Source organism: Mastacembelus armatus, chromosome 5, assembly GCF_900324485.2.
Source record: "Mastacembelus armatus chromosome 5, fMasArm1.2, whole genome shotgun sequence".
NCBI classification, from domain to species: domain Eukaryota; kingdom Metazoa; phylum Chordata; class Actinopteri; order Synbranchiformes; family Mastacembelidae; genus Mastacembelus; species Mastacembelus armatus.
The window spans coordinates 21,596,161-21,658,540 of record NC_046637.1 but is presented as its reverse complement, the minus strand read 5'-3'; the positions used below and the strand labels follow the sequence as shown (position 1 = coordinate 21,658,540).

General features: G+C 40.1%; 3 protein-coding genes and 1 non-coding gene across 8 annotated transcripts; all 4 read left to right on the top strand.

Annotated features, from left to right (window-relative positions):
- The first annotated feature begins 2,668 nt into the window (after positions 1 to 2,668).
- On the top strand, positions 2,669 to 7,508 carry LOC113129746 (cell death activator CIDE-3). 2 transcript variants are annotated; one of them, XM_026305815.2, is made up of 6 exons: positions 2,669 to 2,818; positions 5,097 to 5,165; positions 5,271 to 5,424; positions 5,677 to 5,826; positions 6,064 to 6,251; positions 7,057 to 7,508. In XM_026305815.2, the coding sequence occupies exons 2-6, from the start codon at positions 5,113 to 5,115 to the stop codon at positions 7,244 to 7,246; spliced, it is 735 nt and encodes a 244-aa protein (XP_026161600.1). In that variant the 5' UTR covers positions 2,669 to 2,818; positions 5,097 to 5,112; the 3' UTR covers positions 7,247 to 7,508. The 2 variants fall into 2 exon arrangements, with proteins under 2 accessions (XP_026161600.1, XP_026161599.1); XM_026305814.1 differs by lacking the exon at positions 2,669 to 2,818 and adding an exon at positions 4,642 to 4,802.
- Positions 7,509 to 28,486: 20,978 nt separating this feature from the next.
- On the top strand, positions 28,487 to 30,034 carry LOC113130685 (G-protein coupled receptor 22-like). Its single transcript, XM_026307493.1, has one exon. It carries the CDS (start codon positions 28,487 to 28,489, stop codon positions 30,032 to 30,034), a length of 1,548 nt encoding a protein of 515 aa, XP_026163278.1.
- Positions 30,035 to 34,713: 4,679 nt separating this feature from the next.
- trnaf-gaa (transfer RNA phenylalanine (anticodon GAA)) lies at positions 34,714 to 34,786 on the top strand. The gene has a single exon. It is a non-coding gene; the product is annotated as a tRNA-Phe (tRNA).
- A 4,999-nt stretch (positions 34,787 to 39,785) lies between these two features.
- LOC113130816 (inositol hexakisphosphate kinase 2-like) lies at positions 39,786 to 58,466 on the top strand. Of its 4 annotated transcripts, none has more exons than XM_026307689.1 (7): positions 39,786 to 39,834; positions 43,640 to 43,792; positions 53,237 to 53,729; positions 55,246 to 55,480; positions 56,264 to 56,443; positions 56,738 to 56,921; positions 57,006 to 58,466. In XM_026307689.1, exons 3-7 carry the CDS (start codon positions 53,462 to 53,464, stop codon positions 57,672 to 57,674), a joined length of 1,536 nt encoding a protein of 511 aa, XP_026163474.1. In that variant the 5' UTR covers positions 39,786 to 39,834; positions 43,640 to 43,792; positions 53,237 to 53,461; the 3' UTR covers positions 57,675 to 58,466. The 4 variants fall into 4 exon arrangements, with proteins under 4 accessions (XP_026163474.1, XP_026163475.1, XP_026163476.1 ...); XM_026307690.1 differs by lacking the exon at positions 39,786 to 39,834 and adding an exon at positions 39,872 to 39,892; XM_026307691.2 differs by lacking the exons at positions 39,786 to 39,834; positions 43,640 to 43,792 and adding an exon at positions 50,660 to 50,677.
- The last annotated feature ends 3,914 nt before the right edge of the window (positions 58,467 to 62,380 follow it).

Sequence of the window (62,380 nt, the reverse complement as noted above, 5' to 3'; positions counted from 1 at the left end):
ATTTAAAACTTAAAAAATGTTGACTGATGCTTCTACAATATAACAGTTACTGTACAATTGCTATTTTCTTTCTTTCTTTTTGTGGCTACTTAAATGTTAGTTGTATAGTCATACAGATGGATGTCATTCTTCTATTCTGATATTATTATTGTTGTGTTGGAGTCCAATGTGCACAAATCCCATCTTAGAAAGTGGTTTTGAGCACTGACCCATTTCATTGGTGATGAAATTGGTTTTTTTAAACAAAATAAGTAATTATTTGTCATTTTGCCATTGGTTTCCCCTGCTTATATGAAAGAATAATAATGCTGCGCTCAATCACTGAGCAACACTAACAGTATAACACTAAAATGTGTTCTCCTGACAGTCCTGACCATGAGAAGTGTGCGTGTGTGTTTCTGCCTGGCTCTGCTGCTGCCTTGGTGTGCCCAGAGCCAGAGGAGTAGTCCTGCTCTTGCTAAACTTGATGAAGACACACAGAGGGATGTGGTGGCTGTCGACATCCTAAACAGTGGCATGCTGAACTCGCTGCTCCGATCAGAGCATCATACTGTGCTCAGGCGAGCACGGCGCCCAGCCTCATATGTCCCAAAGAGAGCTCATCAGGGGTCCCGGTTCGCCCTGTCCCTTGATGTTCCCACTAGCATCCTCAGTGTCCTCATAGACCTGGCCAAGAACCAAGACATGAGGACCAAGGCTGCAGCGAATGCAGAACTGATGGCACGAATAGGCAGGAGGAAATGAAAAGCACTTGGGAGCACCTCAGTAGGCTTTGTGGAAAAGATTTCACCTCACAGCAGAGTTGTGGCTCTGGCACCTGGTTAGAAACAATGTTAGTTCAGGTGAAAACAGTTAATGCAGTCAGTATATGTCCTTTAGAGCTTAGATGTGCTTTAGTTTTATACTTGTGTTTAATAATTTACTAAGTTCCATATAAACACTCCATGGACTGACTCTTGAAATAATAGTAGTTTGCCAGAGTAATGAAAACAAAAGGACTCCACAAACCATATAAGATGAAGCTGGTCTTTTGTCTCAAAGATTATTTACCTGTGGGTCAGAAACTCTGATCAGGTTCTGAAATCTGTTTCTTATGTTTGCATGTATAATCTTGAATTCAAAGGAAACCTTATTCAATTAAATCCAGTATGATGATCATATTATTTGTCAAGTGTAATTCTTTTCACTCTGCAGTGTGATCAGGCATGATTAGTATAATTACAAGCATCAGCAGCCCATAAAGCACAAATGAATGGGTTTGAGCCAAATGAGCCTGCGTCACCCACAGCAGGGTCTGATGTGTGATAACAGGACAAAGACATGGGCAGGATATTGACCTCTGAAACGAGAAGAGACCCTTTCTATAGACCTTTGTTCACTAATACTGGGTAAATCTGACAAACAAGTCACAGCTATTTTAAGTCTGATGCATTATCTGTTCCACATTACACTAATATCTGTGGCATGATTCATCAGTGCTCCTGCAGTGAGCATGAAATGTGAAGCAACAGAGTGAAATAAACTGCTCATTTGATTTACATTTCAGTGTGTTAAGTTTCACACTTTTTTTCGTGTATCACTTTAAGATACAGCAACTTGAATAACTGTTGTATTGTGTAAATATAGCAGAAAATGTTTAAATTATGATGTAGCAATACTAAATACAACACATACAAAACATGTTACTGCTACTGTGATTAGAAAGAAAGAAACCAGTTAACCACAGAAAATCTACGAATGATAAAGACATTAAGATTTGATCATTTTCCCAAGGAGAACAGGGCCGTTTACAGTGCCCTGAGAATATTTAACAATAATCTATTTAAAGAAGTCTAAATGTTTTTCTCAGACTTAAGTTACTGCAGCTGTTAGTACAAACACTGAATGACAAAGGAAACAAACATTTCTGCTTTTCTTAGAAGTCAAGCTGTATATTTTAAATAAAGGTTTCCCACACTACAGCCCTGGAATCTGGGCAAGTGTATATTGGACATGTGTGGCAACCTATGTAAAGACAATATCAACTCATCAGTATAAGGCAGTCAGCACAATGGAAATGTAACTGGAGGCTACTCTGTCTTATGTAATGTGTAGCCTCATCCGACACACCACAGTCTTTATTTAGCCTCTCAGATGGTTAAAGTTGTTTCACAGATTTGCTCGGACAAGTGTATTTCTGCTACAGTAGCTGATAAAAATACAGGAAATATACTTGGACTGGAACAAACTACCAGGAACGCAATTAAAAACTTCACAGTTACAACTTATATATAGAAGTACTGGCAGTATAATGTACTTGAATCACAAGTACTTGTTCTGTGCAAAAGTGACACTTCTCATTACTATTTCATGATATAACCAGTATTGTATAACCAGTATTAATATATGTGTAGTGTGTAATATATATATATATATATATAACCGTATACATATTACAGACCACAGACTTTGAATTCTTAAATTTGACAGTCACTACAAAGAATCACTAGCATGACAAAAAGTGACAGTAGGTGTTTCCTGCTGGAGTCTAACCTGTCGCAGTTCGTCGTTTGTCCACACGGTGTCCTCGTTGTTTTTCTTAGACCGTCCGTGGCCTCTAACCTACAGGTGCTGGGACGTGGACACCAGCTGCTGAACGGTCCCAGGTGTAGTTATCTGAACTTGTGTGGTTCACATGGCCGACAGCTGGCAGCCCAACACAGGGAGAGGAAGAAGACGCCACATGGTGCACGTTGTCCATTAATTAGTCTTCTCCACGTGCGGTTCATTAGCGCTGACAGTGAGGGCTCGTGCAGGCGCAGGGATACACGCGGGAAAAGTAAGTGTTAGCTAAATGTTTTACTGTTTCGCTTTTCCCCTTTGCGTTTCAGCTGAGCTTTATATGTTGCTGTCTAAAACAGGGAGCAGTGAATGTCGGTAACACGGTGGTAGGTTCTTCTACTTTTTAAGACAAGGATTACCCCTTATAGTGGTTTAAAATATGCATGTTATTTTCTCTTAATAAGTTATAACCCTTCATAAGTCATTATCGATATTTATTGTGACGTGCCAAGCCAAAGCGCTGTCTATGGGTTTTATTAGCTTGAGGTGGTTATATCTTGGTTGGTGTATGTTTCCCCTGGTTTAATATTCCCCTTTTGCTTCACAGAAAGCTGTTTGGCGTTTTATTAATGTGGCCTGTCTGAACATAAATGGGGGATTTGCCTGTCCATTAAGCACACAACATGCTCTATGTAATGTCACAACTGTGTTTTGTTCCTCAAGGTTGAGAAGATTTTTTTTTTTTTTACTCCCAGTCCCTCTTTTTCTGTTCCTGGTGCCAGTGTAGTTCAGGAGGTTGCTGAGTGTGAGTAATGTGCTGCTTGGCTGTGTGTAAACTTTAAAACTCACAGACAGCATGAAATATAGCCACTGGCAATGGCATGTGAGTTGTGTAAGGACTTTTTTTTTTTTGGTCTTTTATCTAAGCTAAAGTTTACTGAGCTGTTGAATAGGGCAGTATCTTGTATACTTGTATTGCTACAACAGGTGTGTGTAAATGAGGTCACATCTGGTCATTTTTAATTCAATGTTTTTGTATCAGTGAGACAAATGTTCAGTCATGTGTACTTTTTAAATACTTCTATGAACATTGCCAGCTGGATGTGGTTTAAAACATGCCTGTTCTTATACATTATTTTCTCACTGAAACAGAAAATTTAAAAAATATACCTGGGTAAGATTATGAACACATCGTTTTTCATATGAACCACTGAGTTTTAAATGGTTATTAGTCTACACAGGTGATCTCCATCTGCCTGTAGGTTTAGTTGGGCAATATGGTGTGATAAGACAGTCTTGCCACACCTTGTGGTCATAAGCAGACACACCAGTGTAAGAAAACTTGAACATTTAGCAATGACCTTCAGGAAATGTGCAAGGTTTGTACCTCAGTAATTGTCACTGTCACGTAGTCTCTTTAACCTCTGACCTAAAAATGGTTAGGGTGCACATTGTTACTAATGTTGTCTCAGCAGCTATAGTCTATAGTTGTTTGACTAAACAATGCCGTGTTGGTCTTCCTTCTTAATTAATTGCAATTATAAAATTTATGAATACCCAAATACTGGGATTTTTAAGTGATCAGCAACTTTATTCTAATTTTGACTTAAAGGGTGGACATTCAGCTAAAACAGGGCAGCTGTTACTTTTGCATTATTTTTAAAGAGCTGATTCAGCCAATTTGCAAAACATCACACTGTCCAGCTCCTATTCAGCTTTGGAGTTAGAATATTTTTGCCATCACCTCAAAGTGAAAGCTAACAGAAATTGATTTGTGCTGCCCAAACCATAAAATTACATTTGTCTCTATTACTGCCAGGAACCATACACAGATTGTGTATGATCCATAGACACATGTTTTTATAGACTTCTGTACAGAGTAGTCCCAGTGAAAACTGCTCACAGAGGTAGATATCTCACAATATTCATTTTTCCTATGAGATTGAAATGACCATTCAGGATGCTTGGCTAATGAAACAGTATTTCCATATATAACAAACCAGTATCGAGGCTTTACAGTGGGGCGTTCTCATGGAAAGTTACTCAATTAAGGTGATGATTTGCAACTGGCTCATAAGTTATCAGCACAAAGTTCAGTGACCAAGTGGTGCAAGACACAGCAGCCAGAGAACAGAGCAGACATTATCACAGAGGTTTACTGGGCAGACCAGTGTTAGAGCAGCAGTTCAGGAATAAAACGACCACGTTAAGGATTGTATTCAAACAGGGTCAGAACACAAGCTGGCCACTGACCTTTAACTGTAAGTTTATTTATGTTGTATTTTTTTAAATCAGGACATTAAAGTAAAAAAATGTGAATTGTTTACCCAGAAAGGGTTATTGTACAGAACAAGCCATGATACTTGTATTGTACATGTGAAGGTATTAAATTTACTTTAGTCAATCTCTTAGTGCTGATTGTAAAAATTGACTTTTAAAATGCAATTTTTGATCATAGCTACAAAATGCCTCTTGCCTGTTAGTAATGTTAATCTTTCCCATTTGTTTACCTTGCAGTTAAAGTGTAGTTGCTAATATAACACTTCCAATTGCAGGTTGAGTTTCTCTCAGATGGATTATGCTATGAAGCCCTTCAGCCTTCTGACTCCATCTTCCCTCTCCAAGTAAGAGTGCTGCTTCATGAGTTCGATGGGACAGTCAGCGCTGTCGCCTGTTTATAGAAAGGTTGAACATTTGAAGTTTGGCATAGCTTGTATTTATTTTGTCAGGTGTGTGTCAGCCAGTGTATCAGCCAGCGCTTCCATGACCCAGCAGCTCCTGTCAGGTCGAGCTCCTCGGCCAAAACCCTTCAGGGTCACAAATGCTGACCGCAGTGTGAAGAAAGGGATTATGGCATATGCACTAGAAGATCTGATGAACAAGGTGAGGAAAGAGGGGAAAATCACATGGATTGTTCTTTGATTCAATTATTGGAACAACCTCTGTATTCCTGTATGTTTTTGCTTGTACTGGTAAAAGTTCACGACTGAGGTGGCTGTGTCTGACTCTTTCATCGTCCTGTAATGAGCCATGTCTTTGTATAAAGAAACCTGTCAGAATTCATCCCTCCTAAATAATCTGGTATGTGTCTGACCCCAGATGATGCAAATACTATCTTTGTTACTACTCATTCAGGTCAGTGACTCACTGAGCGTACCATGTGTTAGTGCCCTGGTGCTGGATGAAGATGGCACAGGTGTGGACACAGAGGAGTTCTTCCAGACACTCCCTGAAAACACTGTTCTTATGGTCCTGGAAAAGGCGCAGAAGTGGACCCCACATCCAGTATGTGGTTGGCTCTTTTCAGATCAACCACTAGGTGACACTGCTGATCAGAATCGCACCATAATGATCTTTTATTCTGCATTTGTCATGCTAGTGATTCTTTGTTGTGTGAATTTATGCAGCAGACATGATTCAAAGACATTGGCAATAACCAGTTTTTTGAAAGAGAATGAGGGGCTGTAGATGACTATTAATCAGACCCACAAAATAAAATTTGAATGTTCTGTGACCTCACAGACCAGCCCTTACAGAGATCAGCTCAGTGGAAGGAAGCAGCACAGGATGGATTTGGCCAAGCTGTCCTTTGACCTCTACAAGAACAATCCTAAGGATTTCATTGGCTGCCTCAATGTGAAAGCAACCCTGTATGGTGTTTATTCTGTATCCTATGACTTGCGCTGTAATGGTGCCAAAAAGATGCTGAAGTGAGTAAGAGAGCTTGCCAAATATGAGACCTTCTGATACTCTTATGCTTTTGTTGAACTGTTATGTAATTTGTCTTTTTCCCTTTTGCCAAAACATTACTCTGGTGACTTTACCTTGGTGCTGTTTGCATCCTGGGTATTACTTGAATCCAGTTAGAGAATTGGCTCATTTTATTGGGTTTCTAATCCATATATTACATCGGAAATCATCAGTGAAGTGTGATCAGCCCCTAACAAATAAGTGGTGTTCAGGCTCATTATCTGTTTTATCAGTTGCTTTTATACCGTTTAACATCAGAGCATTGTGTGCAGTCTAACATGTAGAGTATAAGGTCATATTTTATTATGTATACCTGTGTGGGTGGCAGAGTTGAAATGGTCAGACAACAGAAGAACAACGGACAGATTTTACAGAGATTAATTTTGGGAGTTATGTCATCGCTGCTGATTTTCAGCTTTGGCACAGAGCATCAGTCAGAGATTACATTTTGCAGACCTGTGAAATATGAGGCTTTTGTGCAGTGAAAAAGGTCTGTTTCTTGGATGTCAGTTTTGAGGTGTAGCTGATTGTGAGAAATAGCCTTCTGAGATTGTGTGAATATTTCCTGTCAGTCATTTTCTCATTGTCTGGTGTGGTCTATCTCATTTTCTATGGCAATTACTCAATAAATGACAGGTCATTTTTTATGATATTCTTATACTTGTTTACCCAAAGTTATTCAAATGCTGTCTTTATCTGTTGCCAGCGGCACAGATGGGAATTTGCTATTTATGACTCCTCACTCTCTCTGTCCTGTGCTTGAAGGGAGGCTCTGCGATGGACCATCTTCTCAATGCAGGCCACTGGCCACATCCTGCTGGGCTCCTCCTGCTACATCGAGCAGCTGCTGGAGGAGGATGATGAGCAAGCTCAGAGGAGCCTGGCGCTTCCACAGGAAAGCAGGATCAGGCAGCTGCAGGGCATGCTGCTGCGAAAGACCTCTCAGTTACGATAGACTTGAGCTGATGCTGACAATTTACCTTTCTGAGATACAGATGCAACAGCTGATTTCTTACCTGGTCATGTCAGTTTCCTCTGCAGATTGGGAACATGAGACATTGCAACGCTCTCTTCTCACAGTCACTTTCTTGCTCTGTTACATTGTTTTTGTCTCATGTATTTAGTAGCCAGCATGACGAGTTACTTCTTCGAAAGCACTTTTACTCACTATGTAACTTTTTTCCTATGGAGATGAATGAATAAAAACTAACACTTTATTTTCTGAAAGTCTTTTTAGGTCTCTGTACTGTAGGCCCACAAATGGGCTAAAATATGAGCTGGTTGGCCTGTGTTTATGTGTGTGTGTGTGTGTGTGATTCTGGTTACAGTCAGTTTAACTGGGGATAGGCCTAGCTCTCTCTCCCATGCTTTCTTAATTGTCCCATGGCCTCCACCATCCTGTCAACTGCAGTCTGCCCCTGTTTCAGTAAAGCAGAGGAAGGCATGGGGAAGAGCTAACTACTGCAGGACACAGTGGACAGAAGCAAACCATTATTCTGAGAGGATGGTTCTAGCTGGCAGCAGAAGTGCCACTTTTTCTGTCTCGTCATAGGTGGCAGCTGAAGACAGATTTGAACCACATTGGCTGTCTGGTAAATTCTGAGGCAGAGGAATAGCTCCCATAGGTCAAATGTCAGTATGGCTAAGGACTATATCCATGTCTTGTGATCTATTGGTTTCTTTTCTTTTGACTTTCTACCTAACAAAAATGTTAGAAGCAGAAAAGAGCAAACATGGCTGCAGTGGGTCATTTGATTCAATTTGTGTTTACATAAATACAGCAAATAACCAGTGTGTATCAATTTGATTCATGTTTGCTTTTGTACCGAGGGACATGAATGTTGAAACAGGTAATGAAGTAAGGGGCACATGGTTTTCCGTAGTTTGTATTAGCAATATTAAATGCATGAACTGGAGTTGCCCACCCACATATAAACAAAACACGAAAGTGAACACTGGCCATGTTCTGTGTCTTCACAATGAAATGAGTCGTGTGCATGCTCTTTTGTACTTGAAAGTATATTTGTTGTGGTTTGCAGTATTCCTAAGTGATACCATTCAAGTGTATTGAATTGTAGCCGTAACATTTTCTGCAGTGTTTTTTATAGTGTATTGAAAAGATTTGTTTGGCAACTGGTTGATGCAGATGCTCTGACTATATGTAGTAGAAAAAAAACAGGTGTTTGAACATTCTATACTTATATATATATATATATATGTGTGTGTGTCCACCTGTTTGTGAAATCTGTAGGACTGCTGACAGACATTTATGTGTGAACATGTTAGATTTCTTCCATTAGAAGCAGCACAAAGGTCTGGTAATCTTGAGCCATGACTGTATTGAGAGCTGCAACATGGTGGTGTCAGAGACGCATCTCAGCCAGATGCATAATGTAACCTATATGGTCACGCCTAACCTCAAATGCCATCACTTCAGGCCACAAAAGGCTTTATACCACTGTATTCTCAGTAGTACTCTCAAAGACCAGTAAACAGTCGAGCAGATAGTATGAAGCTGCTGCCTTAACCTGGATGATCTTGGTAAACAATAGAACCTGGTACCTCCTTCCTCCTTTTAGTCAGTCAGCTGTAGTCATCCTGACACCAGGTTACTCCGGACCCAACAGGAGCTCGCTCTCTCTCTCTCCGAACTGTGCAGCCGTGCGTCCATCCCGCAGAGCTGTGTTGCCAGTGGCCCCTGGTGGAGCTGCTGCTGAGCATGTGCTCGCTGCTCCACAGGACAGAAGGGACGCTTCCCACACCCACAGGTTGTGCACATGGATCGCTGAGTGCACGGTTCGGACACAGGAGGTAAGACTGCAGTTTTTGCAGAAGGACCTTATAAGACCCGTAATAGTTTTGTGCAGTCCTGTTTCTGCGAAAGATGTTTTTATGAAAAGATGCACGGCGCTGTGCAAACACTTTGCACGCTGCTTCCATCAATCCGGTCCAGTAACTTTATTTACCGATCAAAAAAGGTTCTTTCATTTTGCATGATAGAAGCAAGCAAGTGAAATAATCAGATTTGAGAAATGACATAGGCTGTGTTTTAACTTTTAACAATGCCTTATTTGAACTTTCACGCTGCACATTGTTAGGTTTATAAGATGTAATGTCTATAACCAGCAAAAACTGAAAACTCAATGTTAATAATGCATGTTCTATTCAACTTCAGTACATGTTCATTTGATCCGAGGATGGGTATTCGCACCTCTTCCACGCAGCAAACAGATTAGTTTTGCACATTGAACTCCACGAAATCGATTTACCAGAGGACTCTGGGTTTCGTTGGAAACCTCGGGCTGTATGTGCGAGAGCGTGACACAGTTGAGGGCTCTGAGGTTGTGCATTTCTCCCACGCTCCCACGAGTCCTCACTGCAGACCGCTGGAAGCAGCTCACCATATAGTATATCTGAGTGTGCCTTTGTGTATAGTGTTTTTTTTTTTAGTGTTTGCAATGTTACACCTTTGTGTTTTGGTGTGTGTGCCAGCACCCTAGGGGACAAATACGCCCCAAAAGATCTTTAAAGTGCTGATTTGCTGACTTATAAATGTATGGAGAGATTACTTAAATATGGCTTAAATTAATTAGTTTGGCCCTTAATACTAATATATGTGCAAACTGAGGAGCAGTGCTGATATTTATGACTTAATGTGATGATTAATGAACAAATGATTCTGTTCCGTCTGTGTATTTATGGTTATTCTATTCAAAATATTATCAAATTTAATCAACCAGTTGATCAACAAATGTGCAATAATTGTGGTAGTCATCCAACGCCATGTGTCATAGTTGCTGTTTTATTATTTTATTCCTAGTTGAATATCTTTAGCTTTTAAAAATATGTAGTTTTTCATGCAAACCATCTGCGGTTAGACAGGTCAGTAAGACAAACCGTATCCATTAGTTTTGTCATATGGGACAGTTTTCTGCTCAGCAGCTCAGAACTGCAATCTGCCCTGACAGAACTGAATAACTCAGATTTATACTCTCATACAATCCACATGCTTTGTTGTGCAGTTTCTCTCTCAGCTGTCCATCACAAGCAACAACACAAAAAAGATTGATGTACAGGGGAACAAAGACTAAAAATGTGAAACCAAATGCAGCAAGACAGCAGATGAGATGAGACTTAACAGAGAAAGGAAGGGTTGGTTTCAATGGTGGAGAAAAGCAAAGAGAAAAAGGGAGAAGTCTTGATGAAAAGTCTCCACTATGCTTTGCTGTTGGACGGCTTTGATTGTGAACATGGAAACCACATCCTGCTGGACACATAAAATCAGAAAGCCTCTGTGTTTGTGTATCTGGTAATGCATCATCATCCACCCTTGCTTCAGTCAGCTTGCACACAAATGGTGGAATTTGATCTTCTGCAGTTAAGAAACCTAATTTTTCACCAAGTGGCTTTCAGCACTGTTGCAGCAAACACCTTTTGCCTTATTTCTCTGTCTCCTTTTTACCCCTCTTTTCTGTGCTACTCTCCTGAGCTTAGACGTTAAACGGATGGCTATTTCAGGTCATATTTAAGCTCAGCAATAAATAATTCAAGTTACAGGAGAACACAAAGGCATCCAGAGGCTGGATGCTTTGCTCAAACCTGAATCACCCATCTACGGATTGGAAAGTCTGCCTGAATAATAGATTTATTTCTCAATACCAAGCGTATTCTGGTCAGTCACTGAAATTGCAATGGGGCACTCACCGTATGCAAGTTATCGCTCAAATTTCTCTTCTGCTGTCATTTAGTATGTACATTAAAGATAAGCCTCTAGAGTAAAAAGCAGAGCTTTACTAGATTTTATTTTTCATCATGTTGTATTTTAGAGGTCTCTGAATTTCTCCATATTTCATGCGATCCTGCTTTCTGTTTCCAGCTGCTTCTCAGTGCCATTATGAAATAAGCCAAAATATTTATGACTTGAGCAGAAATGATAATTGGATTTCTGCATGGAAAGTATGGATGCAGCTTTACCAACAGCCACAGTGGGGGGTTGTAAAAGCCCCGACTTGAGAGCCAATAAAATGAATCAAATAGAATGAAACGGGTCCTCATGACCTCGCTCTTGGCCTCACTGCAATGACAGTGTCTGCAGGATACATCTTTGTATGCATGTATGTGTAAAGCTGTCATGTGTCAACCATAACGACTGGAAGCCATTCATTTGAAAGTTTGTTTTTCTGTCGGTCTATATGTTTGTATATATATCTATCTATATATATATGAATACAAAAAAAAAAACATACAGACTGAAAACTTTATATGATGACGCTAATCTTTAAAACAGTAAACAGTACACAGCAGTAGTAGTCGTCCGTACATTTTTCAGTCATGCCCAACCTTCTCATGTTTACTGCACTAAAGAGTTGGCGTGTCAAAGGCAGACAACCATCTGGAAGTCGGATTTAGTAGGAAATTCAAACAATATTTGTTTGACATTTAATCTACTGGCGGGGAAGTAATCCCTAATATTTACAACCCTGTAATATACTCCAGTGCTACAGTGGATGAGATGCTTGTCCTCTCTGTTCACCTACAAGACTCAGCAGGTGCCCTGTTGTTCAGCTGTTTGTGCGCGTTTGCGTGAAAACGTAGTAATGCCTGTGTCTGTGTGTGTCTTGCTCTCCCAGGCCACCTGCACTGAAGATAAGCAGTGGCCTATGTCTTTTGCGCCAACATGACATTTTGTCTCCATTATGGCTTAGTGACTGGAGAAAGCACTGAAATAACAGCTTGATGTCTCGACAGGGAGCCTGTTTACTCGTGTGCACATGCACAAACACACACACAGAAACATACACCCATGCTGGTGGGTGTTTATTATGGAGAGGGTACGTACATGTTTTGTGCTCTCATACATTTAGTCTTTTTGTTTAATCTTTATTCACTCCCTCACAGTGCAGACTCCTGGGCTCGAACGCTGTTTTGTCTATTGTGGTGCACTGCTTTGTCTTTGGTAATGTCTTATTAGAATCCGAGCTTTGCCAAGCTTTGTGGTGTGGTGCCATTGTCTTGACAAGTGATTGATGCTGGTCTTTTAGCACAAAAGGGGCAAATAGACATTGAACAATGATTCTTCTAACACTTTTCTATCTTCCAATTCGGTGATTGCAAAAATCACATGAAAGTGTTTTTAATAGTAGTACAATCTCATTACACATGCCTTCAAATAAAACACAATCATTAAATGCACACCCTGATTGTTCTTTTTTTTTTTTTTTTTTAATGTCCTGTCATCACAGTGATGTCTGATTTTCCCCAACCATATTGAATGACAGAAGCTTCATATGTCCCGCACAGCTTCCCTCAGCTGAGTCAAATGTCTGATTAGATTTTCAGGCACCTTGCTGCATAACTTTGCATCTTAATGAAGAAAAAGTGATTTCCTTCAAGCTGCTATAACTCCCCGATTCATTAAGACATGGAGTTCATGTCAGAACCCTTCTGTTAGGTAAAGACATATGTGGATATGTTTGATGATATGTTTCTTGCGGAGTGGCTCTAACGTTGTTGGTACCTATCAGTGACCTGAGTTTTCATTTACTGCCAATAATGTGATTTATGAACAAATATTTGAAAAACAAGGTCATTAAGTGGTGTCTGATTCTGTCTAGGTAAACACTGAGAGAAGAAGATTTGCATAGACTATTCAATGCTGAGAGTCTGATTTAATCATAATCTTTTTGTACTGAGGTTGATAAAAAACAAATTTTCCACAGTATTAGAAAAAAAAAACAACCAAACAAACATTGAAATCAAATCAAATTCTATGCCATCATTCATGGACTTTTCTTTAGCATTTCTGTCTTTTTATATACATAGCCTATAATTTTGACAATCTGTTACATTATCTTGTCTCATAGGAGTAGCACTCTGCACTGTTGCTGCACTGTTGTGCAGATGTATCTAATATATTATCAGATCAGTCTGTGGTGTTCAGGAGTTGTTTTGTGATGTAATTATTTAAAGATTCATTGCACTTTTCCTAAACCTGCCATCGTTTCCCACATTGACCACAAAGACTTTCTACATCCCCTGGGAAACATGCCTACATCACTGTATTCAGAACTGACTGTTTAGGTGGAGGAGACAATAGGGATCAGCAAAACCAGATTTGTCAGTCACATTCTCATTGTAGAAAAATACGACAAGACATGTGGCTCTAACAATCTGATCTACTGGGGTCCCTGTTGTTGTAGAAATGATTGACAGTTGAATTAAAACAATAGAGGAAGAAGACAGTAACAAAGTTAGCATTCATAAACAGGTCACAGAAGAAATAACCTATCACACACTAAATATTTACATATAAATACAGCTAAAATGAGATCAAACAAAAGGCAGAACCATAAACAAAGAATTAGGCATTAAGATCCAGATGTGATGTCAAGTACTTTGTCAAATAAAATGAATATGTTTACGTATTAGATGTGATTACGTGTGAACTTTTGCATTTGACACTAAACTTATTAGGCATCAACTGTAGATAGATTAAGTTCAATGTGCAATATACATATCAAGCAATGAAATGTGCTTAGAAACTAAAGGTTTATTACACATACTGTATCTGTTCTAATTGGAGAACCTGTTTTCTTGCCAAGAATTACATGAGGAGATTGACTGACAATAATCTTATACTATGAGGCTACAGCCTGCTGGATAAGATCCCAGTATTTTTAAAAAACTAACCACACACAATGTCCTGTTTAAGATTATCATCAGATAATTCAGTTTTCCATGGAAACGTGATCATTCTCACATTTGACCTCAGAGAGCTAAACTGAGAAGATGTTGCTGGGATAGTACCATTACTTCTGTATCGCCTGGAGGTGAGTTTTCCTGATCCTCATTAGGTCGCAGTCTTTGAAATTACTGCCTTCTGCAAAGATACAAAATGGTCACACACACACAGTCACCTGTCACCACAGTCACTCCCTAGTGCGTGTCCCCAGTCACACTCATTTTAATTAGGAAGCCATCTTAAGAAATGCGCTTGGTTCCACATTTGCCTGCCCCTGACTCATAGCTAATCATCAGGAGTCGTGGTTTCTCCTGGATTTAGAAATGAACACTGCTCCAAAAGACTAACATTATGAAAGTATTCAGTGCTTTACAAGGTCACACATGGGTCGCTACAGGTCAAAGCTGGGTAATACTGATTGATTTAGCTTCAAATTTTGCTTTAGTATTGATTCATTTGCTTCAGATGAATGGCTTTTGCACTTTAAACCTTTAATTCACAGAGATTAAAGTGTGGGGCATTCTTTAAACCGATCTAATGGAATTATTTCAAATAGAATAAAGCACTGCATAAAATCACACCATAACCATCCTAAATAACGTGCATATATAAAAGCACAAGAAAACCATTCATCTCAATAGTGCAGAGACATTTGTGTGTCATATTGAGCTCCACTCTCCATTAGCTGCTGTGCCTTTCTATGACCAGACTGTTTTTCTGTGCAATTTATGGATTGGCAATAGCTATCCACCTTCACTGTACTGAGCATTGCACCTGTGCAGTCATCAGGCAGCTTTTCACTCAGGCAATCATGACTGGAGTCGTTAGGGACTGAAGCAGCCTGTCCGTGTCTGGAGGCAACCAGGAAACCGGCAGCAGTTAGGGAAAGGCTGATGTAAGTCTTTAGAGTGGAAAAAAAGCTGCCACCTCTGCTCCCTGGGACATCTTGTTTACCCGTGCTGCCAGCTTGCCTTTCTTTTCTACTTCCTTCCCTCACTGTAATCTTATCTCAGCTCTCCAATAGGAGTTTCCAGATGTCCTACTCTCAGGTGATACAAGCCGTCTTTTTAAACAACAATCCACCGTTTATCAAAAATAATAATAAAAAAAAAAGTTATTTCCATCTCTCTCCAGCTTCCACCCAAACCCCCTTACCCCCCTTATCTTCACTTTTACTAGTTCCAGCATCTGGTGCCAATCACTCTGTCTGCTCATGATCGGACCAGCTGGAAACCTCCAGTCAAGCAAATTGGCTGCAGGGCTAAGCTGATGCACACCATCAATTCTTCATTCACTGTTTCTTTTTTTTTTCTGATCCCCTTTTTTATTCACTTCACTTTCCCCAGCATCCCTCCATCCATTGCTCCTGTTCATTCCCAAAAGATATGTCTGTTCTTACAGTTCTCCATTTATATCTGGCAGCTGCTTCCTCACTAGTTTAGATGGTGTTGTAGAAACTTTCCTCTTGTTTCCAAAAAGGCTCCAATTTGCTTACATTACTGAAAATACTTTAAAAAAAAGAGAGCCATTAGTCTTAGGAGACTTCCATTTCCTCCCACATTTGACTGTTTACAGCCCCAGAGAGAAAAGGAAAGCCAGTATGCATTATTGGAGGCAATATTCAATACATCCGTATCAGACTGCACTCTCTTGTTGACATTTTCACTCACAACTCATTAGAGCAATGGGACTGCACTGTTATGTGTATTTTTTTTTTTGTATCTCTTTTATCTGTGGCATGGGAATGTAACATATTGGTAGCTCAGATGGTTTAACTCTACTACACCACTCTACCATCCCACTGTCACTGGCGTCACCAAACATTTTGCCATCACACACACTTCAATACCACAGCACCTGTGCCCTCATTAATCGAGAGCCTAGTGGTGTGGTCGCTGTGGCAACAGAAACAGGAAGAAAATGAGTCCATCACTTATCAATAGTCTCGTAGCCAGAGTGGAGTTATGCAGAGGTGGATAGTTGATTTGTTGTGTTGTTTGTTTATCGTCAAATGTTTAGTGAGTTAGATAAGATCAGCATAGTCGTCCTACCATGTTTGTGCTGTGTAAAGTCAGAATATGGTAATCTTAGATAGCATAGCTCTGCCAAAGCTTCCCCCAAAATATGCCTATACCAGCACCAAGAAGCAAAATAAAAAATATGCCTATCGACAAAAATAGAATAATGAAAACAACAATTAGTTTACCCGATAGAGTTTCTACTGAGAGGTGGCTGGTGAAGCACCAGAATTGCTGCACATACTATATCCTGGGCAGACAGATAACCTGTTGCTGATCAAGAAGTAAATAAAGTTGTAAATAGCTTGTACAGTAAATTATACCATCATGTTTGAGATCTGGAAGCAATAGACTAGTTTTTTTTTTGTTTGTTTGTTTGTTTTTGATAGAGCCAGACTCTCTTCATGTCCTCATCCTGACCGCAGCAAGTTTTCCAAACTGCTGAGTGATTCTTTTATGTTTGAAATGCTTTAGTAAAAATGAATAGATTGTTTATGTGATGCTTGAATCTAGTAAAATTTTCTTGACTCTTTTTGGTCAGATCAGTCTCCCTGAAATCTGAATGATGATTGACGTTTACATTTTTCTTCTGCAGTGATTTGTTGAAGTCCCTTCACAATATATTCTACTGAACTAACATTTCAGAAGTGACACTGATTCTTAAGTGAATTAATTTAAGTGGCCATCAGTTTGGACTAGATCTTACAGCATTTAATAAATATGTTCCTTTGGCAGTAGAGGTATTTTTAATAAATCATGTACTGTGGTACAGATGGCAGAGCACAGGGCATAAGCAATTTTGTGTAAGTTGCTGAATATGTTGTTTTTGCTGATCCACTAAGAGGGCAGCTGATTGCCTTTGGGTCTGATTACTAGACTTCATTCAATTTGTCCACTTCCATGAGCTCCAGTCCACATTAGTGATGGCCTATTGTGGCAGCCTGCAGTTCGAACAGCTGGTGTGCAGGTCTCAGGCTGTGGCTGAGCTGAAAGAGTAATCGGAGATACTGATAGGACACAGATTGAAGACTGGATTGATGCATAATGCAGCACCTGTTTAATCTGCAGATGCTGGACTCAATATATGTATATGTTTTAGATAGATAGATAGATAGATAGACAGACAGACAGATAGATAGAAATGTGTTATGATTTTTCAATCTAAAGTTTTATATTAGACATTTAATGTGTTTTGATCCTTTCCTCCACAGTTCATTTCTCATCTGTCTGTATTGTGTTCTCATCTCCCTAGCGCTGTCACCAAGCTGTTATTCATCTCTGCATCATGGAGGCTCCGCCTGGTGCATCATGGGAGCTCATCAGCAGCATGACAGATACAAACTAGAAAAGGTAATTTCGGAAGAAATTACGTGGGAGAGCTGATACGCTGACGAAAAATACGAGGAGTAAGTTAAAGTCAAAAAAGCGGATGAAAGAAAAAAGTGCCAAGGAAGCAAAGAAGTTGACAAAGTAGAAGAAGTTGAAAGAAAAGGAAGGAAAATGAAGTTGAAAGTACAGAAAAAAGGCAGGAAGTAAGCATGAAAAGAGAGGAACTGAACAAAAAGACAGACAAAGAAGAAAGTACAGGATGAGTAAGAAAGGGTTGAAAGGCAATGAAAGTAAGAAAGAAAGGTGAGGAAAGAAAAAAGTGCCAAGGAAGCAAAGAAGTTGACCAAGTAGAAGAAGTTGAACGAAAAGGAAGGAAAATGAAGTTGAAAGTACAGAAAAAAGGCAGGAAGTAAGCATGAAAAGAGAGGAACTGAACAAAAAGACAGACAAAGAAGAAAGTACAGGATGAGTAAGAAAGGGTTGAAAGGCAATGAAAGTAAGAAAGAAAGGTGAGGAAAGAAAAAAGTGCCAAGGAAGCAAAGAAGTTGACAAAATAGAAGAAGTTGAAAGAAAAGGAAGGAAAATGAAGTTGAAAGTAAAGAAAAAAAGCAAGAAGTAAGCATGAAAACAGAGAGACTCAACAAAAAGACAGACAAAGAAGAAAGTACAGGATGAGTAAGAAAGGGTTGAAAGGCTATGAAAGTAAGAAAGAAAGGTGAGGAAAGAAAAAAGTGCCAAGAAAGCAAAGAAGTTGACAAAGTAGAAGAAGTTGAAAGAAAAGGAAGGAAAATGAAGTTGAAAGTAAAGAAAAAAGGCAGGAAGTAAGCATGATAAGAAGAAGAAGTACTTTATTAATCCCCAAGGGGAAATTAAATTGTTACAGCAGATATTAAAGTTATTACATTTAATGTTATTTAAATTATACAAATTGATAGTAATTAATAAAGTGATTAATAAAGTAATAAAGCAATCAACCTGTATGTAGAAAAGTAAAGTAATTTGTTTTTGGGGGTTTCAGTGTGTATGTGTGTGTGCATGTGTTATTGTTTATATTATGGAATTATAGAGTCTTATGGCCATGGACACAAAAGACTTCCTGAATCTCTCAGTCTTGGTTTTAGGAGGAATTAGTCTGGGGCCGAATGAACTTCCCATTCGCCACAGTTCCTCATGAAGTGGGTGGGCAGAATTGTCCAGTATGGAGTTGATTTTGTCCATCATCCTCCTCTCTGCCACAGCCTCCAGTCTGTTGTTCCAGTCCAACAACAGATTTTTCCTTCCTGATCAACTTGTTTAGTCCGTTGGCCTCGCCAGCCTTGATGCCACCTCCCCAGCATACAAACTGCAAAGAACAGTGCACTCGTTACTACAGACTGATAGAACGTCTTCAGTAGTTTGTTGCACACGCCAAAGGAACAGAGTCTCCTGAGGAAGAACAGTCTACTCTGTCCTTTCTTGAAGAGTGCATCTGTATTATTTGACCAGTCCAGTTTGTTGTTAATGTGGACTCCAAGGTATTTGTAGGAGTCCACAATCTCTACTTCGTCTCCAAGGATGGAGACAGGGACTGGGGTCTTCCTGCTCCTCCTAAAGTCCACCACCAGTTCTCTGGTTTTCTTGATATTGAGCTTTGGACAGTTGATGTTACACCAATCAACAAAGCTTTTTATCAAGTGAACTCAAAAGAGGGGCACTGAAGAAAAAGACAGACAAAGAAGAAAGTACAGGATGAATAAGAATTGGTTGAAAGGCAATGAAAGTAAGAAAGAAAGGTGAGGAAAGACAGAACTAGGAAGAAGAAGAAGAAGAAGTACTTAATTAATCCCCAAGGGGAAATTAAATTGTTACAGCAGTTATTAAAGTTATTAAATTTAATATTATTTAAATTATATAAATTGATAGTGATGAATAAAGTAATAAAGCAATTAACCTGTATGTAGAAAAGTAATTATTTGTTTTTGGGGGTTGGTGAGTGTGTGTGTGTGTATAAAAAAAAGAATATAAACAAACTAAAATAACCAAATAAAGGGGGATAAAGGGTGTGAACATATCCTGCCTAGTGAAGACGTCAAGGCCAACAATGGTGCCTACGGCAATCTGCCAGGAGCCAAGTGCTTGGTAAGAAGTGAAAGAAGTACGTTTTATCTCATTTCTCGGGGGTGTGCACATATTTACCTGGTTCACCTGAGATTATTTACATGTGAACAGTGAACAGAGTACAAGGGGGGGTCGCATTACCTGTAATGAGGTGAGACGGGAAAAAACGGACTTCTCCTTACGTTCATACGGATTAAATAAAAAGTGATGATTTGTTTTCGACTTGAATTGTTTCACTCAAAAGAAAACATTTCAAGCTTTCTAGCCATATAATTCTTATTTTTAGGAGCCAAGTATTCGCTGAGATTCTGGTTGTTTTATTTACGCGTCTGTGAAGAGAAATGGCAGAGACAGACAAGGCAGAGATCGCACCCTGTCGGCTTTCTTTATTTAAAAAAAGCACAACGTTTTGCTGTTATTATGATGGTATACCACTAAAACCAGATTTGAATGATACATTTCTTTTATCTGTACGATCAGAATTGACGGAGTAATTTCAGTTTGTTTCGGCCTTATCAGGAAACGATGCGTCAAAACGCGCCGGCGCTTGCGTCGACCCCAGAGGGTTTTAAGCAGCCAGTCGGGTTTAAGCAGCCAATATATATATATAGCTCGGTGGCTCCACACCAGCTAACGGGGCTAGGCTAGCTGGCTTTGACATTAAGCAGCCAGTCAGTCTAATTAGCAATCACAGATAGCCGCTGTTATGCTAATGCTTTGTTTTGATCTGTTGCTATGGTGACCTAAGCCCAGAGTGGGAGGGGGAGTGACACAGCGCTTTACACACGCTGAGTGAATGAGAGGCTAACAAAACTTCACCTCACAAAATGGAGGACTACAGAAAAACTATAAGACCTAGCGAAATAATTCTTTCACTAACAGTGCCAGGAGGCTTCAACGAAGAGAGTGATCCGCTTTTTGTGAAGATATTCCAAAAAATGAACGATTGGTGGCGAGTTAGAAACAGCCTTCATTTCTGTTTTCCCCCAAAACGCTACGACCGTTTTAGAATGGGAGTGAATGAGAGATTGAGCAGTCACTCTCCGTCTGTTTGGCCACGTTGCGGAAAAACCGTAGGTCCTATCAAAATAAGAAAAGCATCGCCTGAAAGAAGACAAAAATCTCTACTACTTTTGAGAAAATGGTGTATGAAGAGTCAAAATTGTGGCCGTGACGGCGAGTTAGAGAGAAAAATTTTCCTTAAACTTAACAGCTTCTCCCGCTCTAGCTGTGACGTCACACGCTCTAGCCTGCTGGAGGATTCTGCAATACACACCAATGGAAAAGTTGAAAAATGAGCAAAAACAGCCTAAAATATAAACTGCCAGAAATCAAAAAGTATAAAAGATATCAAGAAGCTGACTTAAAGACTAAAAGTTTAAAGGGTCTAGACCGGTTTAAAGTTGAAATGACGTTTCTAGCCCAAAGTATGACGATTTGGGAAGCTCAAATAAAGAGGAAAGTTTCATGGAAGTTGAAAGTTTTCTCCATAGAAAACCATTGTAAAAAAAAGGTGAAAAAAGTTGAATAAAAGAAAAAGTATAAAAGATAAAAAGAAGAAAAGTAATAGCAGGAAAGTCCTCTGAAAGATGCACGTTTTGAAGTTTGAACGGAGTTTCTAGCCCAAAGCGTCTGGAAGAAGATAGCGACCGAAGAAAAGGGCGAAATAATAATAATAAAAAAAACTAGAAAAGGTAATTTCGGAAGAAATTACGTGGGAGAGCTGATACGCTGACGAAAAATACGAGGAGTAATTTGAAGTCAAAAAAGCAGACGAAAGAAAAAAGTGCCAAGGAAGTAAAGAAGTTGACAAAGTAGAAGAAGTTGAAATAAAAGGAAGGAAAATGAAGTTGAAAGTAAAGAAAAAAGGCAAGAAGTAAGCATGAAAAGAGAGGAACTGAAAAAAAAGACAGACAAAGAAGAAAGTACAGGATGAGTAAGAAAGGGTTGAAAGGCAATGAAAGTAAGAAAGAAAGGTGATGAAAGAAAAAAGTGCCAAGGAAGCAAAGAAGTTGACAAAGTAGAAGAAGTTGAACGAAAAGGAAGGAAAATGAAGTTGAAAGTAAAGAAAAAAGGCAGGAAGTAAGCATGAAAAGAGAGGCACTGAACAAAAAGACAGACAAAGAAGAAAGTACAGGATGAGTAAGAAAGGGTTGAAAGGCAAGGAAAGTAAGAAAGAAAGGTGAGGAAAGAAAAAAGTGCCAAGGAAGCAAAGAAGTTGACCAAGTAGAAGAAGTTGAACGAAAAGGAAGGAAAATGAAGTTGAAAGTAAAGAAAAAAGGCAGGAAGTAAGCATGAAAAGAAGAAGAAGACGTACTTTATTAATCCTCAAGGGGAAATTAAATTGTTACAGCAGTTACTAAAGTTATTAAATGTAATATTATTTAAATTATACAAATTGATTAAGTAATTAATAAAGTAATTAATAAAGCAATCAACGTGTATGTAGAAAAGTAAAGTAATTTGTTTTTGAGAGTTGGAGTGTGTATGTGTGTGTGCATGTGCGTGTATGTGTGTGCGTGCATGCATGCGTGTGTATGTGGTGTGTGTCTGTGTTATTGTTTATATTATGGAATTATAGAGTCTTATGGCCGTGGACACAAAAGACTTCCTGAATCTCTCAGTCTTGGTTTTAGGAGGAATTAGTCTGGGGCCGAATGAACTTTCCGTTCGCCACAGATCCTCATGAAGTGGGTGGGCAGAATTGTCCAGTATGGAGTTGATTTTGTCCATCATCCTCCTCTCTGCCACAGCCTTCAGAATGTCCAGTTGATGGACATACTCCAACCTGTTAGTTGTATTTGATGATAGTCAGTAGCTTGTTGCACACGTCAAAGGAACAGAGTCTCCTGAGGAAGAACAGTCTGCTCTGTCCTTTCTTGAAGAGTGCATCTGTATTGTTTGACCAGTCCAGTTTGTTGTTAATGTGGACTCCAAGGTATTTGTAGGAGTCCACAATCTCTACTTCGTCTCCAAGGATGGAGACAGGGACTGGGGTCTTCCTGCTCCTCCTAAAGTCCACCACCAGTTCTCTGGTATTCTTAATATTGAGCTTTAGACAGTTGTTACACCAATCAACAAAGCTTTTTATCAAGTGAACTCAAAAGAGGGACACTGAAGAAAAAGACAGACAGATAAGAAAGTACAGGATGAATAAGAATTGGTTGAAAGGCAATGAAGGTAAGAAAGAAAGGTGAGGAAAGACAGAACTAGGAAGAAGAAGAACAAGAAGTACTTTATTAATCCCCAAGAGGAAATTAAATTGTTACAGCATTTATTAAAGTTATTACATTTAATATTATTTAAATTATACAAATTGATAATAATTAATTAAGTAATTAATAAAGTAATAAAGCAATCAACCTTCATGTAGAAAAGTAAAGTAATTATTTGTTTTTGGGGGTTGGTGAGTGTGTGTGTGTATGTATGTGTGTATAAAAAAAGGAATATAAACAAACTAAAATAATCAAATAAAGGGGGATAAAGGGTGTGAACATGTCCTGCCTAGTGAAGACGTCAAGGCCAACAATGGTGCCTACGGCAATCTGCCAGGAGCCAAGTGCTTGGTAAGAAGTGAAAGAAGTACGTTTCATGTCATTTCTCGGGGGTGTGCACATATTTACCTGGTTCACCTGAGATTATTTACATGTGAACAGTGAACAGAGTACAAGGGGGGGGGGGGGTCGCATTACCTATAATGAGGTGAGACGGGAAAAAACGGACTTCTCCTTACGTTCATACGGATTAAATAAGAAGTGATGATTTGTTTTCGACTTGAATTGTTTCACTCAAAAGAAAACATTTCAAGCTTTCTAGCCATATAATTCTTATTTTTAGGAGCCAAGTATTCGCTGAGATTCTGGTTGTTTTATTTACGCGTCTGTGAAGAGAAATGGCAGAGACAGACAAGGCAGAGATCGCACCCTGTCGGCTTTCTTTATTTAAAAAAAGCACGACGTTTTGTTGTTATTATGATGGTATACCACTAAAACCAGATTTGAATGATAGATTTCTTTTATCTGTACGATCAGAATTGACGGAGTAATTTCAGTTTGTTTCGGCCTTATCAGGAAACGATGCGTCAAAACGCGCCGGCGCTTGCGTCGACCCCAGAGGGTTTTAAGCAGCCAGTCGGGTTTAAGCAGCCAATATATATATATAGCTCGGTGGCTCCACACCAGCTAACGGGGCTAGGCTAGCTGGCTTTGACATTAAGCAGCCAGTCAGTCTAATTAGCAATCACAGATAGCCGCTGTTATGCTAATGCTTTGTTTTGATCTGTTGCTATGGTGACCTAAGCCCAGAGTGGGAGGGGGAGTGACACAGCGCTTTACACACGCTGAGTGAATGAGACGCTAACAAAACTTCACCTCACACAACGGAGGACTACAGAAAAACTATAAGACCTATCGAAATAATTCTTTCACTAACAGTGCCAGGGGGCTTCAACGAAGAGACTGATCTGCTTTTTGTGAAGATATTCCAAAAAATGAACGATTGGTGGCGAGTTAGAAACAGCCTTCATTTCTGTTTTCCCCCAAAACGCTACGACCGTTTTAGAATGGGAGTGAATGAGAGATTGAGCAGTCACTCTCCGTCTGTTTGGCCACGTTGCGGAAAAACCGTAGGTCCTATGAAAATAAGAAAAGCATTGCCTGAAAGAGGACAAAAATCTCTACTACTTTTGAGAAAATGGTGTATGAAGAGTCAAAATTGTGGCCGTGACGGCGAGTTAGAGAGAAAAATTTTCCTTAAACTTAACAGCTTCTCCCGCTCTAGCTGTGACGTCACACGCTCTAGCCTGCTGGAGGATTCTGCAATACACACCAATGGAAAAGTTGAAAAATGACCAAAAACAGCCTAAAATATAAACTGCCAGAAATCAAAAAGTATAAAAGATATCAAGAAGCTGACTTAAAGACTAAAAGTTTAAAGGGTCTAGACCGGTTTAAAGTTGAAATGACGTTTCTAGCCCAAAGTATGACGATTTGGGAAGCTCAAATAAAGAGGAAAGTTTCATGGAAGTTGAAAGTTTTCTCCATAGAAAACCATTGTAAAAAAAAGGTGAAAAAAGTTGAATAAAAGAAAAAGTATAAAAGATAAAAAGAAGAAAAGTAATAGCAGGAAAGTCCTCTGAAAGATGCACGTTTTGAAGTTTGAACGGAGTTTCTAGCCCAAAGCGTCTGGAAGAAGATAGCGACCGAAGAAAAGGGCGAAATAATAATAATAAAAAATAACTAGAAAAGGTAATTTCGGAAGAAATTACGTGGGAGAGCTGATACGCTGACGAAAAATACGAGGAGTAATTTGAAGTCAAAAAAGCAGACGAAAGAAAAAAGTGCCAAGGAAGTAAAGAAGTTGACAAAGTAGAAGAAGTTGAAATAAAAGGAAGGAAAATGAAGTTGAAAGTAAAGAAAAAAGGCAAGAAGTAAGCATGAAAAGAGAGGAACTGAAAAAAAAGACAGACAAAGAAGAAAGTACAGGATGAGTAAGAAAGGGTTGAAAGGCAATGAAAGTAAGAAAGAAAGGTGATGAAAGAAAAAAGTGCCAAGGAAGCAAAGAAGTTGACAAAGTAGAAGAAGTTGAACGAAAAGGAAGGAAAATGAAGTTGAAAGTAAAGAAAAAAGGCAGGAAGTAAGCATGAAAAGAGAGGCACTGAACAAAAAGACAGACAAAGAAGAAAGTACAGGATGAGTAAGAAAGGGTTGAAAGGCAAGGAAAGTAAGAAAGAAAGGTGAGGAAAGAAAAAAGTGCCAAGGAAGCAAAGAAGTTGACCAAGTAGAAGAAGTTGAACGAAAAGGAAGGAAAATGAAGTTGAAAGTAAAGAAAAAAGGCAGGAAGTAAGCATGAAAAGAAGAAGAAGACGTACTTTATTAATCCTCAAGGGGAAATTAAATTGTTACAGCAGTTACTAAAGTTATTAAATGTAATATTATTTAAATTATACAAATTGATTAAGTAATTAATAAAGTAATTAATAAAGCAATCAACGTGTATGTAGAAAAGTAAAGTAATTTGTTTTTGAGAGTTGGAGTGTGTATGTGTGTGTGCATGTGCGTGTATGTGTGTGCGTGCATGCATGCGTGTGTATGTGGTGTGTGTCTGTGTTATTGTTTATATTATGGAATTATAGAGTCTTATGGCCGTGGACACAAAAGACTTCCTGAATCTCTCAGTCTTGGTTTTAGGAGGAATTAGTCTGGGGCCGAATGAACTTTCCGTTCGCCACAGATCCTCATGAAGTGGGTGGGCAGAATTGTCCAGTATGGAGTTGATTTTGTCCATCATCCTCCTCTCTGCCACAGCCTTCAGAATGTCCAGTTGATGGACATACTCCAACCTGTTAGTTGTATTTGATGATAGTCAGTAGCTTGTTGCACACGTCAAAGGAACAGAGTCTCCTGAGGAAGAACAGTCTGCTCTGTCCTTTCTTGAAGAGTGCATCTGTATTGTTTGACCAGTCCAGTTTGTTGTTAATGTGGACTCCAAGGTATTTGTAGGAGTCCACAATCTCTACTTCGTCTCCAAGGATGGAGACAGGGACTGGGGTCTTCCTGCTCCTCCTAAAGTCCACCACCAGTTCTCTGGTATTCTTAATATTGAGCTTTAGACAGTTGTTACACCAATCAACAAAGCTTTTTATCAAGTGAACTCAAAAGAGGGACACTGAAGAAAAAGACAGACAGATAAGAAAGTACAGGATGAATAAGAATTGGTTGAAAGGCAATGAAGGTAAGAAAGAAAGGTGAGGAAAGACAGAACTAGGAAGAAGAAGAACAAGAAGTACTTTATTAATCCCCAAGAGGAAATTAAATTGTTACAGCATTTATTAAAGTTATTACATTTAATATTATTTAAATTATACAAATTGATAATAATTAATTAAGTAATTAATAAAGTAATAAAGCAATCAACCTTCATGTAGAAAAGTAAAGTAATTATTTGTTTTTGGGGGTTGGTGAGTGTGTGTGTGTATGTATGTGTGTATAAAAAAAGGAATATAAACAAACTAAAATAATCAAATAAAGGGGGATAAAGGGTGTGAACATGTCCTGCCTAGTGAAGACGTCAAGGCCAACAATGGTGCCTACGGCAATCTGCCAGGAGCCAAGTGCTTGGTAAGAAGTGAAAGAAGTACGTTTCATGTCATTTCTCGGGGGTGTGCACATATTTACCTGGTTCACCTGAGATTATTTACATGTGAACAGTGAACAGAGTACAAGGGGGGGGGGGGGTCGCATTACCTATAATGAGGTGAGACGGGAAAAAACGGACTTCTCCTTACGTTCATACGGATTAAATAAGAAGTGATGATTTGTTTTCGACTTGAATTGTTTCACTCAAAAGAAAACATTTCAAGCTTTCTAGCCATATAATTCTTATTTTTAGGAGCCAAGTATTCGCTGAGATTCTGGTTGTTTTATTTACGCGTCTGTGAAGAGAAATGGCAGAGACAGACAAGGCAGAGATCGCACCCTGTCGGCTTTCTTTATTTAAAAAAAGCACGACGTTTTGTTGTTATTATGATGGTATACCACTAAAACCAGATTTGAATGATAGATTTCTTTTATCTGTACGATCAGAATTGACGGAGTAATTTCAGTTTGTTTCGGCCTTATCAGGAAACGATGCGTCAAAACGCGCCGGCGCTTGCGTCGACCCCAGAGGGTTTTAAGCAGCCAGTCGGGTTTAAGCAGCCAATATATATATATAGCTCGGTGGCTCCACACCAGCTAACGGGGCTAGGCTAGCTGGCTTTGACATTAAGCAGCCAGTCAGTCTAATTAGCAATCACAGATAGCCGCTGTTATGCTAATGCTTTGTTTTGATCTGTTGCTATGGTGACCTAAGCCCAGAGTGGGAGGGGGAGTGACACAGCGCTTTACACACGCTGAGTGAATGAGACGCTAACAAAACTTCACCTCACACAACGGAGGACTACAGAAAAACTATAAGACCTATCGAAATAATTCTTTCACTAACAGTGCCAGGGGGCTTCAACGAAGAGACTGATCTGCTTTTTGTGAAGATATTCCAAAAAATGAACGATTGGTGGCGAGTTAGAAACAGCCTTCATTTGCGTTTTCCCCCAAAACCCTACGACGGTTTTAGAATGGGAGTGAATGAGAGATTGAGCAGTCACTCTCTGTCTGTTTGGCCACGTTGCGAAAAAACCGTAGGTCCTATGAAAATAAGAAAAGCATTGCCTGAAAGAGGACAAAAATCTCTACTACTTTTGAGAAAATGGTGTATGAAGAGTCAAAATTGTGGCCGTGACGGCGAGTTAGAGAGAAAAATTTTCCATAAAGTTAACAGCTTCTCCCGCTCTAGCTGTGACGTCACACGCTCTAGCCTGCTAGAGGATTCTGCAATACACACCAATGGAAAAGTTGAAAAATGAGCAAAAACACCCTAAAATATAAACTGCCAGAAATCAAAAAGTATAAAAGATATCAAGAAGCTGACTTAAAGACTAAAAGTTTAAAGGGTCTAGACCGGTTTAAAGTTGAAATGACGTTTCTAGCCCAAAGTATGACGATTTGGGAAGCTCAAATAAAGAGGAAAGTTTCATGGAAGTTGAAAGTTTTCTCCATAGAAAACCATTGTAAAAAAAAGGTGAAAAAAGTTGAATAAAAGAAAAAGTATAAAAGATAAAAAGAAGAAAAGTAATAGCAGGAAAGTCCTCTGAAAGATGCACGTTTTGAAGTTTGAACGGAGTTTCTAGCCCAAAGCGTCTGGAAGAAGATAGCGACCGAAGAAAAGGGCGAAATAATAATAATAAAAAAAATAATAAAGAGCGAAGATAACATAAGTGGGAGAGCTCAGCTCTCCCACTAATAATAAAGAGCGAAGATAACATAAGTGGGAGAGCTCAGCTCTCCCACTAATAATAAAGAGCGAAGATAACATAAGTGGGAGAGCTGAGCTCTCCCACTAATAATAAAGAGCGAAGATAACATAAGTGGGAGAGCTGAGCTCTCCCACTAAATATGAGGACTGAGTAGTCATCATGGAGAGTGACAGCTTCACCTCAGGCTCAGTCACCACTGAGTGGCTTGGGATGGCGCCTGGCCTGGAGGGAATGGGAGTCCTTGAGGAAGAGGGAGGAGGGGACTCGTCCAGCAGCCCCACTTTCTGGTATATGCCATACTCACTGGGCTTCCAGGTGTCTCTAACCACCTTCCTCATGCTGGAACTAGTGTTGGGTTTCAGCAGCAACCTGATGGTGCTGGTGCTTTACTGCTCTCAATCCAATTTAGTGGACTCAGTGAGCAATATGGTGACTGTAAATCTACATGTGCTGGACGTGGCTGTGTGTGTGCTGTGTCTGCCCCTCACTATGGTGGTCGTGCTTCTGCCTCCAGGGCCAAACCTGGCCTTTCTCTGCTGCTTCCATGAAGCCTGTGTCACCTTTGCTAGCATCGCCACGGCCATCAACATCCTAGTGATCAGCTTGGACCGCTATGACATTTCGGTACGGCCGGCCAACAGGCTCCTGACGACACGCAGGGCAGTGCTACTCCTGACTGCTGTTTGGGTCACCTCAGTAGCTGTGTTTTTCATCCCATTCTTGGAGGTGCAGTGGTCCAGTGGAGCGGGATCAGAGGAGCGAGGGCAGGTGGCACCCTTGGCTTTGTCCTCACGTGGCATTAGTGCCACAGTAATGCCAGCATGGCGTAACAGGACACTGTTGTGTATTGGTGGGCAGGGCTATGACACAGGTGTGGGTATGTATTACCATCTTCTCCTGCAGGTACCTATATTTTTCACCACTGTAGCAGTTATGCTGTTCACCTACTCCAGAATACTGAGGGCTTTAAACATCCGCATTGGCTCCCACACGAAGAAAAGCCAGCGGTTCAGGGGACCCTCCGGCAGGGGGAGCCACAGGAGACAAAAAAGGAAGAAAGCAGGGCTCAGAATGATGGATAGTACAGAGGCAGGAGGGGAGCAGTGCACCTCAGATGGCAGCAAACATCTCAGCCACCCTCCCCTCATTCCTTCCCCCTCTCCCACACCCACAGCTACCTCCCCTCCTGCCCTGTCTTCTACTGCCCCATTGGTGACCTCTGACATGGAAGCCACCATCCCCATGCCAGCACCCATGGGTGTCCAGGCTTCTGTTTCAGCCATCATTGCCTTGCGGCGGGCAGTACGGCGACATCGGGACCGGCGAGAGCGACAGAGGCGCGTCTTCAGGATGTCCCTGATCATCATCACCACCTTCCTGGGCTGTTGGGCTCCTCTCTCTGTGACCAACATGCTAATCCTTGGCATTGGCCCCAGTGATGCACTGGTCAGCCTGCGCCTCTGCTTCCTAGCCTTGGCCTATGGCACCACTGTCTCCCACCCTCTGCTCTATGCATTCACCCGACAGAAGCTGCGGCGTGCCCTCCGTGCCAAGGTTAAGAAGAGGGTGGTGTCCCTGCTCCAAGTCGACCCTTCGCCAGGGGGAACTGTTATACACAACTCCTGGGTGGAAAACAGGAAAACTAGTCGGCAGGTGCGGCTTGAAGCAAGTGAAGGGACTGACCGCTGCCTGGGAGAGGCCTTGTGAGACTGACACACATGGGTTGGGCTAATATAATTAAAACCCAGAACAGAGACACAGGTGTGTTTCATTATGAAACTCACTGTTGCATGAAGCTGGTGGTGTGAAATCTCCACATTTCCACCTCTGGGAGATATTTGATTGTTACCACCAGCAGTAAGCCCATGCTGCACAGAGCTACCTTTCACCTCAGGCAGCAGTAGAAGCCGGATGCTGTCAACACTGCGCTGCAAACACCCTGTGCAGCTGCAGAAAATCATACAACAGCAAAACACACAAGTGTATATAATTTCTGTTCTGTCAAACACTGTTTAGATATGGAGTTGTATGATAGAGCGTTCTCATAGTGGTGCTTACATAAGTGCTCCAAAAAATGTGTTCAGCAGGCAGATGAATTGATCTGCCTCCCACTCAAATGCTCCAAGGCAGCTTTAAAAATGTAGATGCACTCCTAACACATAAATTCTTTAAAAACTACTTTGAATGTATTTAATATTGTCTTTGACTTAATTCTGCTCTGAATGCTTGGCTAGATGGTATAGTATGTATTCTCAACAAAATGGGGAACAGGTTGGATGTTCACGAGAGAGACACAGTGGGTGCTATATGAAACATGATGACGATATGTGAATGTGCCAGAGTTTTTGAAGAGGATGAGTCCAAAGAGAGCAGATAAGGAACAAGTCAGATTCCAACTAAAGAGTGAAACATGAAATGCAGTTTTGCTGTAGCTTAGTTATTATGCCTTCAAATGCTATTGTGTTTATATAATATATTATTGATGTTTTGCGTATGCTGCAGGGAAAAGGTAAGCACTTTGTGTAAAAGAATAGTTTGACATTTGGGAAACATGCTGATTTACTTTCTTGGAGAGAATTCAATGTTGATATTGATGTCACTCTTACATCTGTGTGGTAAAAATGAAGCTACAGAAGCGGCTGGTTAACTTAGCTTAGCCCCAAGACTGGAAACCCAGAGAAACACAAGCCTTGTCATTTTGACAGCTTTAGTAAGGATTAAACAAACTACCATGCTAGTGAGCTTTAGATGTGTTGGTGGTGAGATTTTGGGACCTTCTGACAGGGACAGCCTAGGTTTTGGTTTTTCTTCCTCTTTTCATTCTTTGTGCTAAACTGCACTAACCAGCTGCTGGCTGCAGCCTCATACTTATCACAGATATGACAGTTCTATCAATCTTCTTGTCTGACTCTTGACAAGAAAGAAGAAAGTATATTTCTCAAAACATTGTCCAAAAATCATGTCCCTTTAAATACAGTAGCTTAAAGGACATCCATCTTATAATTTATTAAATGCTGACAGAATTATAAATAAAGTCAGCTTACAGAAGTAGTTTGTTCAGATAACATTTTCACAATATACAGTTTTTAATAAAAGGCAATTGATCAAAAATTCAGAATCAGTCAACACATCTATGACATGTTCTTAACAAGAACTCATTACTTGTAGAAGTATTTAATGCAGGTTTCTTGATTGGGCTTGTCTTATATTTAAAGTGTCTCTATATCTTAATGTGGGGAGATTTGGGAAACTATCTTGAAATAACATTCATGTACATAATGTAAATACTGATCGAGGTACAAGTCAGTCTGTCTCTATGCCATTTTGGACAGATTAATCTAGATTGCAGTTGCAGCTTGCTCGTCTCTGTCATCAGATGCCTGGTCCCTTGGGTCAACTCAACCTTAGCGCCCAGGAAAATAAGAGAGCACTGACAGGTTGGTGAAAAAATTATTAGGAATATGATTTACTGATGACTTTGTTCTACCTGATTGTGTCTTCACTGCTCTAATACCGTGCTCACGCTGGGGCTCATTTCAGAGGCCACATGACATCTTGCACAACCGTGTGAACTGTTCTTGAATGTAAACACCAGAAATACATGTAGATGTTAAACTGTATGTATAGACTACACCAGGAATATGCTATATTTACAGATTACTGTCATGGTGTTGTTTTTATGTGAATGTATCACCATACGAAGCTATTTGAATATCAATAAATATGAAATACTAAAATCAGCATTTACTGCCTCTTCCTGTGCTCATTAATGTGTGCTACCTGCACATGAAAAAGTATTAAATATAGAAATATTTCTATAGTTCCGGCTTTGTGTATAACTGTAACAGCTGCATTTTCTTCATTATATATTTGACTTTAGAAAAAAAACCTGCTTTGAACAGCATGAGAATAATGTACAGCTTTGTCAGAATAGCTTGTATGATTATTCCAGTGGTACCCAAAGGGAGACAGTGGTACAGATGAGCTGAAGAACACCAAGTCCTCAGGGACACAACCATACATTATTGCAGTAAACAAGCACTCTTGCATTTAACATTTATTCTCTGTGGTCTTCGGTATGTTGAACAGAGGTGGCTTTTGTGCAGGATACACAACAATCAGAATGCAGCCAATAATATATTGAGTAGGTGGAGCTATTTGTATGTAATTTTAGCATCTTCTTGTTCCTGTTGGTATGGTAAAATCAGACTTCATTGTTGAACTGGCTTTATGCCTTCACTTAGCAAGTCATTTGTTTTATTGTTTCAGTGGGTACATGGGTGCCCTCATCAGGCAAATATCACTTACCTGGGGGTGTCATTCTCCTAATCCCAGGAATTTACAGTACAGATTTCTACTACACATGAGATAGATACACGAAAACTGCCAGAATGCTGCTTGAAAACTTTTCATGGGCTTTGTGTGGCGTGGGAGGGAGGAGCTGAAGACCTCAGCATAGGAGAAAAAAGGTCATCTCTGTGGGATGAGTCCTGAGATAATTCAGCAGCACTTAATGCCAGCAGCGACAGCCGTTGGGTTGCCACTACCTCTCTGATCATTTTTGCAGATTTGTGAACATAATCAATCAATTTATACGACCAGTGATAACAAGTTAGATGATACAGGCTATATATTAAGGCAAGGGTGGCTTTACAGGGTGGAGGACACAAGATAGTGTGTTTCAGCTTCTAATTAAAAAAAGAAGATGACCCTACCTTAGGAAACCAAAAATAACTTCAATGGCAAAATAAATGCAAATAATAATAAATACTGAAGTATCTAATATACAACTAAGTAGCCTGCTAAATAAAACGGCTACACAAAAGGAATGATTAAATGCACAAATAACAATTGCTCAATCATGGGACAAAGTGTCTTACATTTATTATTGTACACAGTTGTTGTATTTGTGTCTGTATTTTAACGAGGGGAAGATATAACCTCGGGCTAAAGCGGGACTGGTAAACTGGGAATTTCAGACTGGGACAATTCCCTGAACATCCTGTGCTGTTTAAGGGTGAATGACTATTTTTATTTATTTATTTTTACATTAATTTCCCCTTATATGCATGAGACAAATTTGTTTTTTTTATATAAATAATAGGCTACTGTAGGTTAAATTCCTGCTGCTGAGCCAACAACAGTATATTGTTGAGTGAGTAATACCTGACCAGTATCAATATTACAATTCTCGTCCATGTAATACAATTTTGTTGTAGCCCGACCCAAAGAAGAATGAAGCCAGTTATTTTTAAAATAACTAATCTGACGAATGAAAAATCCATATTTACAAGATTGTGGACAGATGTTCATCCACTTCTTTTTCAGCTGCTCTCATTTTACATCAGCATGTCTGGCTTGAGGACTGCACAAGTTAAAGCTATAGCCTAATCTAAGGTGTATGTGAGCGGATATGAATGTGTTATCATGCGGTTATTACACCACATTGCAAGAGTTACATTTTATTCATATATCTAAATTAGAGATGAGGCTTTTTGCTGCTTTCAACTTTGGAAACAGTTTTTAAACATTCAGTCAAAAAGCCTGTAATGATGTACGACACCGACCCCTGGTGGACAGACCGAAACACTGCAAAGGCTGTTTCTATCGTTTTGAGCGGCCGACAGGTGGAGTTGGGAGAGCGCTGGATTGCACATCTCAAGGTCTCCGGTTTGGTCCTGCCAAAGTAGTTATCCCCGACATGAATTGTATCCCCTGCCGCGGGAGCGCGCATGCATTCAGAATGAAGGTGGACCTGGGTTGTTAGGCTTGAATTTTAGCTAAGCTAACGAAAAAACAGTAACACTTGGATTCTTTAGTCATCGTATTGAATATAGTTCTTTTTCTGCACGATGTTTTCTAATGTGTCTTTTAATTTGTTTATCTTTCTGTCGAAAGTTATTGTAGCCATTGTCAGCGTTATGTCAGGCTGTAGCCTATTTTACGTGTTTGTCGAACTTCTCCAATGCACTGAGATTGTGAGGTCACTGTTTGGAAGCTACATTCAAACACGTTATGATCTGATCTTTCTTTCAATACAATATACTGAATCAAATAGCCTGCACATTAAACAGCTACAATAAAATCGAGTTCGACAGGAAGTGTAAACAAGCCTACAATAAACACATCACATTGTCACACATTGAATCCAAGTGTTACTGTTTTTTCGTTAGCTTAGCTAATATTCAAGCCTAACAACCCAGGTCCACCTTCACTCTGAATGCATGCGCGCTTCCGCGGCAGGGGATACAATTCTTGTCGGGGATAACTACTTTGGCACGACACATCCTACGTTAAGCTTTGTTGTTAGTACTAAGATACCGTTACAATAAGCGCTGACCTAGGTATATTTGAATAATAAAATAACTATCTTATATAACAGCTCTGCCGAAATAGCTCAGTTGGGAGAGCGTTAGACTGAAGATCTAAAGGTCCCTGGTTCGATCCCGGGTTTCGGCAGTGTGAATGCAGAGGGGTACTTGTACTCTGCACCTTTCTTTTGAATTCCCGTAATAGTTTCAGTACTGATTGTCAACCTTTTACTGAGAACACTGATTGCCCGAGAGTTGCTCTGTGTTATGGGACCACCTATTGTACATTTGGAAATTTGGGCCCTCTCTCTGCTGTTGTAACAGGTCTGAGTGCCAGCTGAGGCGTGAAGAAGCAAGAGAGCCACAGTCCAAGGGAGCAGGTCCAGGCCACGGGGCAGCAAACAGGTCGGGGATTTGCGTCATTCCTATTGAAACCTGGATGAATGGACAGCCGGCTCTCTGTGGTGATGTGCTAATCAGCAGTGCATTGATAATGAACTGAGAAAATGGTTCAGGGAACTAAAATCGCCAAAGATCGACAGGAGAACACAGAAAAGGTGCAAAATGTTCTGATGTGTTGCAGGGAAACTGTGTATATGTGTATATAAACTCAACGTCCACAGGCTCACACCCACTTAGTAAAACCAACAATGACTGTAGGGGAATTAATAAGACATACAGGGAACTGAGACATTTTAATGGGAATAATTGGGATACAGCATTTAGGCCTGATGAAAACTCTCAGTAAAAATAGAACCTCCCACAAAATGAGACCCATAGTACACCTTGTTCCTGTAACTTGTTTGTCAGTGTTTTAAAAGAAGTGAGAATAAGATAAGCTAAGGCAACATAATTTGATTCCCAGAAGGAAAGAGGCATGAGAGGTAGGAACACGATATAGAGTAATGGTACCACTAACACTATGCCAACAATTACAGTAATCAGATTAGTACAGTTTTTTGTCAAAGCCTAGTATTAGTATTATAGCCTAGTAAATCTGTCTTTGCTCTGTCAATCATATTCCTCTATTTTTTGTGTTAGTTACAGATTGTATGGACAGCAGTAAATCCTGACAACATGCAAACAGCTGCTTGAGCAAGTATGCTTGAACCTTGAAACTAATTGCGTGCCTTATTTCCTAATAGATGTTCTGCTCTCTCATTTACTATGTAATTTGTTGCTGAATAATACAGTGTTCTGTCAGTTATGTAAGCTCTGTCTCTCTCTGTTGCTCCTTTCTCATTGTGGCTAGCACTGTTTCCACTGCTGTAGCTTGGCTTCCTGGTGGCTTTGTTCCCGCTGCTCTTGGTGAGCTGCAAAGAATGCCTGAATTTGCCAGTCAAACTCTAAACCCATTCATTTTAGTGTTTGAATGAAGCTTGCAGGTGGAGAGCAGTCCAGGCAGCAGGATGGATGGGCAAGCGCAGGCAGAGGATGTTTTTGCTCTAATTAATAAAAACTCTATTCATTTTAGTTCCACTTCCAAGCAGGCCTGGTCAGTTTGGCATTGCTTAAAAGGCTTGCATAACTTGCAGTGACTTCTACCCAGCCGAATTTCCCTGTTTTTGTCCTATTTGCATAACAGATTGAACTCTAACTAGCAGAGTGGTAGATACTGCCAGGGATTAACCTTTATAAATGTGTCTCACAAAGAAAACACAGATAAGCAGTACAAAGATGAACAAAGTTGTATGGTACTTATGGTTGCACTTGGTCAGTACTAGTATAGCTAGCTGATGCATTTCCGCAGTTAGTGCAAGGGGGATCTCCACCCATGAAAGGTAGATGATGATGATGATGACGACAATGATTATTACATTCATTTTGAGAGGAAGAGACATACCAAAACAACATGTTAGTACTGCGGAACTGCATGAAATCATTTATTTTGTGTAAAAGCACAAAATTTGTAATGTATCCATTTGTTGTTCCCATTTGTTGGAAATGGGCATTCATTTAAAACTATTTGATAGTTATTCCACAATTTAATTGTACTTAATCCTTATTATTCTGCAATAATTATTATAGCATTTTTGGCTGTCACACCCACCCTCCTTTGAACTCGTTTGTATCCAGGTTCCAAATACAGTTGGCTGTAATAGCTTGGCAAGATAATAACAAATGGCTAGTCATTAGCGTAGCTAGCTTACAGTTTAGCTAAAACAATGACAAGTGGAAATAAGACTTTCATTAAATTATTTCATGAGTGGTAAGAACATAGTGGTAGCAACAACTTCAATCCTCCTTGTAAGCTATGCCCCCAATGTAAACGGCCAGAGAGCAGTGAGAGCAAATCAAAACCGTAACACTGTGGACCATAAAACCAAAACAAATAGCTGAAAGACACTCAAATGTCTCTGTAGATCTAAGTGAAACTACAGACTTTGCTGGTAATCCTCTGTGGGCTTGTCAATACAAGCAATGATGTCTATAATACACATATTCATCTGACCCACTGTTGACATTTTTAGTTCATTAACCTTCAATATTTCATATTTGATTATGTTATCCATATGTTTCATTTTTATTTGAAATAGCAGAAAAATATACAGACTATATTCAGTTTATGTTGGTCAGTTATAGATAAGTCATAAGTGAAAACACTGAAATGGTTTACAGGGTAATTTAAACACATAATCATGCATTTAATCCTGTCTGCAATCATGTCTTGAATGTTTGGCACTATACACATGCAAACACAAACAACACATAAAATGGCTCTGTGCAGCAATATACTGTTGAATGCCTGAAGTCAAAATGTGGATGAACAAGTTCAGTTATTCAGACAAGAGATTGCTAAATTACACATCTCATACAGCTCTGCATGTTTCTGAGGTCATGGAAAATACAGCAATTAGAAGAAATATGTTCCTGAACTGAATTTCTTGTGACATAACCCACCATGATGAATACAGTCTAATTGTGACAATGGAAGGTTGTCTAAGGGAACTGAGTATGATTTCGCTTTTGTTTTTGAGACAAATGGAGGCATTATCTTCTTAGACTGTGTAGAAAGTACCAAGCCCACTCACTGTTCCTTGAACAAGTTCCAAGGACAGTGGGCTTGTTTCTCATGTTTATCTGTATAGATGTTGTCGTTCAGATTGGGGTTGTTCTTTCCCTGCTCTGTACTGACCTTTGCAAATGCGTAGGGATAAACTACGTCATTAAATCAAAGCCGCAATTGAGAAAAGTTTGCAATTATTACTCTTTTTTTCTTTTTGAGAGCTTATGTAATAACATTACAAAAACAATATTATCAAATAATCTAAATTTCTGCTGTGGTAAAGGCATCGCCTGGTTAAATACATTTTAAAATGCATTTTAGGATGAAAAAAAAATATTTTTAATTATCTGCACAAGGCACAGTGCTCCATCCTGATGTTCCTCAAAGTTTAACACTTCCTTTCAAGTTCTAGTAAAACTTCATTTCTCTGTTCTCTCTTTCTTCCCTTTTGGGTGTAGATCTGAAGGATCACATTGGCCTATAGGGTAGTACTGGGCGTATGTGGAGTTTACTGACCCCGTGATCTGGATGTTCCAAGCCAGATGAGGATCACTGACATCATTCCCTGAAGAGTGAGAGTGCCAGGTGCAGCAGTCCAGTCTCTGTGCTCTGTCTGTGAACTTACACAGTCTGAACTCCCACATGCATCACATTCACCACCCAGTAAATCATTTTATGTTTGTTCAACTTAGATACATAGACAAATTCTCCTACTACCTCAAGTGTAATCATGTTAGGTCAAAGTCATTATATGAGTTTAAAACTAATTATGTTAAATTAATAGAACTTTAGAATACAAATGCACTATACTTATATTAAGTTGAATCAACTGTTTAGTCACATGGATCATTAGAGACAGATTTGTTTAATTCTATGTTTCTTCATTTAAAAAGTCAGTTCTGTGACATTAATGAATTCAATTGATGTCTTTGTGTATTTGAGCATGTGTTATTTTTTCACATGGCTATTGCATCTGTGATTTTTCCACCATCTGGCAAGGGTCTAATAAGTGAGGAAACTTAAAATAGAAGCTTAGTAATAGACCAAATATGAGATAACAAGTGTATGGTTGGGTTGAGAAAGTAAACCTTTGCAGACAGAGGATGTATAGTATCTGCTTCTCTCCTTGCTCCTCCATCATCTAACAAACTCATGCCATAACCGCAACCTGCCTAACGATAACCCATGTTGACCTTCAAATAACCCTAACCTCACCCTAACTTTAATCCAAGTTGTCTCTTTAAAATTGAATTATTTATATGTAGGGGACCCGGATTGTGTCCCAACAAAGAAAAAGAGCCCCCACGTCAGTGTGTAAACAGGTTTCAGTCCCCACAGTGTAACAAAAACATGACACACACACACAAACTGGTGGAATTGAGTGTCCCTCTAGATTTGTCTGTTGATATCTATCTGGAGACTGGCTGCTTGTCTAGCCCCACACCCTCTCTCCCTATAGACTCAAGTTCATGACCTATTATATAACTCTGCTCCTCACCCATTGCAGAAGATGTAACAATATGATTACATCCACAGACAGTTTAAAAAAAAAAAAAAAGATGTAATCCTATTGAAATGACAATTATATACTGTGCAAAAGTAAAACTTAAATGTCAACTTATGTTTCAAATAATGAAAAGGCCCATCATTATTCTCAAGCAAATTATATAAAATTATAAAAAATATATATTAAAATTTTGAATTATGTCCAAGCAAACATATTCAAATATACTGTCCAGAGTTTAAACCAGAAAAATATGCAGTGCTATCCCTTAATTTGAAAAAATGAAGCTGGAACCTGTGAACATTTTGGCTTAAAGGTGACAGAATTAGACCTATTCAATTATCCATATTGCTGCCATTTAATTAACATGAGAATCAAGTTTCTGTTTTTTCGTACTGTCTGACTGGTTGGTGCCTGGGGGCTGGGAAAATGAACTTCCATCCTGTTTACCTGAGACCACTGGGAATGTTACACTGCCATACCACACTGTTCCTGTAAATTTCTTCTTCTACTCTTGGCATCCGATCCTCAGTGGTTACCTCACGCGTTATTGGCCCCACCCACACACTCACGTTGCCATGGTTTCTATACAGCTACTTCCGGAGCAGTGGGCCAATCAGAGGTTCCTGGCGAAAACCGGAAAATGCACAGTTAACGACCTGGGCTCTGAGAGGTGGGCGAGGAGGTAATTTTGGCCATTTTCGTTTAGCTACGTTGCTGCCAAAGAAAAATAAAAATAACAGGTAGGACGCTGTAGCACAACAGGGATGTAAGAGGCACCTAACCTGAAATGCACTATAATGTTAGCTGAAAGGGAAACAAGCGGGAGGTTTTAGCATATTTAACAACAGGCGTAACCAAGGTTACCCCTGTCAGACAGCTGCTGTGAACTTACGTAGACTCCAGTGAGCTTTCTAAAGTGCAGGCTGTTGCTCTCTGAATAATGTTAATAGTGCCCAATAACTAACTTGATAAATAATCACGGAGGCTAACTATATAGAAAGAGGTCTGTCACTGTGTGAGTGTGAGCCATTTTCTTTGATGACACTCCTGGACCTCAGGCTCTGTTTTGTTGTGATGGAAGGACTTGGTCTAAGATTTAGTATAATGTATCATTAGGCCTATATGAATTAAACAACGTGGATCTATTAGTGAGTGTTTTGCCAGGTGTGTCGCTCGGGCCTGCAACAAATAGTTATTATTATATAATTTGCTGTGTATGTTTTAATGAAGTTCCAGAAAACAGGACAGTGTGATGTTTTGAAACACCATGTTTGTGCCTGATATTTACAGGTGAGATATTTTTTTTTTTCCAGAGGTAGAATTTGCATTCTAATTTAAATACACCCCAGTTAGTCAACCTTGGGGATCTCCCCTTATGGGTAGACTCTATTTTAACTCTTTACATAACGCAACAAGATATGGTGAGGATTCCCCCACATGCAAGAGCTTCGGACTGGCTTGACTGCCCTCCCCCATGCTGCGATAGTATTCAGTGGCATTGGAAAGAAACTGAAGCCAGATGGTTGCATGAATGATGACAAGCTGTCTTCTGGCTGAAGAAATATTTTAGCACCACACATTTCACAGGGATTTATCATTTTCTGGTGCATGATCTCCGGCAATGATTGTGGATGTGCATTTTAGTTTTTATTTTTATGTTAGGGCCAGACCCGGGCTTCAAATTGTAATTGTAACAAGCACTGGTACACTTTAAAAGAAAAAAAAGTCCTGTAGCTTTATGTAGTCAGTCATTTAGACCCTGTTAATCTTCTAAACCTCTGATCTGTGAGCTCTTATTACACATACTTATAGACACTGACATTTATTCTGGTGTTGTTCTAGCTAGGGTTTTAGAGGATCTAGCTGGAAAACTAGCCAGGTTGGTTTTAACGGGATGAATCCTTTTTTATGCATCAGTATTTGCCATTTTAAGGCCTTTATCAATGCTCATGTTAAGTGATTACATACGTTTACCCTGACTTGCAGGCGTATGAGGTCATAATGAAATGAATAACTGTGGAAAGCTGTGGAAACATTTTTTGATGTTCAGTGTCATAAGTTAACACAGATGTGTCAGAAAACCTCTGGATAGATCCTCTAATGCTTCTCCCAGTCTGCTCGTCTTAAGGAAGGTGGTTGTTACATTAAAGATGAACCCATATCTCCACAGCAGTGCAATAGGGCTTCCCTCAGAACCTATGACGAAATAGACACTTAACACTAGATATGGGAAAGATGAAACTTTAGAGAGAACGTAACACTATGCCAGTGCCTTATTTGAGGCCCCAGTATCAAAGTGGGGCCAAGCCTAGAAGCCAGCAGCATTTCTTTGACCTTGCTGAATAATTCAGGTACTTACCCTGATCCACCGGGGTGACTGTTGGGGCTATCGCTCTGCTTCATGACTGGGGCTTACCAGCTAGTCACCATCTCTCAGTCATGGAAAGTGTGACAGGTTTTAATCCTGTGACTGTAATATGATAATCTCCTCACCAGCTTAATTTTTTTTGCTTATTAGCTGTGACCTCAGTCTGGAAAGAGAAGCATGGTTCTGTAAGGTTCCCTGTCAGGAAAGATCACTGGTCTGTGCCAGGGAAACCACTTGGTCCAAGGAGAGTGTGGTATTTGTCATTGAGAGGACACTGAGCATGAAGCCATTCTACTTAATGAGTGGCCATAGCACAATCTTGGTCCTATGCCAGTGACATTCTTCCCTCCACCTCATTCCCCACAGCTCACATCCTATCATCCAGGCTCTCTCATTAAGTGTCCTTTTGTTGAGGGATTACTGAGTTTATATTTAACCTCTGTCCTCACTATCCTGGACTGTTGCACCAGTTGTTGGCACTGCTGTCTCATTTAGAATCCATATCTGTGTCTGTCTGGTGGCATACTCCCTTCAGTGTCTCTCTACATTTTCAGCTACACTGTCTTACATCTATCTATTTCAACTATTGCTCCCCCTCTGAAAATTTTTTAAACCGTGCCCTTTCCATCCCAGTGCTCTTTTATCTATTTTTGCCAATGCAAATTTCTCCCTGTGGAGTTTGCAGCTGCAGTTCATGTGCAAGACCTAAAGACCCAGAGATTTACTGCCTCAGTGTTCTCATCATTGTCCTGCATCTGATTAGCGATCTTACATTTTTTCTGACATTTGTCTGCCTGGCTGCACTGTATTGCATTTGTGTGTACAAGCATATGTGTATGCGCAGGCAGCATGCATGTGTGCCTGAATATCCTGTTTGGTACATGCGTGTCTGTGTGTGACTGTGTTTTGAGGAACATACTGTTCCCTTCCTACTGGGCACATGAGAGTTACACTGAGTGAATTCTGATTTGTTACCGGAGAGTGCAGTTCTGGGGTTTGACCTCTGGAGAGATGCACTTTAGCAATTCTTTTATGGCAAAAACACTGTCAGGGTAGAAGAGGTCAATGGCATGGAAACAACTGTTTCTATATTTGGGGTTTGGTTTTGTTTGTGCCTCTGTTTGTTTAATCCTGTTGACTCTTTTCTTTTTGGCATAAGTCTGAAGTGATATTCATCTTCTGTGTGTGTGTGCCTCCGCCTGTGCGTGTGTGTGTTTTCTCAGATAGACTGTGCATAAAGGGGGTTGTCCCTCAAATATAACAAGTCAGTCCAAAGTTGTTTTAGCTTCAGGTAGAAAAGGACCTCTCTGGACACCCTCTATAAAGTGTCTGCTCTGCTCCTTTTCTACCTTTTGCCACCAGTCTAACCCATCTCCTCCCTGTGGGCTCCATTTCTACCTCCCTGCCGCGCCTTGACTCTGTCTCAGGTGAGGTGTTACTAGGCCAGGTTAGTGTTATACAACTTAGTGTTATGCAAGTTTTGCGTGGACTGCAAGTTACAGCCAAATCCCAGATATATTTGCTATAGTTATCTCTGCAGATGTCCTCACCAGGAGGTACAAATGAGCTTGTCCTCTTTGGTTTAGTATATTCTAACTGAACAACAACCAGGGGAGAAATGCCCTTTGGATGTCCTGGCTGTGAGGGTTTGACATTGTAGATGGATTTTAACAGAAAATTGCTGGTGCCCTATTTTAAGACTCATAATTTCACCACATGGAAGTCACCAGATAAATATACTTGAGGATAGATTTATTTAAAATTTGTAGGTATTTGACCTTCTGTTAATTTCACTGACATGTCCATATCCGCTCATAGTTGAAGCATTTTAAATTTTGTAGTTTCTCATCCACAGGTCTCTAGCCTGCTCCATGTAGTCACACCTTGCACAATTCAGCAGTATTTTTTATTAGTCTGTCTCAGGTAATTAGAAGTTCTGAGGAACTCCAGTATATTTTATGTTTGCAACAATAGAGGACTAAAGCTAGAAGTGTATGTGTTCTGCCTGCAGAATTTTTTCTCTACAGTAATATTAAGTAGAAGACGTTTCGGGATCTTTCCATTATACTTCATTTTTCTCTTCATTTTCTGTTTTTTTTTTTCTTTTTCTGCATTTCAGGTGTTCTTCTGTCAGACTATTGGAACAAGACCAAGCTAACCCTTCAGCACCTACTCCAGTTAACATCATCAGGCCCAGCACCCCAAGTCCCAGGAGTCTCAGCTCCTTCCCCACCACACTGCTTATCAGTATCCTCCACTATTTACAATCCAGGTACAGAGCCACAGCTCAGAAGTGTGAAGGGTAACACACACTGGTGGCATATTACACGTCATACTGGCGGTGAACTGACGTGTACTATCACATCAGGTTGTTCTGTTGTCCTATTTTCTCTATGTCAGCACACATCTAAACAACATTTGCTCCCTGGATTCAAACATTCCAGCCACCCTACCTGTCCTCTTCTGTCTATTCTGTCAGTTAGGATAATCTTTTTTTGTGGTTTTTGCAAAGGCTAGTTACAGTGGCTGAAGACACTTGCCTAAAGATTTGCCTCAAACCTAGAGCAAATTCCTCTGAGTATTTTAGAAATAACTGACCTTTTCACATGAATGTTATAAATTGGGGTTGATTACCTTTATCTTTCTTGACATTATCTTACTACTCAAGTAATTGTTAAATATTGTTAAATATAATTATCACAATTAATTATTTAAAATTAATTAAATATAGTTGCCCATTGTTGATGTCAAAAATCCACAAGGCTGAAATTATGAAATACTCACCCAATTTTGATAGTCCCACACTGAATTTGCATCACTCCTGGTGTTTGTTATTCGACACGTTACACAACGTGATGCCACCACTGTGTTTCGTTTAAGAGACTGAGATTGATGGGAGCAGAGTCTAGAGGTTGTTTACATTTTAACATACTTGGGGGGTGAGAAGTTAATGGGGCATTGCAGTAGACTGCAGGTAATGAGGAAATGCTGTGAAGAAAAAATCATCTTGAGGCCAGATTTTGTCCAGGAAAGGAAGAGTATCTCATTTGATGTCAATTATAGTGGATTGAATGCTATCTACACTATGTTAGATTGTTGGGTAGCTGCCAGTTTGAAGCGATGAAATGCTTACAATAAAAAATCCTGGTGTTTGAGGGAGGTTTGAGGACTGGATGTTCACTTGACAAAAGGATAGATTTGAGGGCTGCATTTGTGCAGCAAAGGGTGTAGATTTAGTCTGGAGGGGGGAGGGCATCTTCAGAGGGGGATATGGATGGGCTCTTTCTGTAATCCTGTGACATGTGCAGTCTTCCTCACGTGCACAGACAAGCACTGCAGTGCAGAGCTGTCTATGGCACAGAAACACACTGCCACTGCCCACACTGCTCGGTACAGCCAACATTCATACCCACTCAGACTGTAAACACACTATGCATTTCATTACAGACCATAAATCTATTGCTTTCTCACAACTGCGCAAGTGGGGATTTATACATTTGCCAGTCACCCTTTTTTTTGCACTGCTAAAATACCAACTAAAAGCAGCACTGTGAGGCCACACTAATGGTGCATCTTCCTACATTGTGCCATGTTTGCTGTTCAGTAACCTTATAATGGATTATGTCATCAATATTGTTCTGTATGTGTTTGTCAGGAAAGAGAGTTATTTTCCATTCCACTTCTTGTACTGAGATTGTGAGTTCAGATGCAGCTTGCATTGTAAGCAGAGTGAATAGCAGAGTCAAGCCTTTTAATGGAGTATCGAGGTAACGCACAGGACTCGTGTCTGAGAGACCCAAGCTTCTTGCTATGTTGTTACAATAAATAGACTTTAGGTGTGCACCCATGTGTGTGACGTGGTGTGTGTGTGTGACATGGTGTGTTTGTGAATGCTCGCTTGGAGTTTTTTGTGCATGTACTTGAGGCTAGTCAGCATCAAGCCTCACTGTAACTGTACTCTCTCTTAGAGCCATGTATTACTGTATTATGTTTTTGCACGTGTGAGGGCTTTTTCCAAGGATTAATATTCATCTGGGCAGCAGTCACCAGCGGCTGAGTCTGTGTGCCTTCTGCCTTCTGAGTTCATTTACAGTATTAGGTGTCCTAGATGAAGCTGTTACTTGTCTTCTCTCCTGAGTGATCATATTTCATTTAATATGATGAAGTCAGGTTTCAAGCCATGGCTTCACATTTCTCGAAGTCTGTCCCATATTAGGCTTTGCTTGGTCACCCATTGTACAGTGGCAGTCTTCCTTGTTCCTTCATGTGTCCTTTATGACCACATCAATTTTTTATGTTTCCTTGTGTTTGATGTTTTTTATCTAAAATTATAAATGTGGTTCAGTCCCATCCTCATAAAGACAAAAACAGAGATACACATGGTTTGACACTGTCCTGTCACTGTTAAAACTGCCTGCCCATTTTGGGTAAGAAATAGTTGCATCCAAATTCTGTTTTTCCTTTGCACAACAATGTAAGTATCTAGAAAGAGCTTTGGTCTGAGTGCATGCCATTGTTTTGATATCAGTGCCAGCTTTTAATAGCATGTGATTAAGGTGTATGAGTGCTGATATTTATATGTGTGTTTATATTTGGTGTGAGAGATGTGCCAACATGCTAAAGGATATGTGTAGCTCTCTTTCTCCTCACCTCACGTGGGGTGCTGGATGGCTAGAGTTGACACACTTTGGATGTAACAGACGTCAAGCACATGCTGTGTTGACATAAACATGCCTGAACGCATGCACACACACACACACGCATGCAGCAACATCCTAAATGGCTCAATATAATAAGAGGTTGACTAGTAAGAGGCACCTTTTTGATTAATTCTGAACCTTGACATTGCCACAGTTCCTCCACACAAACACCTTTATGTGCTAATTATTCACTTTTTTCAAGAGCATTTTGTTATTATCTGCAGGGAGGTCATGTCTCAAAGTTGTCTCTGCTTGTTGCAAATTTAATTTACTTGTCTGCTGCAGATCCTTTGCCATTTGAAATGGTGGAGATGATGAGTTCTAGCGTTGACTAATGTCTTTTTATTGGTTCTGACTGAACCCATGAAACACTTTTGTATCAGAATTTGAAACAAGTTATTATTTTATCATTAATGTACATACAATCCAAGCTATGCTTGGCCTTTATAAGTGGTTTGATTTGCAAACAACAAGGCTAAATATTTGAGTAGAAAATATGATAAATGAAAATTTTGGTAATTTATCAGCTTGAAAGATAGTAATTAGATTGGATATAATGATTCAGTGATGTTGAAACTGCATGTGAATGATACTTAAACTATCAGTGCAGATATGCATGTTACTTCAAATATTGTCTCAATGGTTTACAAATAGAGACTTTATGATATTGCATGTTCTTCAGGCAACGCAACAGGCCCCTGCCAAACACAGTGAGACTATGAACATCCATTTACTGTCAGCCTTGCTCGGTCCAGGCTGGTCTGATCTCAGCACTGTATATACCAGGATAGGTCTCACTGTGTATGTTTGGTGCAATATTAGCATTGACACTTTTAGAATAGGAACATTTACATTACATTGTTTCTACATGAAACATCAGTTGTTTTCTTTGTTTTCATGGGAAGGAGTAGAATTACAGATTTATTTTTGAGCATGGTCCATTTGAAAGGCAGCGTCAAAGATTTCTGCAGCCAAGTCATAGCGCTGTTGAGACAGAGGAGATACTGCTCTGCTGTCCCACAGTATCTATGGGGCTTCTAAGAAATTGAACTAGACAGTCGGGGTGAGCCAGCTCTCTTTTACACCGCCAAAAGACCATGGAAATGGTCCAGTCCAAGCTAGTGGGAGGAGAATACCAGAACCAAAACAACTTGGGAATATAGTTTTAACATCACTGTACAAGGCTCAGTTTCCAGCATATGAAGAAATCAAGAGGTAGTAAAAAGAAGTGTAACACTAATTAATCTTTAATGTTTATTTCTATTATTTAATTTAATCATATGTACTATATGTTGTGCTTGACATTTTCATCAATTAAGAGAACAAATTCCAAATCCATCGATAAAACCGCATGCGTGCACCAGAGTAGAGCTGGTGGACTGCATCGCGTCAATGGACTGTAGCCAGACGAGTCTCTGCTTAATGATTCTGAGAAGTGAGGACAGTTTAAGTATGTGGCAAAGCCTAAATCCAGGAAGTGTGTGACGTCTGCTTCCCTGTTTCCTGTACAGTGCCACAGAGCTTTACGGCTTTATATGTACTCTCTTAATTCAGTGACTCATCATCCATTCTCAAACTGTGGCAGTACTACTGGAATTAGCAGATCTTCCCAAAACCTTCTTATACAAATTAAGAGAAGCATTGTCAATCCTATACTGTGTTGTTTACTGTAAAAAAATCAAGAATATTAAAAACAGAAAGGGTTTTTACCGCCATTTCCTTAACCAGAAACCAAAGATTTGCCTTGCTCTTGGCAGAGTTGCACTTTTAAATAATAAGCTAATTAATGTGAGATATCTTACCACTGGCTGGAGATCAGTGTCTTCCAGAACAAGGTGTAACTCTCCATCTTTCCTCTGAGTACTTAGAGATTTATCCTGTCCTCCTCCCAATTTAGTGCTTGCTCCAATTAGACTTTTCTCATTTGCAAGCCTGTCTTTTGTGTCATCAATCTTGATCTTCACTGACCTGCCAGTCCAGACTCCATGTCTCTCTAGTATGGTCATATTTCCATTTCCCTTGGTAGACTTTTTCTCTTTACAGTTTTCTTATAATAGGCACTAAGGCATGGGACTGAAGTCTGAGAAAGTCTCAGCATTATTATGAATTAACAAGGTAGAACTTTTTGTCACAGCAAGAAAATACCAATATCACTGGTGGCCCTGTTACATTTCAGAGTGCCAGTAAGCAATGCTAATGAGATGACATGCCAGGGCCACGAAACTGGCACACCTAATGGAATGCAGCCATTGTAAACAGAGTTTCTGTACTATCAGCAATATAACTGATATAGCCTGGCTTATTTCAGGACCTGTGGATGGATTGACTTACCAAACACATGTATATGAGAGAGACTGAGACATGTATATGAGAGAGACTGTAAACAGTTTACAGTGGCCAACTATCGGCCAACTATCTCTAGTCATCGTTTTATTCCAGTGTGCCGTACTATACTAACTTTTAAATTCATTGTGTTGAGTAGATGACATTTTTACATAATCTCAGATTTTGTAACAATTATGTGTATTTATGTGTAATATTTTCTATTCAATATGATGTAAAAATTTCTACTACAATTTATCTTTCAGTAAAATGAAAACAGTTCGCTGTAGATGAATACATGAACACAGGTCCTGAAATAAGCCAGGCTATATCAGTTATATTGCTGATGGTACAGCATTGTTTCTTGCCCTAGTCTACGCAAATAATAAAAAAACACGGTAGGTTGATTTATTGGACTATTGAGGACATTAGGATATTTTTGGTCTTGTGCTGTAATCTCATTTAGACGTTAATTAGGCCAATCATTGGGCCATCGTGTTCTGTCATGGTCTTATTCTGCTTCCCCATGTCATTCCTGCATTTTCCATTTCATCTCTCTTTGCCCTTTTTGGCATCTTTTGCATCTACTTCTCTGTTCAGGAAAAGATTGCAAATGTCAAACAGGTCCAGGATGTGTTTGTGTGACTGCATACTAAAACCCCCACCTGCTGATCAGGCATGGACACATGTACTCATGTACACAGTTGATATTACCCCTTCTCTAGTTCTGAGAGTTGATATGTCCTCTAGCAACTACTAGCAATGGCAACTACTAGAAGTCCAGTTACCATGACCCAACTTCTAGAGGACTCAAAGTTGATAGTGTTTCCTTGTATGGTATTAATTTATGGGCATTATTAGAAGCATCACTCATACCAGCATTACACAGTTGTAACAGGGAATTAAATAGAGATGAAGTAAACAAAATTACATTATATTTGAGGGTATAAGAACAGAAGGTGAGGCAAAGCTAAAGAAACTTTGACCAGAGAGGCTTTTCTCTGGTTACTTGTATTGATGTGGTGTCATTGTCTTGTCAGCGTTGTGGCATCAAAACTGTGTCAGACATATTTCAATTTGTGTTTACATGCATAACAGAGATTAATAGACCAAAGAATAGATGAACAGAGTTGGTGTATCTGTACCACTATATCACTGCAGCCAGTGTATTTTTTTTTTTTATGACACTAGCCATCTCACTACTTGACTTCTCAACATGTTGTATTTTTAGTGGGGGCTTAGTTGTTTGATGACCCATGATGTTTTGGTTAGTGGGTTTATCTGGTGTAAGGTGAGGTGATCAGTCTGGAAAATGACCCCGTAAAACACCACAGAGGTGAGGTCAGCCTTTTTCTTAATGCGCCCTTGCCTGATGTCAGGGCAGCAGAGATGGTGCATTGTGTATGTGTGTGTTTTCAGTGTATGCCTTGCTTTGTTGCTCTGTTTGTCTGTCCTCATTTGTAAACTCTATGACATCTGAGTGCTGGCACACATGAATGTGAGTCGATGTGTCTGCGCACATTTCCCCTTGGCCACTGTGTAAATCAATCCACTTAAATCCAGACACAGGCCACCTCATTCAGATTATTTGTCTCATTGTCTCATCCTAAATCTTTTAAGACTATTGTAGGAGATAAGGTCACAAGGACAAAGTACAAATACATACAGCTAAATAGTTCCAAGAACCAAGAAAAATACTGTTACCCATAATATTTATTGTAGGCAGTAACTGAAGGATTGCAAGTTTGTTTGTTTTGTGTTTACTGAAAGTAAAACCTATCGGATGAATATATGCGTATATGCATGCTTTTTGTTCCTTTGCCCTTCATGTTCCCCTCTGATGCCTCTATGTCTTTCATCTGTTTCATATCTGCATTCACTCACCACCTCCATATTAGTCTCCTCCTCAAATGTCGATGTTCAGACAAGGACAAAAGACAGACCTCTCCAATCCTTCCTTCCTGCACCGCACTCAACCCAACCAAATGTCCTAAACAGGTGCTCTTAATACAGATATGCTGTATCTGCTGAACATATCTAGGACACCTGAATGTGCTGTAAAGCCTTTTGAAGCTTCCAGGCCTTCATCTAATACAACATCAACCCACTTGATAACCTCACAGACATACCACAAGGTGAGCCCTTTGATCTTAGGGAACGTGTTGATCATGGTGTATTGAGACAGTTGTCTGCATGACTTTTGTGTCACAATATGGAGCAGGATGTGTGGGCCAATTAAAAAAAATATTTAAGGTTAAATATTCAGCTGCATTTGTGGCGAGCTGGACATGATGACTACTAAAATGTCCAGTTTGCTAGCTGAGCCTGATTCTTGCTTGTTACCAGTAAAAGACAGGCTGAAGAAAAGAACACACACAAACAGAGGACTTGCGAAACTATTTCCATGATCTTACTTGTTAGATTAAAGTCTCTCTTTGTCACGGTTTGAAAGGCTCTAACATGGTAAGGGGTGTTTTCTTCTAACTGCATGCCGATTGTGTTGGATTCCAACTTCCTCTTGGCTGCACATTGCACTGTGTTTACAACTGGCACGTGCCTCAACAGCACTGTGAAATGCCCCTGCAAGCTGCCCCATGCTATACCCGACACAGCTTTCTTTCTTTCTTTCTTTCTTTCTTACAACTGGACCCGACTTTCAGGGTGATGGTTTCCACTATCCTCTTGGTTGTCTTTCTTTTAATCTTGTTTCCTCTTGACACCTTCGGGTCACTTTTTCAGGTTTCACTTTCCACCAGGCAGCTGTTGCATTTCCCTGCACACATTTAAAGGTTTATGTATTTATATATTTATATATTTGTATATCACTTATTGTTTTTGTGATTTTTGCACATTCATTTATGTTCGAGGGAGCTGGTTTGCCTGAACTCACACCTTTAAATAGCATGTGTTGTGTTTCTACAAATATGGACATAAATGATACTCACAGCACGTCCTCTGCTTTGAGCAATTTATTATTTATTTATTTTTCTTTTCAGATGTGACTTATATTAGCTGTCTATTTGAATATATTCATTCGGGAGGCTTGCAGGTTATTCTGTTGTCTTGTTGACATTGCCAGCTGTCTGATCTATAAATTGAATATAAGAAGCAATGCATGTTGTCACATGCTCTAGCTTTATGTGTATCCTGCACAGTCACAAAATACTGATTTAGTGGGTAGTCTTAATGCTGCAGCTCACTTACTGTTTGCAGGGTTAACATGTAGTGTTTGTTATTCACAGTCAAAACATAATAATTATTATTTTTATTTATTTGTTTTTGCTTTCTGACAACAAAAACAAACATATTAAATGAGGTCCCATGTGTTGTGGATCTTACTGAAATAAAAATAAGTGATCACATGAAGTGAGAGGTGATCTGACAGACTTTTCCATGCTGTCACCAAGCAGACTGCCAGAGTTGAATGTCTATTAAGGTGCCCACTGATGAAAGATTTTAGAGCAGGGGCAGATACGAATGCCACTCCACTTATTGGACCCCTATCAGAAGGCTTTAGACGTCTATGTACACAACACATATGTGTGTTTAAATGGTGGCTATTTTCTCCTTGTTTGTCATGGCCTATTTTCCTCTTGTGTTCCAACAGGTAGGGTTAGAGAGATTAGTCCTGGGCCTTCTGACTCTTCTTTGCACAACCAGCCATGTCCAACTTAAATGTATAGGATGTGTGCACATACAAGCACACACTCACAAACACAGGATGAGTCTCTACAAACATACTGCTATAATTCGGTGAACTTTCTGTTTTAGCAGTGCCACACTGCACTCATCTGTGTTGTGTTTCTGGTTTACGAAGGGAGACAGGAGCAAGTGACTCCCTCAGTCAGATATTACTTTGCCTGCAACGATAATTTGTGTCATGAAGTGCTGGAAGGGGGCAAGATGAGGATTATAGTTTCCACTCTGAAATGCATCAGTAACATGTTTAGGAATAGGTTCACTTCGTGTGACAATATTAAATAGAAGTCATCTTTATTTTGCACCATGTTTTCCCTATCATCGTTTATCACAAGCTGCCATGGCTTTAGGCCCTTTGGGAATAAACTTTATGTGCAGTTAGTAAGTGCTTCTGTTTATATCTGACTGCTGTTTCTTTCCCCACTTAGTCTTTTCTTACACCTCACCTTATATGAAGAAGTAGTGCTGCTTGTTCTGTGAAACTGTTAAAACCCTGTTGTCACACAAGCAGAAAAACAGCTGAGTTCTGCTACACCCTCCCTCCTTGTTTGTATTCTTTTTCCTCTCTCTCTCACTCCCTCCCTTCCCCCAGCTTCCCCCTCCCACCACTGTCTTTGTTTGCGTGCTCCTTTCCCTCAAAGGGTTACCACCCAACAACCTGCTTTTGGATGCGTCTGATTGGCGGATTGCTTATGATGGGGGCGGGCTGAGTGTCAGGCTTGTGAAAGCTTTACCAGTCCTGAGCCAGCTCTCAGCTGTCAGTTGAGTCTGCAGTGGAGGCACAAGCAGGATCTGTCTGTGTTCTCTTTATGTTCCGCTGCAGCACTAGTCCAAACCTCAATGTTTAAAGGACATAAAAAAGCTTTCTGTTTCTACTCGGCTACAAGAACTGCCAGACTAGGAGTTCAAAAGGAATTAAACATCCACTAAATCTTAGCTTTCTGTTCTGTTTCTCTTCTATTTCTTCCTTCCTGTTCTTTGTTTTCGATCAGCAGAATCCCTGACATCACAGACGAAACGGATCAACACAACAGCAGCTTCTGAAGACATTGTGTGAATAACCTGCGACCTTGATGCGAGATACCAGGACTAGTCTTCTGCAGAGCTGCAGTGTGTGAACGAGTGTGTGCGTGCCCCTGCTAGATAGGGCCCCCGCCACATTGTGTGTGTGTGCCTAAGGACGCTAATGCCCGCGGTAGTGTGGTCAGGACCAGAGGAGGATGAGTCCGGCTGTGGAGGCTCAGGCCCAGGAGGCCATAGATGCAGAGAAAAAGCAAAAGCAGCAGCAGCAACAGAACCAGCTACAGCACCAGCAGTGCTACATGGAGAAAGGGGTAATGCTTGAGCCCTTCGTGCACCAGGTTGGGGGGCATTCCTGTGTCCTGCGCTTTGGAGAACAAACCATCTGCAAGCCCCTCATCCCCCGGGAGCATCAGTTCTACAAGAGTCTCCCTGCTGCAATGAGGAAGTTTACCCCTCAGTACAGAGGTAAAGAAAACGTTTTGTAACCTGTGTAGTGGCTGTTATATTGTGTTAAGCTGTTGTGCTTCTGTCTTTACTTCTCTGCTGTATATCCAAGTCAGATGGGAATAGATGTGTGTCCCACATGCCTTGATTTTCTGCATATTGTGTGTAATGTGTAAAGATTTAGATTTTTTTTGGAAATTGTAGTACCCCTGCTGTTCTTAGGTGCCTTCTTGCAGTGTATATACCAAATAGAGCCACAGGAGGGTGCTGCAGCTGAGACTGCAAATAGGCTTCCTTCAAACAAACAATCCGGTTGTGGTGTCCGGTTTATTGCAAGCTGTACTAACACACATAATTCAGGTGAGCAGGTGGAAGCAGCTGGGTGTTTTTTCCTGGCATACAGTCAGCATGATCAAAAGAATACAAAGTGAGATTTGTCCTCACATTGAGAAGCTGCTGGAGAGCGACCATGAGGTCACCTGAGAAGGTCAGCATAGGCAGAGCTCTGCAGATCCCCAGGATGGCTGTGCATTAGTGGACAAACCTGCTGAACTCACCACCATCATACTGTCTGTATGATCTTTGTAAATGAAACACTGTGACTGACTCAGACTGTTGGACTGGTTTAACACATGTAAAGTTTAACTTTACATCTCACATATTTGAACAAGCTCTTCAGGTTTCTTACAACAGCTGTTTTCACAGGCCAGAGCAGGTGTGACCTTTGTGTTCACATAGATAGAAAGTAGTCCTTTTTTTGATTGTGCTAGAAGCCCCACTGGTGCTTTTAATGTTCACCTCAAAAACACATAAACTCATGTGACCATGGGATAATACATTCTGGGATAAAACATCTCCCCTTTCATGTGCTGTGTCATGACTACATGACTATTTTTGTGGCAACAGTGCTTTTTTTTTTTCCATGTCAGCTTTATTTTCATGTACTTTCTCAGTTTTCTCCTTGACCTTAATCTGACTTCTTCTCCAGCCATATTATGGGACACCATGAGGAAGAATGGGCATGACTGTTTGTGATACAAACAGAAATAGCGAAAATATGTAAATGTGCTGTTGGAGTCACTTTAGATGTACACTATGTGTGATGATGCTTTGCTTTTTCCATGAGGTCTATGTGTCTATTGCTCATTATGATTTCTACAGTAAACTTTTTTGGTAACAGATTCTTGCCCGATTTTGTGGCCTTATGTCATTTGTCATTATTTTATGTTGCTGCTTTTTTTTTTTTTTAAACATCAAACCTGCTTATGAGCTCATAGATGGTTTTAGTGGGTACAGTGTGTGCGTTACACCAGTTGTTTTTGTTTTTTATTCTGTCCTTATCTGTGTGTCTCAGTATCTCTGTCCCACACTCTTTTGTTAGCCATAGTCTTGCTATGATGTTATGGCACAAACAAGTGTAACAGCTACTAAAGCAGCTAGATGGGAATGATAGATACTTGGCAGTTATTTGCTTGTTTGATCTTGTCAGTGTTTTTCGGCTCTTTTGCTAAATGATGGATATTTGTCCCTATCTCAGGTGTGGTGTCAGTCAGCTTTGAGGAGGATGAAGAAGGGAATCTTTGCCTAATCGCTTACCCCCTACCCAGTGATCCAGCAGCAGACCTAGAGAACATGGACCCCTCAGCTGACTGCGAGCCCAAGAACAAGATGCTCAAGTGGGGCAAAATGATGGCATCCTCACTGCTTGTGGACAGCGAAAACTACAGCAAAGATGGCCGAAGCCGCCACACTCGCAAAGAAAAGGAGAAGAGGTGAGGTGGAGGAAAAGGGAGTTACTCATGATAAAGTAGAAGGTGTAGATAAAAACAGGCAGGAGAAAAGTGAGTCACTTTCCCTTTAATACTATTATTTAATGTAGTGATAAACGTTATCTCTCTGTCACTTTAACAGGTGGGAGCAAAGTGAGTCACTAACTTTGATATTATTTAAAGTAGTGATAAGCTTTTCTTTAACTGTAAAAGGTGGGAACAAAGTGAGTCACTTTGCCTTCGATGTCATGGTTCATATAAGATAAACTGAAGATTGATTACTTCAGAGCCATTACACAACCATGATAGATGTAAAAAGTTATTTTATTATGAATTGTAGAGATGCAGCATGATGACTTATATTAACCAATGATGATGAGCCACACTTATAAAACCTAAGGCAAAGCAGGTTCTAAATACAGCAAGAGGGTGATCTCATTGGTCTTGACAGCTAGAGGGAGGGTCACAGCCTCATGGTTACACAACTGCATTAGATGGATGTCCATACATATATACAAACACAAAATTGGGTCATTGAGTGGAGCCAGAAGGATGACACTGGATGGGAGGAGTGTAATGTTTGAATTGTTGGGTGATGCTGAGTGAAAGATGCTATTTCTTTGGTCTTCACATCAAATCCAATATAACAGTTCATTACTGACCTCTTGTTTTATGCTGCACTGCCCACATATGCCCTGTAGGAAATTTTCACTTTGAAACAGATTCTGTTTTTTCATTCTGCTTTGGATGTAAACTAACAAGGACCTCTCTCCCTCTGCCATCCAGTGTTCACAAGCTGCCGGAGGATGTGGAGCTGGAGTGGCTGCAGCAGGCTGAGGTGCTCTACTGCAGACTGGAGCGCAGTCAAAGTAACGCTGTCCCGCAGCTCAAACACAACCCTTGGAGTCTTAAATGTCACCAGCAGCACCTGCAGAGGATGAAGGAGAACGCCAAGCACCGCAACCAGTACAGTATCCTCCGACTGACTGAACTGTTTTATTTTTAAGAATTCTGCTTTTGTGAACATCAGTAGTACAGTGGAGAGATTTAGGCCATAGGACATGACATGGCCAGGGCACCTCATGTTAGGACAACTTTATGTTAAATAAAAATACATACATGATATATATATATATATTTAACATATATATATATATATGGGTATATATATGTGTATAAATATGTATTCACAGTTGTAAGATATAAGCTGATATTAGTGTAGAGGAAGGCCATCGTTTTTCCATTTTGTCCTTGATTTAGATTCTCAGAATTCATCCTGCTGGAGAACCTGACATGGCAGCACACAGTGCCATGTGTGTTGGACCTGAAGATGGGCACACGGCAGCATGGAGATGATGCCTCAGAGGAGAAGAAGGCAATTCAGATCCGCAAGTGTGAACAGAGCACATCGGCGTCAATAGGAGTTCGTCTTTGTGGCATGCAGGTGGGCTTTGAGTTAAAACTGGCCTCTGTGGCCTCACATCTTTTGATGAGTTATGAACTTCTTCATGTGTCTCTTTCCCTCCAGGTGTACCAGTCTGACACAGGCCAGCTGATGTTCATGAACAAGTATCATGGTCGAAAGCTCACCCTTCCAGGCTTCAAAGAGGCTTTGTTCCAGTTCTTCCACAGCGGACAGCGTCTACGACGTGAACTCCTCTCCCCGGTGCTGCGCAGGCTCAGAGACATGCAAGCTGCTCTGGAAGCCTGCGAATCCTACCGCTTCTACTCTAGTAGTCTGCTCATCATATATGATGGAGCACCTCACCGAAAACACACACGCCGACGCACAGAAGACGGACTCTCTGAAGAAGATGAAGAAGAGGAGGAGGAGGAGGAGGAGGAGGTAGAGGCTGAACCAGAAATGGAAGAGGAAGAAGAGGAGATAGGTGAGGTGGCAGGTGCCCTTGGTTTTCCTCACAGCCCTTCCATGACCAGCGAGATCAGCAGCAGTTGCTCCAGTAGCGGCAGCAGTGGCAGCAGCAGCACAAGCTCATGTATCAGCCGGGCTTGCCTGTCCCGCTCAGATACCCCCAACACCATGGTGGATGTGAGGATGATAGACTTTGCCCACACCACCTGCAGACATTATCGGGAGGACAGTGTGGTCCATGAAGGCCAGGACAGCGGCTACATCTTTGGACTCCAGAATCTGATCACCATTATCTCTGAGTTGGAGAACCATAGCACAGACTAAAGACCCAGAGGCACAATAACACTCTCTGTAATGTGGAATAGAAGAGGACTACAGAAGAGGAGAAAAATCTCTCCTCAAAATTCAACGTTGTTGTAGCTGGCCATTTATTGGACCCCCTTCCTCTGTCTGCCATTGGTGCTTCTCAATGTTCCTGTTCTGTTTGTCCATCTTCAAGATATGAAGCAGATCTGCAAGTAACATAGAGCCATCATCTGTGTAACTGTTGCAGTGATTTACCCATTGTCATCATTCTGTTTTAACCCAGTTCACTGAGAAAGGGTAGGCAGCAAATAAAAGCAGTTTGAAGTCTGAGAAAAATGAGAAATGTTTTCCTTGTGTCCGATTCCAAAGAAGGCATAAGCATTTTGCACACATGAACACACACACATTCTACTGAATCAGTGTGTGTTTGGACTGAGACAGGGCTATCAGAGAGAGCAGGAGGTGTATGTGTACATGAACAGTCAGAGGGAAGAAAGGTTGTGTGGTCACACCCTCCATTCTTCTCTTTTGCCTGTTCATTCTGCCATCTTCTTGTTCATCAGCACTCAAAGAGAATATATTCATATAGGTATCAGAGATGATATATAGTATGTTCATTTGACATGTTTCATAAAATAAACTAAAAGTTAAAAAAATTGCGAATGGAGAGTACTACATTCCATGTTATTAATGTTATAATAATGATATTAATTAATATTGTTATTTGACATGTTTGGATACCTCTATCTTGTATTTTTGTGTTGTCCACAGTTTGTTGGAAAAGAAATTAAAGCTTCTGGTTTGTGTTAACTCCTGTTTTGTCCTTCATTTTTGCTTGTACACTAGTTCAGGAGCTTTCTAATCACAGAGAAAGAAACCACAGAAGTACTTAAATAAAATCTAAATGTCATCCCCTGGGTGTGAGCATTTATGATGAGGCAATTGCCAGCAACAGATACATTGACTGTCTACATATACCCTGGTCAGTATGAGTAGACTGCAACTTAATATGAGCAGGCATTGTGCCTGCTCCCACCACCTGCTGTGCAGAAAAATAACTAGAGCACATGTGAAATCTCATGCCTGCCATAAATACATCCTCTAATTTAGGGGAGCGTAGCCAAGACAAGATTCCCAAAACACACACTATTCCTTTAGTCTAGAACTTCACTTCTGCAGTGTTGTTAAAATAGAGACGAGAGGCTCATGGTACAGTCTGGGCATCTTCAACCAGATTGAGGCAGACAGACAGGAGGGGAGTCATGTGCTCTGAGAGTCACAGGCTGTGCACTGTCTGAGGGGCACTTGGGGAAGAGCTTTTAAGCACACACAGGCTTGTGTCAACAGAGTGCAATAAGCCATTACCACTTCTGAGCCCTCTCTCTGGAATGTACTTACTGCACTGCTGGCACAGACATTCATCTATTTCAACTTTAATACATCCTGGATTCACCCACAGCTACACTTCCATTAGTTTAATCAACTGAGACCTAAATATCACTGAGATAGCAGTGAAACACTATTCACAGCCCTTTAATTGTCACATTTTGGTCAGAATGTATTGTGTTATGAAGGCTCTGCTCTTGTTTCAGTTAATGCTGAAAATGTCCTGCAGATCACCATCTGTCACATGCTTGCTGGGTTTTGGACATGAAAAGGTTGTGTGTGTGTTTGTGTGTGTGTGTGTGTGTGTGTGTGTGTGTGTGCGTGTATACATACACACATATATATGCCAGTCAGATATGCAAGTCTCATCATATACAATATGATGAGACTGGTTCTCATGAGGAGTGTCCTGGGAAAAGGAGGACCCAGAGGTACCTCTGCTGCAGAGATAACTTTATTAGAATTACCAGCCTCACAAACCACCAATTTACAGCACCTCAGATTACAGCACACATAAATGCTACTCGGAGTTCAAGTGGCAGACATATTTCGACATCTACTGTTCAGAGAGACTGCATGAGTCAGGCCTTCATGGTTGAACTGCAGCAAAGAAACAATTACTTAGGAAGAACAACCATCAGAAGAGACTTGCCTGGTCTGATGAGTCTAAATATGAGATTTATGGTTCTAACGCTGTGTCTTCATTACATGTAGAAAGGATGAACGGACTGTTCCTGAATGTGTGGTTCCCATTGAGAAGCGTGGAACAGGAGGTGTGATGCTCTTGGGGTGCATTGCCAGTGACACTACCACAGGAAAATGACCTGGGCTCCACAATCACCTGATCTAAATCCAACTGAGATGGTTTGGGATGAGTGAAGGAAAAGCAACAAGTATTCAACACTTCTGGGAACTCCATCCTTAGTCTAGGACCGTACTGTGGCAGTAAAAGTGCAATAAAAGGTCAGCTGTAACCCAGTAAAGGGCTTGAGGTCAGGTAAGACACTGTCATTTTTAAGAGGCTTAGTCAGAGCAGGGTTAAGGGTGCTTGTGAGCACATAGTGTATTTACCCCAGTATTTGAAATGTTTAGCCTGCCAAAGAACCGCTTTAGAGCTACAGCCAGTTCTGAAGCAGGGTTTCTGTGCTGTGAGATTGCAGAGGGGAAGCGATATAGAGACGATAGCCAGTGTTGTGTAACAGTCTCAGGGTCAGTGGTCTGCCTTTAGTCATCACATTGACCCTTTATCGTATTGTTTCTATTATTTTTCATTGTCTTGTGTGTGTTTGTGTATGCATTTGTGTAATTCACCATATGGATAATGCAGAATTCATGTTATGCTATGCCATAATGCTTGCATGCCAGTGTATGACACATGTGTGCATGTGCATCCTAGTAACCCATGGCTGTAAGTGGAGCAGTTGCATAACAGCAGTTAAAATCACTATGGTAACAGCAGCATTAGCAGGGCATGAAATAGTGTTATAGCTTTTTGGGCCACTAGAGTCACCACCCTGTTCATCAAAATATTAATACTGTCTCTGTCACGTTGGTGTTCTTCATCAGATCTTCTCCAACATCCCATGATCATTTAGACACACAACGCACACTGAAAATGTTTACATATGGCTATATCTGTGCACAATTTCATTAATTGAAACAATATTTCTGATAGACTACCTTTGCTTGCAAAAAGTACTGTGTGCTGCCTAAAATCCAAAATCATGTTAATTTTAATTTTGTTATAAACTAACAAGTGTCTGTTCTCTATCATTATTGTTTCCTTTATTAATCATCTGTAAAAGTTTATGGATTATCTAATAACTTCTAATAACTTCTTGCCAGACCAAATGTATATTTCACTGCCACAGCCACCTCAGATTTTCTTGATGTTTATTGCTCTTGTTGGACTTGTTCGAGACTGTGCCATGACACATAATCATCAGGAAAAACACGCCAGCACTTTCTGGTTTTGTTTGTAGGTGTACGCATTTCTGGTTGTGTGTCTGCAAGCATCTTTCTTTCTTTCTCACATATAGTTTTCATTTTCTCACACTATAAATAAAATCCTGATAGACGCTACATAATTCATCTTGAACTGAATTTATCCTGCATAAACTCGCCCACTTCCTCTCTCTCTGTGTCTGTGGTATACACTTGCACAACAACTTATGGCCTGAAATATCATATAGATTTTACCCTATGTGATAAAATTAGGGGTCTTTGGTTCAGAAGCGAAGTTAGTGAATATAACCAATCTGTGTGGTGTGTGTAGGCTGACTGTCTGAAACCTACATGTGATGCTGCACTATGATGTATCACTGTGTTTTCTCACTGCTAGCGGAGAATCGCTCCATTGTCTGTGTCACAATTTGACATACAAATATGCACTGGATGATGCTGCTGCCTCGGGCTGGGAAAACAGTGGAGTGGAGGCTGGGACCAAAATAAAATGATGCTAATCTTGCTTTTAAGGTTTTAAAGAAAAAAAATGCCTCTAATCTTTTTCACTCAAAATGATTATGCAATGCAATAAAAAACAGTCTGATTTGATGAAGATTATGATGGTCTCTACCACCACCCCCCACCACCCACCTGTAACAAATTAATTCTCTGAATTCTATTTCTCTACACATTCAAATGTTTAATGCAGACATTATATGTCCTGATTTTGTTAGAATATATTTTTAGTCTCAGCTCTGATTTACTGCCCTGATTAAACTACCGCTGCAAATAATCTAATTAGGTCAACGTATCATGTATCACAAAGACTTAAATCCGTCTGATGGATTTAAGGAACAAAGGCGTGAACCTACTAATTGACATTGGAAACCTAAAAACAATCTTAACTCAAAGTCAAATCTTACCAGATTTTTGCAAAGCTTTGGAGGACACCATGAAAGGTGTCAGATGTGCTTGAAAGCTCTGGATAAAGCCAGTTAAGCATCTTTTGATTTTTGATGTTTTGAATTTTTAAAGGCTAGTATCTGCAGTATCTGTATCTGCATCTGCAGTGTGGTCACACTTATGTTCCCAAAGTCAAGAATGAACTTTAATCAATTAAAAACATCAAGATGTAAAAAATACAGTCAGTGTTTTATAAATGAGTCTAAATGTGTAAAAGGCTAAAAAAAAAACAAAACAAGATCATAAGGGATTAATTATGAAATAATCAGAGCAAATATGATGTAACAGAAACAAATGGTAATTTATCACACAAAAATAAATCATGCGCTAACCCATTTCTGTTCGAATTCATTCAATTCATAAAATCCCTGCTCTCTCCCTTGATCCTGATCATGTATATGACCAGGCTGCAGCATCTACACCATGTTTAT

Coding starts and splice junctions, on each gene's coding strand:
- LOC113130816 (XM_026307689.1), top strand. CDS start 53,462: ATGAGTCCGGCTGTGGAGGCTCAGGCCCAGGAGGCCATAGATGCAGAG. Junction 56,444..56,737: donor AACGCCAAGCACCGCAACCA/GTACAGTATCCT, acceptor TCCTTGATTTAG/ATTCTCAGAATTCATCCTGC. Junction 56,922..57,005: donor TTCGTCTTTGTGGCATGCAG/GTGGGCTTTGAG, acceptor CTTTCCCTCCAG/GTGTACCAGTCTGACACAGG.
- LOC113129746 (XM_026305815.2), top strand. CDS start 5,113: ATGGATTATGCTATGAAGCCCTTCAGCCTTCTGACTCCATCTTCCCTC. Junction 5,166..5,270: donor ACTCCATCTTCCCTCTCCAA/GTAAGAGTGCTG, acceptor TTATTTTGTCAG/GTGTGTGTCAGCCAGTGTAT. Junction 5,425..5,676: donor TAGAAGATCTGATGAACAAG/GTGAGGAAAGAG, acceptor CTACTCATTCAG/GTCAGTGACTCACTGAGCGT.
- LOC113130685 (XM_026307493.1), top strand. CDS start 28,487: ATGGAGAGTGACAGCTTCACCTCAGGCTCAGTCACCACTGAGTGGCTT.